Source organism: Chlorocebus sabaeus, chromosome X, assembly GCF_047675955.1.
Source record: "Chlorocebus sabaeus isolate Y175 chromosome X, mChlSab1.0.hap1, whole genome shotgun sequence".
NCBI classification, from domain to species: domain Eukaryota; kingdom Metazoa; phylum Chordata; class Mammalia; order Primates; family Cercopithecidae; genus Chlorocebus; species Chlorocebus sabaeus.
In genome coordinates, this window is record NC_132933.1 from 9,538,089 (window position 1) to 9,610,177 (window position 72,089).

Consider the following 72,089-nt stretch of genomic DNA (forward strand, 5'->3'; position numbering starts at 1 on the left):
GTACTATTTAATAGCAAAATATGGTGACTATAGTCAAAATAATTTAATTATAATTTTTAAAATAACTAGAAGAGTACAATTGGATTGCTTGTAACAAAAAGTATAAATGCTTAACTGGATGGATACCCCATTTACCCTGATGTGATTGTTATGCATTACATACCTGTATCAAAATATCTGATGTAAACCATAAATACATACACCTATTATGTACTCACAGAAGTTAAAAATTAAAAGAAATAGCAGGTGTATTATTGAAAAAGAACAACTTCAGTTCAAAAGATGTTGAAGCTTGCAGATTTAATTATTCAGAATTCACTGTATAAGATCATATGGAAATGTAGAACTCCCGCTCCCTCAGTAAACAAATTCAACATTGGCTTTAAAAATAGCCCCTTGGTAGAGTTGGGACAGCAAACAGATGTTTGGACCCTGAATCGTCTAGCTGTTCTTGTTTAGTCCTTTCTTTGGTGACTTCCTTTATTATCGTTTTCATCTCACAGTAGCTAACAGTGGTTCACAATGTTTTCTAGTGACTTAAGATCTTATTATTCTGCCAGTTTGGCAGCTACTCTTAATTCTATGGTAACACTAGAATTATTTTCTCATGCTCACCACGGTCTGTTAGATGGTTTTTAGCTTTTGGTCATAGTGATTTTTATATTTCTAACTACATCTTAGTGGTTTAAGAGCTTAATTTAGTACTACTCCATCTAAGAAATATATTAAACTGTGCTATTTTTAAATACTACCATGATCGCCTCAGTCTGAATAAAGAGCCCATGCCCATCAGGCTAATGATCATCCTCAAACCACAAAAGACATGCATTTGAATAATGCTTTTTCAGGGAACAAAGAAACTGCTGTATCAATGGCAAAGCCATAAGTCTTGACCATCTGGAGGACAGTTATTCTGTCAGAGCATTTTTCTGTGGATTGTTGGTGTTCTGTGACCTGGAAGAAGGGTTCAGTCACTGAAATGGAATATGGTGATTATGGTAATTTCCAGATATTTTGTTAGATATAATTTTATTATTTATATAATTTTAATGAAATAACAGCTGTCCCTTTCATTATGAAAGTTACATTTTTATCATGAAGAATCTGAGAAAAAAAAAAACAAGAACAACAAAGGTGCAATGGCAAAATGAAAGGCTACTCTTTCTTTTACCAGAGATACTGCTGTTGTAATAACCACCATTAATATATTTGTGCTTTCCCATACTGTACTTTTTCTAAGCATATATGTAATCATTTTAAACAAACTGAGATCTTACTGCATGTTTTACAGTGTATCCTACTCTCTGTATATACTAAATGACCATAATTAATTGGGGCTAGAAGTGAGGGAAGTTAATTGACTACGAAAAGCACCAGGGAACTTTTGGGATGTCAGTGTTTAAATCCAGATTCTGATGGTTTCAAAATTCATTGAATTGTTTACTAGTAATAAATTTAGTTTATTTCCTATAAATTATACCGCAATGAAATTGACCAAATAAATGAAAATTGGCTTGGCTATAAAAAATTATAAAAAGGTCAAAACACCACTGCAAGACTTATTTGGGAAACAGATGTCTCATGACCATCACAAAAGTTCAGGATTATTTAAAATACTTTATCAGATTGATGAATGTGGCAAATTAGATAACTTAGAAAATTTAGAGACAGTCGATTTTGGTGAAGGGAAAATCTTAAGTACAGAAGAAGTATAAAATTGTACATGCATTCATACATATGTATGCACATGTGTGTGTTTCTTGGAGTAGCTTAGGGTTATAATTAGTGACGTCAGCAAAAGGAGGTTTCAGTGACTACGCTGCAAGCTAAGAGAAAGAAAAATGAAATCAGCTATAAAAGATGAATAATATTTGATACTTCTAGATAAGGAATGGCAAAATATATTTATATTAGAAATACTATGTACATGAAAACACATCCTAATATTCTTGAAAGCAAAATAACTATGTTTGATCCCTGCAACAGGGTAACTTTTCCGTATAACTCAGGAAAGCAAAAATATGATTCATGTCAGAAACTAAAACGTTCAAACATGGTATCTGTCATCAACACCACCAAACAGTGTATAAATATGCTATTAGGTGGGGCAATCCACAGATGACTCTATGTTTGACAATTCTCTTTTCTATTAAGAAGTTTAAGACAAGATCCTAAAATAATCTTTAGTGAAAAATATAACCATTGAGTGGAGAGAAGAAAAGAATCCTGCCAACTGCAACTAGAAAAATATATTATGATGACCAGAAAAAAAATATTATTATTGTTCTCCCCACAAAGAGAGAATATCTTTTGATTATTTAAATAGATTCATTGGCCATTAATATATGTAATAATTTATACATAGGATGGCTTTGTAAATTGTATAACATAAAATTTACAGTCAAAAATATATCTCTGTTTTGAAATTAGCATCTATCTATTAACTCCTCTGTAACTTTTTTTGACTTGTAAATTGTATTTTTTTATTTTTTATTTTTTAATTTTTTAGTATTTTTCTTGACTCTCTACTTTCCTTGTTCAGTCTGTCTCATCTTTAGTAACCTGGGTTGGAAACCTATCTTATATCATCCCATATATTTCTCCAAGTTCATATAATCATATATAAACTTATTTTTATATGATCATAGAAAGAGATACTTATCATCACCATCTTATAAAAATTCATAATATATACCCTGTTTTGTTCACTTAACAATGTCCCAATTCGCCACTTAGTATATCTGTAATTCATTCTTTCTGATGGTCTCATGATAATCCACAATGTGCACGACCCATAGTTTAGTTAAACATTTTCTTATTTCTGGGTATTTACTTTGTTTCCTAAGCATACCTACATGCACATCTTTATAAACTGGGCATTTCTGTCTGTGGATAATCACTAGGAGCATCATTGATGCATCAAAGGGTACATAATTTTTAAACATTTTAGAAGACATGAATTTTTTTCAAAGGAGTATAATAACCCACAGTTTAACAATAGTATCTGAGAGCACTCTTAACCCTATAGCCCCCCAATCAATATATTATTGTGGTTGTTAAATTTTTTCTAACCTGATAAAAGTTAAGTAATATTTTATTGTTATTTTATTTGCATTTTCCTAACAAATGAGTCTCAGAATCATTTAATTCATTTGGGGCAATATGAATTTTCTGTTTTTTAAACTGCCTATTCATTTCTTTACCCATTTTCTTCTGAATTCATTGTCTTCCTTTTAACATGTAAGAACTCTTTACATTATAAAACCTCTCTTTCTCAACTTTGTGTTGCAGTTCTTTTGCTTTGCAAGTGTATTGTCTATTCACTTTGTTATTTTCTGTAACATTGACAAAATTTGTATAACAAATATGTTTTTTTCTTTCATAGCTTCTAAATTTATAATCTTAAGAAAAAATTCCTTCACCTCTAAAACATACCCATAGTCTCCTAAATATTCTTGTAGAATTTTTATCTTATATATTAGCTGTTAGGTCTCAATTCCTCTGGAATTTACTTTTGTATTTGGTATAAGATAGGAATACATTTTTATTTTCTTCCTGATGAACAGCTAGTTGTACCAGAACAATCTGATGAATAATCCATCATCATCTCACCAAATTTGAAATCCTTCTCTTGACATATACACATTTTTCATTTATATGAGGATCTATTTCTACTTGTTTAGTTCTACACCAACAGCACCAATATTCACCGAATGCTCCCCTTTTCCTTTTTCCAAAATTCCCTTGAGGGCTCCAGTTTCCCTATAGCCCTCTCAAGTGGTGTCTAATTTCTCCATCACACTTTTGCTCTACTATGCCCAGTACCCTACAGAGGCAGGGTAGATGTTCTTTCTCCTTCTTATTGCTACATCCATACCCTGTTTCTCCTTTGTGCCCAATACCATCCTGCTTTGAAATTTGTGTCACCAGACTGTAGAACCAATTACCCATCACTTGCAGGGTCAGCTGCCAACCTGGATCACTCTCCCTCATTCTATAAGAGTTTTAGCTTTAGGATCCTTGTCACTATTTCTAACAAATTAATTTTGCCCCACCCACCATTCCATAGCCACTCCCTCAGACTTATTTTGTTGAGATTACCAATGATTTCCAGAAAGCTAAATTCAATAATCAATTATTAGCCGTATTTTACTATTCCTAGTGGTAGCAGCTGACCAGTTAATCATTTTCCTTATTGTAAAGCAATTTATTATTCCTTTGGCTTCCAGAACATTACCTCTAAATGGTAGGCAGTCAATCTGAGGGTTCTCTCTCTCGACTTAGTCTCTATGCACACTGACTCCCTTGGCCATTTCATCCTTTCATAGGTTTAAATACCAATTACATGTGGACAACCCCCAAATTAAATCTCCAGCCCTTCTGGCCTGACTCAATATGCCGATATTAAACTCCCTTCTCAACACCTTTACTTGTGTGTCTGCTAGACATCTAAAATGTATCATTTCTATATCAGTAAGAGTTCAGGGAAGGAAATTGAAACCACAACAGCTATTGTAAGCAAGCAGGGATCCAATATAGGGAATAAAATGCCAATAAAGTAATCGGAATGCTAGAGGATGTAGCCATACTGTCCTCCTTGTTTCTCTTCAACACACCTTAAAACGATTGTACTGGATGTTCCCCTTGCCTAAGTTGCTCTTCCCCTAAGTATAAGCTTGGCTACCTCTTTCCTCGGGTTATTGTTTAAATATCACTTTCTCTGACCACTCTGTTTTAAATTGTAATCCTTGACCCCTACATTACCCATCTCTTCTTTGTTTTTCTCCATAGCATTTATAACATTATAACATATCTCTATATTTAACTATTTTGCTTACTTTCTATTCCTCCACTAAAGTGCCAGCTTCGTGAGTAAAGAATATTTTTGTCTGTTTTTTTCACCACTTTATCTCCAATACCTGGAACAGATTTAGTTCATACCAGGAGATCAATACGTACTGGTTAGAGAAATGAAATAATAAGTTTCATTACAAAGGTTTCATATTATATTCTAATATCTACCAAGTCCTAGCCTTATGATTTTTCTTTTACATATGTTTTTTGGTTATTGTCTGGCATTCACTTTTCCATTTAAATTTTGAATTTGCTGAGCACATGACTTGCTTGTTCAGATTAAACTGACCTCTAAAGAGAATGGAGTTTTGTGTTTCAAAAGCTGGAAGATAATTCTTTTGCTTGAGGCTGTCACAGCCTTTCACTGAATGATGACAATTAAATGATCTAATAGTTCAACCTGGTAGAACAAAGGGCAGAGAGGAGGATACCAAGAAATCACATAATCAATTCTCTTTAGAGAATGAATTTTGAAAGAAAGCTTTAGAGTTAGAGAAAGACGTCATAACCCCTGAGCTAGAATGGAAGTTCCCAGGCTAGAGGAAAAGAGAATCAGAGGGGAAGTCAAGAGACTGGATGATGTTGGGTGCCAAAGAGAGGTCCGAGTCCCAGGAGTAGGTAAATCACCCTAGCTATGTTTGTGAGATATGAAAGCAAGATAGACTTCTGCCCTGTTACTAAGGGACAGATCAGGGAAGTGGCAAGTTACAGAGTAGAACTGGCTGTGTGGCTCATTTGGAAAATTGAGCCTTAGGCAGTCTCGTGGATTTTCCTTCTCCCACGTGTCATTTAGAGGCAGTAGCTTGCTTTATATATGCCCCAACATGAGAAGAATGCAGGAGAAAGGGGCCTTTAAAGGGACCCACAGGTAAGGAATGATGGGTATCACTCTGGTGACCTGCATGTCCATTTTATTGCAGCTAGGATGGACTAATAGGTGTCACATCAAGTATCAGTGTGGACATATAAAATAGAAGTCTAAATGAATCTTCAACACTTTGACATATGTGACCTCCTTCAGATTTCAAGCACAGCCCCAGAGAAAGGAAGGGACCCTCAGCAGAACCACAATACTTATATCCTGCCCTAGTGAATAGGATTTATAATAAAAATTCAGTTGTTTTAGAAAATAAAGCTAAATTTCTTACACGCCTTGTTTGTGGACTGAAATTAATTCGCATGTGGAGTATCATTCTTCTTCTTTCCATAACTTTATTTCCGTCCCACAGGTTTTCAGATATTGCTAGATTTATGTAGTGGCATGTCTTTGGCTCCTCAATTTTCTAATCCTTACCCATTCGTGTGCCATTTTTCAGAGTATCTCCACACGTTTTTGTAGCCCTTCTAGTATTTTCTTTTTTCAATGCATCCCCCTCATCTATCATTAAATTATTCAAAAAAATTTACTCCAGGGTATAAGTCTTAGTTGAATCCAATCAATTGTTTCAAGTATGTGTGACTTTGGTTGGGGTAATATAAAAATTATTTAAAATAATGCAAATCTGCTATGCAGAGAAAAGCTGATGATCAGTAGCAGGCCTGTTTAAAGGGCATTTGGAGAATTGGTTATATATCACCAACTGCATGAAAACCAGTGCAAAGAAGATTCTAAACGTTGTCTACATTACTGCCTAAATGTTGTCTACCACTTTTGTCAAGGACAGAACTCACAGGCAAAAAAGTCAAGTCTGTCAAATCCAGGGAAAGTCATCAGTCACTTGCAATTGTAACTATTTTTCTGTCTCATACTAATTTTTCTGTTTCAATTATAAAATGTCTAATGTTTATTTTTTTTCATATCTCTTAAACTCATCAAATTGCTGAGTTCCTCAGTTCAGGCCACATATATTTTCAACACACATAATTATTATAATAAAGAATCAACTTCATTAATGTCCTTAGAGATATAGTTCAATACAGTATAAAGTGAGATGAGAAGACAATTGAAGAGCAAATTAAACAAAGTACATGTAAAATGTTGAAGTTAATTGAAAACAGTAGAGAAGGGTAATAATCACTGTGTCATGATAATAATGGGAAGTCACACAAGATAACATAGAAATAAATAATTTTACCCAAATAATCAGTGCATTTTTAGAAACAAAGGAATGGAAAGTTTATGTTTCTATTTATGAATATTAAGATTACTCAAATGTTTTTGGAAAGAAAAGAAATAAAGAACAGATTGGATTTTTCAAACATGTTGTACTCACCTATATCCCTATCCACATATAGCATTATCCTCATTTTTATAAATTAAATAGTACAAGTAGAATTCTGTATGTCTGACAGTAGCAAAAATTTCGCATAAATCTTGATTCACGCTCCCAGTGGTCTCCTATTACAACTATAATTAACAGATATTATGCATCTAGCATGTGTAACCTGCAGATGTCAATGTTTTATACTAATGATGTCAGCAATTTTTCTGTAAATTTGTGTTTTACTACTGCAGTTAAATGACCCAAATATCCTCAGTACTTCCACAAAAATTTTGCTCTGCATACTAACATGGAGTAGGCAAGAAAAGAAGTCTGCTTGCTTATAATGGACTTGGCAAAAAAAAAAAAAAAAAAAAAAAAAAAAAAAAAAAACGAAACAAGTTAAAAACAGAGGAGCATGGGCCTGGAGCATCAACTGGATGGATGTATCATCCCCAGGCACTGTGACATTCACAGGAAGGTTGAGATTTTTTTTTTAGTGGAAGCCCATGTCAAAAAGAATATCGTATGTTTCTATTTTGTGAATATATCACTATTTGTTTAAAACCAATCAGAACATAAAAAATAACACTTAGTATTCACACACAGCCTCTCCCCAACAAGATCTAATTGTTTCTTCTAAGGAACTTAGACAAATGCTTTTGATATGACATCTTTGCCAACCTGCAGTGAATTCTGGACTTTTAATAGGGAAAAACTACCACATATCATTACAGTACAGGGAATCCAATACCAGTTTGCTCACCATCTTGGGAATAAGCAATGTTCTGCCTTTGCAGATGCACGCACAGAAACAGTTTTGGCAAGAAAAATCATTTTAATTGGTCAGACAACGAATTATTTTGAATACAATTGAAATTTAAGCATCTTATCTAACTAGGTTTTATGACATCATATGATATTTTATAATATTTTTATTATGGTTGTTGGCAGACTATAGTTCAGAAGAAGTCAAGCTCCCTCAAGTCCTTCCAAGGAAATACAGTCAGATACAAAAGTTGGGCATCCATAATAATAATGAACTGGCCAGAGGCCATAATGCAGGGTCACCTTACACTGAATAGCCAAGTGATGTTTGTAGATCTTAGCCCTATGACATTACTGTGCCAAACAATCAGAGTATATGTCATATTCCTATCCAATTAATAGTTATCTCAAATTCCCAGCATCTAGTAAAAATGTGTCAAGGACATTTGAGAAAATTTCCTAATATAGTCTCAAATTTTGGATGGCGCTTTCCTCCAATTTTCAGTGTTCTCTTCTACCTCTCCGTAAGAAATTGACTTATGGCCCAATACAAGGAAGCATTCTGCTCATCGAATAGCCCTTACTTCTCTGCACAAAAATGACAACCACCTTACAGGATCCACCTCTGGTTATGGAAGCCCACGTTACCTCTGGTTATGGAAGCCCACATTATCCAGTCCTGCTTTGCTTCAGTGGAACCTGTTGATTACCTGTTGAAAATAGCAAATTGTTTGAGCCAAAGAGTACCAGAAAAGCATGGAAGAAAAAAATAGCTGTAAAAATTGGGAAAATAAGGCCAAAGGGACACCAATTATATATTGAGGACTCAAATATAGTGCCTGGCATATAATAGGTAATGAGGAAATAGTGATTAGTAAAGAACCAAAATAGAGATGATACGTGTGTCTTATTTCCAGTGAGGAACCGTTCTCACTTTGTAGACACTAATTTGGTTTCTGTAATGCAAAGTAAAGGAGTAAATCCTAACATTAGTCCTTCCACAAATATTTGTTGACTATATAACCTTGACAAAGGGCTGTCAAACTTCGAGTCTGTTTCTTCATCTGTAAAATGGGATGAGAGTGATAATGTATGCATTGTCTAGTTCCTCTGCATTCATGTGTGTGCAGATGGCATCGTGTTTATACCTGCGTAGTAAACTATGTAATATATCATGCCACATTTATTTCTTATTTTCAACATTTCTTTCTTTCAGAGTTGCTTTAAATCAAGCCTTACTCAAGCCAGTTCTTTCTGGTTCATATATTTTATAGCAATACGTAGTACCAAGAAATCTTGGTTTTTTATATCAAGTGGTTAAGATGAGTAAGAAATATGTCAAGCTGAAATAGTTTCTCACAATTCCAATCAGGTGATAGGGTTAAATTGTAATTCATAGTTTAACTGGATCTGGTGGGTCAATAAAGTAACTCTTGCATTATAGAATAAGTTTTAGCAATACAAAGGAAAAGTCTAAATCTGTGCCAGTCTGGATTATTATCAGGTGTGTTAGGATCATGTTCCAAGAAATCCATTATTTTCTAACAGTCTTGAACTATGGGTATTTGCTCTTATAATCTCTTGTTAAGGAAGTAGTGCCAAGAGCTGTCGAGCAGAACTGCACTCAGCTATGGTTATAAAACAAAAATCGCTAATATATGCAAGCTCAAAGAAATATGCTAAGAATTGCTTCAGATGGATTTTAATCTGGAATTTTACAAATAAATTTTAGACATAGAATGTTTAGTTTGAAATACTATGATAGTTTTAATAAAATGAAACAATGGTTAGTCATCCATACTGAAAAAAGTGTTATTTTTTAAATTGAGATGTAACTGTTAGATGTCATTTGAAAAATAAAAGCACTGTGCATAATCAACTCATCATATGAATACTGTTTCAATGTTAAAAGATATTTTTCTAGCAAAGTTCTACTGTATCTAAGCTTTCAAATTTATTGACAGGTTGTTATTTTGAATCTTACCATGCTTTTAATCTCCACACTACTATACCACCTTTTAAAATAGCGTTTTATTTTATTTTTGCCAACTCTATTATATTTTTCCAGAGAAATCTTGTCAGATGTTTATTATTTTCAAACAAACAACTTTTGGGTTTGATGATTTACTGATCTAACTAGAAAATTGTTTTTAAAAATCAATTTCAGTAATTTATATTTTTCCTTTCCTTCCATTTTCTTTAGTTTTACTTTCTTCTTCTTCTATATTCATGCATTGAGTGCAATGCATTAATTCTCAGCATTCTTTTATATATAACACTTTTTGGCTAACGTTTTTCATTTATGGAGCAATTTAACTGCATCCTTATTTTCTTAAATAAGGTGCTTTGCTCATCATTTAGTCATCACTAAATCATAATTTTCACTGATTTTTTTCCTGGATCCATGGGTTACTGAAAAGTATAATTTTTATTATCAAACATAATTTTTATTATCAAGAGATTATAAAAAGTGGTGATATTGGCCCCCTTTATTGCTATTTAATGTTGCTATAATCACAAAATATGATCTTCATGATACAATATAAATCCTCTATGAATTGTTTAGACTCCTTTTGCAGCCTAGTCCAAGGTCGTTTGTTTTTTGGAACTCTTCCACGTGTTCTTGAAAGATCTGTATTTTCTACTATTTAGGTGAAATGCTCTGCATCTGTTCGTTAATCAAGTTCACTTATTAGGTTGATCAAATTATCTGTATTCATATTAGTTTTTCCATTTTATCTATTGATTTTTTTGTATGTTCTTTTTTAAACAATTACTCTCCAGTTCATTCATTATCACTTTTAGATTGTCTTTTACCTTTTCCATCATTTTAAACATACGTATTTTATAGTCTTTCCCAGATCTTTGTTATCTGAATTTCCTGGGGTGTTAGATTTGTAATTTGTTATATTTGCTGGCTCTTTCTATTATTGCTAGTTTGATCACATGATTTGCAATTATTTTATCTGGGCCTAATCCTCAGGTTAGAGTTGGTTTGTTCTTGTTTTCCTCATTGAGCTTCTGTGCCCTATGTTACAAAAATGCCCTTACAAAGTGATTTTCTATTTCCTTTTTGGGGGCCCCATACAGATTGTATGGTCCTTGTCCAATTTTTACTTTGTTTTGAGGGCTTCTAGTATTTAACCTACATAAGCAGTATAGGATTAGATGCATACATAGAACTGTGCATGTGCATGTATATGTATATATAAAAATGCACAAGCATACGTGTATGTATATATTGATTTTGAACTCTATGTTATCCAGAATATTGATATGTTTGCCTGAGGATATGGGCCTGTTCATAGATGTCCTCCATGTGTGCCATTTATTTTTAGTACACTCTGCTGCCTGAAGCCTTTCCTAACTCTTTTCCCTGACTAAGTAGATTTGCTTGTTACTGCCTTTATACTTTCACGGCAGTACTGTCTATTATAGTAGTCATCCTGTTACTGGAAAGGGGTCCCTATCCAGACCCAAAAGAGGTTCTTGGGTTTCGAGGGAGAAAGAATTTGAGGTGAGTCTAGAGAGTCAAGTGAAAGCAAGTTTATTAAGAATGTAAAGGAATAAAAAATGGCTACTCCATAGGCAGCCCTGAGGAACAGCCCCAAGGGCTGCTGGTTGCCCATTTTTAGGGTTATTTCTTGATTATATGCTAAACAAGCGGTGGATTATTCATGCCTCCCCTTTTAAGACTATATAAGGTAACTTCCTGACATAGCCATGGCATTTGCAATTGTCATGGTCCTGGTAGGAGTGTAGTAGTGAGGACGACAAGAGGTCACTCTCATCACCATCTTGGTTTTAGTGGGATTTGGCCAGCTTCTTTACTGCAACCTGTTTTATCAGCAAGGTCTTTATGACCTGTATCTTGTGCTGACCTCTTATCTCATCCTGTGACTTAGAATGCCTTCACCTTCTGGGAATACAGTCCAGCAGGTCTCCTCTGCCTTATTTCACCCAGCCACTATTTGAGATGGAGTTGCTCTGGTTCAAACGTCTCTGACAATCGCACCCCTGCAATCATCCTTTTACATGTTTTTTACTTACTGAATTGTGAATTCCTTGAAAACACAAGCTGTGAATTCTTTATTCTAGCACTTAAAATTGTGAAGTCTGAAAAACTGGAACCAGAATGATGCAGAAACTGAAATGAAAAATATCCACTCAAATTTTCCCTCTATTGTTTTTTTTTTTTTCTTTTTCAGTACATATGAGGAACGTAGGGAGAGTATTTTTCTAACAAAACAAAGAAAAGAAAAGCAGAGTACCCTTGGGTACTCAGCTAAATACATCTGTTAAAATGTGTATGCAAATGTGCCTTCAATTGACAGTTATCCTCAAAGAGACAATTTGACAAATTGCATAAGATTGCCCTATCAATATATTATTGGTAAGCCTGAATACTTCCCCGAGTGTAGCCAGGCAATAAAGTAGAAACTTCAGCAATTAATTGGTGATTTTGATAAATAAATTAACCCAAGTGGCTCATTTGTGTCAACATTTCTGCTTTTACTTTGAAAGAAATCGTCACTTTCAGTCTCCACTTTTGTAAACAAGCCTTAGAATAAAAACAATGCATCCTGTTGACATAATAGGAAGAATATCTATATAAATGAAATGCTTTCTATAACAGCATACTTTTATATCCCTTGCAATAAAATCTTAGGGAAGGAGGAACGATGTGGTTTCTTAGCAACTATTGTGTTGATGCTGTAAAACCATGTTTTATGCAAAACAAAATAAATAAAATCAGGATATCTGTATATATCAATACAAATCAAACCCCACGTTCCACCAGTGCTCCTAAGCTAAAGCAAATAAAACACACCTCCTCTCAAAAATGTAAACCACCATGCAAATGGTAACTACGTTTATGCCCCTTTAATCTTGGCTCATGACAGCCTACAGTTATTACACATTTTACCAGCCTAAGGAATGATCATTAAGCAGGTATCAGCAATGCTGCTACATATACTAACAATAATGGTAACAAACTTAATAATACCTTAAGAGAAGGACCTAAGGTATGGAAATAGTCAAGTAAACACAGAGCCTAAAGCTACTATTACAAGATTCCCAACACTGTTGCTATTAGAAGTCAGGGCATTCAAAAGCTTAAATGAATATTTTTCTAAGGTATCTTTGTATAATTGGGGAGGGAGGTACTTACATGACCTGATTATAAGCTCCATGAGGACAGGAACTGTGTTTGCTGTTTTTGCCACTAAATCCCCAGCACTTAGCACACACACAGTACCTAGTGCATGGTGGGCACTGAGTGCATGATGAGTGGATTTGAGTGGAAATTCTTTCCAGAATAAAATTAGAAACTGAATGAGGAAAAGCACAACACAATTCACAGCTGCCTTCAAATCCAAGTGCATAAAATAGCTGTGGAATTAAAGAAAATTTGAATTATCATATAGGCAATACTCCTATTCACTTGCTGTTTTACAGTCTATTCTGCCATTATCTCAAGAGAATTTTATATAGCTCTGAGAGGATCCAGGCAAATGTTATCATTTCCAATTTACAGGAGCACAGGAAAAGTAGCATCGTGGGCATTTTATTGGGAATGGTAAAACCAAAATTATTTTTATAATTAGTAAGTGTAACCCCACATATCACCTATGTGATCCTGAAAGCATATGTCCTTTATTTGGGACTTTTTCTGTGTGTTCTCCTACTCTTTAAGAACCTAGAAAGTATGTTGTACAAAGACACACCTAGCATCACCTTTTTTCTTATATGCCTTTGTAGTACAGAGTTTAAAGGCAGGATGTTTGATTACATTCATCATGAATAACTCTTTGAGGCAGGCACTTTAATGATGGTTGACTCTCCAAAAGCATTGATGGACAGTTGAGTGGAGGAAAGAACAGAGATTATCCCTGGGAATTAATGAAAACCACAAGAGAGAGAATGATAGGAAAAACCGCTGTTATAGGAGAGATCAGGTAAACACATGACAGCTACCATATTTGAATCCATCACTGCATCATTTTTAGAATTTTCTGATTTGAAATTTCAATAAGGCTCTTCTGCCTCCGCAACATATTTCTGCTTTCTCTTATTTGCCAAAAAAACTTTTCCTAAACTTGCACTCCAGAAATATCCAGGTTAGATTCATTATTTTCTCCTAGCTCCTGAAGGGATGGTACATAAGCGTTAGCTCTAGTGTGGTCACTACTAGTAGGTTGAACTAATGCAAGCATTGCAATTCTATGTAATTATTTTATTCGTTTTACTTTGCATGCTGTGACAGCAGAATGTGCTAGCACTTAGCATCTAGGAGTCTCCCCAGCTAGCCCTGCAGACATTAATGATTCCCAATGCAAGCATGTTTTAGGCTCAAGTTGGGACCCTTGTTAAAAAATGTTTGTTGGTACATTATTGGACACCATATTACACTCAAAAATACAAATTGCTTCCACTACAAATTCATAAACATTAACTGTCATTTGCCCTCAATACGGCCTATCTAGCCTATTACATCCTTTTAATCAACATTTCCACTCTCCCCAAATGTCTATTTCAGACATCCTCCAAACTACTCAATTAATCAACTCCTCTACCACCTATCCTTCTCCCTCTTGCAAAGGACCTTACTTTTTACTTTACATAGAAGATAAAAGCCACCAGATAGACGTGATATATTCTGTTACCAAATTTATTCTCATATCTAATCTATAATCTATTTCTATAACCATTCACATAAGAGGAGCCACTCCTGTCTATGGACAACATTCATCTATCCTAAGGCCCCATCCTTTTCAGGAACTCCTACTTATGGTAGTAATTATCCTTCTCTCTTTTGCATATTCAATCACTTTTTTTTCACACAGATCCTTCCATTAGATTTAGTCATGCTTAAGTCTCCACTATTTAAAAAAACACACACACACACACAATAAACAATAAACAGAAAAGAAGAGGCTGTGCACAGTGGCTCACACCTGTAATGCCAGCACTTTTGGAGCCTGAGGCAAGTGGATCGCTTGAGCCCAGGAGTTCAAGACCAGCCTGGCTAACATGACGAAACCCCGTCTCTACAAAAACATTCAAAAATTAGCTGAATGTGGCAGTGCACTCCTGTAGCCCCAGTTACTCAGCAGGCTGAGGTGGGAGAATTGCTTGGGCCTGGGAGGTAAAGGTTGCCATGAGTAGAGACTGCGCCACTCCACTCCAGCCTGGATGACAGAGGGAGACTTAGTCCCTCCCCCACCAAAAATTTTAAAATATATCATGTAACCTCACACTTTTTCTGGTTATTTCTATCTCTCCTCCTGTCCTAACCAAATCTCTTCAAAGATTTCTCTGCACTCATGATCTTTCTGCATTTCCTAACCTCTCATTCATTTCTATTTGACTCCCTAAGACTTTCAGCAACATTACAACTAAATTCATGACTTCCATGTTGCTAAAAGTTAACGGGCACTTTGCAGTTCTCATCTTACTTTACTGCAACAACTTTTTATGTCATTGGCCACACCTGTTTTTTGGGAGACACATTCCTTTCTTGGCTAACATGATGCATTATCCTTTTTTCTCCTTCTCTTTTTTTTTCTCCATTTTTATTTCAAATGAATACTCTTCAACCTGGTCAATAAATACTGGAGTACCTCATGACTTGGTTCTAAGCTCACTTATTTCATCATTCCCAGGTGAAGTCACCCACACTCATGGCTTAAATCAACACCTATATACAGATGGTTCCAAGGTTTTCATCTTCCATGTAGACCTCTTTTCTAAGTATCAGCTCTGTGTTTCCAATTGTTTACCTGAAATTTCTTCAACATTTCAAAGGCACCTCAGGACCAAAATGTCTAAAATTGAGCTAATAAACTTCCTACCCAAAAGGATTTCATTCTTCCCCCACTGTTTACTCTCTCATTAAGAGCACCACTGTCCATCTTGCTATATAAGCCAGAAATCCAGGAGTTCTCATTGTTGCTTCTACCAACCTCATTCTCATCTCCAATCATCATAATTCTTATGTATTTTACCTACAAATGGGATCCACCCACCTCTCCTGTTACTCACTACTGCTTCATTAGTCAAAGCTGCCACCATAGCTCAACTACATTGTTGCTATAAATTCTTAACTGCCTTGCTGGCACCTGTTCTGGTTCCCCTCCAATTCATCTTCTTCCAAAAGCCAGGTGTGGAACATATTACTTCCTTCCTTAAAACTTTGCAATGCTATTAGGTTAAGGATAAACAAAACTTTTTAATACGTTCTTTATGTTCTGACTCCACCCTCTTTGCCACATCAAACTCACCCTTACTCTCGTGCTGTGATTACACTGACATTCTTTTAATCAACTATGTTTTCTTTCATCACAGAACTCTGCATGTACTGGCCCATAGGCCTGAGATACCACCTCCTTCCCTTTGTGTAATTATACTTCACACCTCAGATCCGTCACCTCTTCTTTGGGAAATCATCTCCTTATTACAAGATACGTTCTTTGTAGTATTTGTCCCAGCTACCATGTTACATTGGATTTTTATGATTATTTGTTTAACAAGTCTTTTTCATCCTTAGACCTATAGTTTCCAAGATGTAACAAAATTTGCTTATCTGGACCACAATTTTATCCCCAACACTTTAGTTAGTGTTAGACACATAGTACATTTCAATAAATATTTGTTGAATGAACCCTTAAATAAATCAGAATGACAGAGAATGGCAGGGAAAAAGGAAATAACTAGCCAAAAGATCTCAGTTAAAATAACACAAGTCAAGATATAGAAAAAAAAAAAAAAAGCCACGTCTTTACTTGACAAGAGGCAGACAAGAAATTCATTGCTTGACAAGACATTCCCATGGTGAGTAGACACTACGTGTGACATGGCATTAATTACCAGGAAGTTGCAACAATGGATGCCTTCTAATGTGCTAATTCATAAATGTTTCTCATGACCCTTTTACACCTCTGCAGCTTTTGTCATGTTATCATGTCAAAATGATATGATTTGCCAGATGAAATACAGAAGGTCCACTTAAACAGTTCAATTTGAATTTCAGGTAAATAACAGATTTGTTTCAGAGTAAATACGTTCCATGCAATATCTGGGACATACCTATACTAAAAAAAGCATTTCTTGTTTATCTGAAATTCAAATGTACCTGGGTGTTCCGTCTTTTTGTTAAACATGGCAATCTTGCCTTGTGTCCATATCTTTTTTTTTTTTTTTAATCCCCCAAGACCGAGTCTTGCTCTGTCACCCAGTCTAGAGTGCAGTGGCACAATCTCGCCTCACTGCAACCTCTGCCTCCCGGATTCAAGCAATTCTCCTGTCTCAGCCTCCCGAGTAGCTGGGATTACAGGCACCTGCCACCATGCCTGGCTAATTTTTGTATTTTTAGTAGAGACAGGATTTCACCATCTTGGCCAGGCTGGTCTCGAACTCCTGACCTCGTGATCCACCTGTCTCAGCCTCCCAAAGTGCTGGGATTACAGGCATGAGTCACCACGCCCGGACACCTTGTGTCCATATCTACAGTTACTCCTCTACTGTCTTATTGTTCTTTTTCTTCTCACTGTGGGTGAACTTAGCCTTCTGCTTTTTATTTTCATTTTCCCCCGCTGATAACAGCTTTCACTAAAGTTTACGCTGATAGCTCTTAAGTTGTTATTTCTCTTTTCTTACCACTTATCTAAGGCTCTAACCTCATATACTAACTGTCTGCAGGCCACTCTACCTAGATATCTCATCATTGTTTCAAATCTAAAATATGAAACATGAGGTCATAGGTTTAGCCTCCAAAATGTGTAGTCCAACCAGCCATTGCTGTCACTTAAAGGAACATTATCATTCTTCAGGTCTATCTGGGTTTTTGCTGAACTTTCATCCGAGTGACTCCTTCCACCTGACTATTATATGCAGGCATTTTCTTAGACCTGCTGATCCGTCTTTCGCGAGACTTTAACTTTTCTACATTGCTGCTGTCATCAGTCATCTCCAAGCGTCCCTCATAATGGGCCCCTAAACTAGTTCCTCTTTGGATGCTCTTCTTTTAGGGAGAAATATTTACTTACAATATTCAATCTTGGCACTGAATCAGGACGGGAGGCAGTGTAATGTAAATTGAGGATAACTAAACTTAGCATACAGGATATACATAAAAATATGCAATGCATATGCATGTAGAGAGAAAATAATCATTACTATCATTAACCACTACACAAGAATAACTACAGTGTGAATCGTGTGTTAAATATTAACCACTGTTATGGAAGGCAATGGGAAAATGGAGGTGTATTCTCTCCCATTTGTCTTAGTCTCAACTTTTTCTTTGAAATTTTGATAAGAATCCCTTCTATTTACATCGTTCATGGATGCACACCAATCTACATATATCCATGTGCCAGGGATGACATTTAAACAGGAGAGTTCCCTCAGTGTCAATGTCTGAAATTTAAGTACAGAGACCTTTTGCCTCAACTACACAAATGTCAATTGTCTATTATTTTAGCTATTTCTGAGCCAGTAAGTTCAATGCTTTTTAACCCAAGTGCACACAAATTCTTAAAACTCTGAAGTGTGGCTCACCTTCAGTGTGTGTGTGTTTTTTTTTCTTTTTTTTTCTTTTTTTTTTTTTTCTGAGGCAGAGTCTCACTCTGTCACCCAGGCTGGAGTGCAGTGGTGTAATCTCGGCTCACTGCAGCTTCTGCCTCCCGGGGTCAAGTGATTCTCCGGCCTCAGCCTCTCGAGTAGTTGGGATTACAGGTGCTCACCACCGCCCCCAGCTAATTTTTATATTTTTAGTGGAGACAGGGTTTCACCATGTTGGCCAGGCTGGTCTTGAACTCCTGACCTCAGGTGATCCACAAGCCTCAGCCTCCCAAAATGCTGGGATTACAGGCATGAGGCACCGCACTCGGCCTTCAGTGTGAATTTAAGTCATCATTACCTTCAACAAACTGTTCATGAATGTTTCATATATTACTTTTGTGATGTAAGTGGAGGTTTGTAGACATTAGTGATTTTAAATGGGGAAAACATCTTAGAGAGAAAGTGCAACTTGAAAGCTAATTCACTGTAACACTCAGACATTATTTGCTCTATATTTATTTCTCGGCTTCTACTGTTGAACCTTTCCTCCATCAAAGGTAACAGAAATGAGGGTGGAGAAAACAAATGACCTTTCTATGGGACAATGCTGCCTGCCCTACTGTGGGTTTATTGCTTAAATATTTCTTGTGCAGTGTAGTTACAATTGGAGTGTCAGTTTTCTTCTTAGTTCTTCCTCCTTTAGTTTAGCTCATTCCAGTTTACCTTATGCCAAGCTTTCCCCATTTCATTTCTCTACATAGCAGCTCTGGTGATTCCCTGCTGTGTAGAAAGTCATGGCCAGTGCCTCAGTCAGCCCCATACAGCTGTATATCACAGACCTCATCTTTTTAATCTTCAAGTCCTCTCATCATTTTTTGTTTCCGCTCCTCCTGTCCCTCTCAACAGGGGCAAGTTTATCATGTGATCCAGACCTTTGCTCATGCTACTGCTGCTGGCCACCTCTTCTCAACCTTCACAATTGCCCCCAAGGCTCATAATACAATCATTCTCCTCCATTCATTCTTTAAGGACAATCCCAAGCTCAAAATAATCACTTTCATGTTTACATATGATACCCTCCTTTTTAGCCATCTTGCATGTTGTCTCCCTAATCAAATTCACATAGTGTAAGGGACAAGGGTGGCCTTCTACTTCTTTGAGTTCCACTTAAGACAGGTCTTTACAACGTTTGTGATTTTAATTGAATGGGTAAAGAACTGAATGGTATAGTGGAAATACCACTGGACTTGAATTCTGCAAATCAAGACTGAAGTCTCAGTTCCACTTTTTAATAGAATATGTTCTTCAACACGAGAGATTTTAGTTAGTGGTGCCCATTCCCCTCCCTATAGAAAGGGGATAAACCAGCCATCCTAATTAAGTCATAGCGTTGTTGGTTGTTGTGAAGATAAAATCAGGTAATATTTTTGGAAACCATAAACCTGGACCTTAAGGGAAATATAATGTTCAGTATTCAGTGTCATTGTGTGTCTATAGCATTTATAGGTCAGAGTCCTAGGGCCATTAAATTACCCTTCTAAGAACATAGAAATAAACGTTTACCCTTTCCTAGCTGTGGGTCAGACTTCATATTTTCTTATATTTCAAAATGGTCATACAAAACCAAGCAACCTACCCACGAATTTGTTCTATGTTGGCAATGTGCCTTCTGCATAAATCCGTTTTTTTCTTTCCAAAGGTCAGATGTATTACTGAACATATGCTCTAAGAAAATATTTATGGAGTCAATGTTATTTTGGAATAAGAAGCCATTTAATGGTTCCCAGGACATGTTTCCTATTGTCTACCTCTTGTCAAGTTCTTGTGCCTTATTGAACATCAACTGACACATAAAGCATGTTAAGAAATGTGACACGATTTTAAATAATTCAATCAGAACAAACGGCCAAAGCATTTCTAAAAATGCAACATATATAGTTAGTATGTGAAAATCAATGCTCAATAAATAATAATAGAAAATATTTATACAGCACTTACTATATGCCAATCAATGTTCTGAGTGCTTTCCCCAATGAATTGGTAACTACTGCTTTCCATAATTTATAGAAGATGAAACGGAAGCACCGATCATGCAGTTGGTGGGTAGTTCACCAGAACGTAAACCCAGATAGCTGAGCTTTTGAATTTATATACTTAAACACTGTCCTATTTGCCTCAAAGGACAAATCTAACTAATTCTTTTGAAAATTAATATAGTACTTCATTGTATGAATGGATCATAATTTATGTAAGAAATCCCTTATTAATTAACGTTTTGGTTGCTTTACCCTTTTGCCATTATAAACTTTTCAATGAATATCCTACTAAAAACTAATTGCATACATGTTTAAGTATTATCTTGGGATTAATTTTTATGCATTTCAGAATAAAGTATTCCAGAACATTTATACTTTGAATTATTATTTTCACATGTTAGATCTCATTTAATAGATATGACTTCAGTTCTCTCAAATATCTCAATTTTAGGTACAAAGTACTTGGAATCAGAAAGATAAAAGTGCTCAGAGTCATATTGCTAACATGTGCTGCCTGTCAGATTGTAATCTGAGAAGTCTAAAGTTAAACCCCTTACTCTTTTTACTTATATTCCACTGTCTTCCTATAACTAAAGGGGGCGCCTTCTCAGATCGCATGCAATAGACTTGAATGTCAGTTTCTTCTTTGAGTCCTGCTCCACCCAAACGGAGTTCATCCTATCATACATTTCTTCATTCTGTTGTCTATAGAAAATATAAACAAAATCAAAGCCAAGAAACATCGTTTCACTTCAGATGCCTAATTCACCACTAAATTTTTTTCAAATTTTGAAAAAATATGATTTAATAAATATTTCGATGTCATAATATAACCATAAAACTACCCTAGACCAAAAACCGATGAGAGTAACAATCTAGTGAGAGTCAGGCACAGTTATTTGTGGCTGTGGTTATTTGTGACATCTTACCATACAAGTTTCAGGTAAGTGCTGTTGAATTAGGAGAGTAATTGAAGGAAATTTTTTTAATGGGTGGGAGAAGTTTGGTTAAAAATTGGTGAATGAAATATACATATTTACCACAACTCCTACAATCCTCAATAAAATGACACTAAAAGAAAGAAAAGGGAGTTGGCTAGGCGTGGTGGCTCACACCTGCAATCCCAGCACTTTGGGAGGCCAAGGCAGGCAGATCACCTGAGATTGGGAGTTCAAGATCAGCCTGACCAACATAGAGAAACCCCATCTCTACTAAATACAAAATTAGTCGGGTGTGGTGGTGCATGCCTGTAATCCTACCTACTCGGGAGGCTGAGGCAGGAGAATTGCTTGAACCTGGGAGGCAGAGGTTGCAGTGAGCCAGGATCGCACCATTGCACTCCAGCCTGGGCAACAAGAGCAAAACTCCGTCTGAAAAAAAGAAAGAAAGAAAGAAAGAAAGAAAGAAAGAAAGAAAGAAAGAAAGAAAGAAAGAAAGAAAGAAAGAAAGGAAGGAAGGAAGGAAGGAAGGAAGGAAGGAAGGAAGGAAGGAAGGAAGGAAGGAAGGAAGGAAGGAAGGAAGGAAGGAAGGAAGGAAAGGAAGGGAAGGGAAGGGAAGGGAAGGGAAGGGAAGGGAGGAAGGAAGGAAGGAAGGAAGGAAGGAAGGAAGGAAGGAAGGAAGGAAGGAAGGAAGGAAGGAGGGAGGGAGGGAGGGAGGGAGGGAGGGAGGGAGGAAAGAAGGGAGGGAGGGAGGAAAGAAGGGAGGAAGGAAAGAAGGGAGGAAGGAAGAAAAAGGAATGAGGAAATAGAAAACAGCATAGAAGACAGGTTAACTACATGTTAGAAGATGGAAATCCAAAGCCCCTTAGTTAAGTAAGCAGGTCTGAAATGTGTTTACTGAAGTAGTCTGTCACCAAAGTAACCACCAGAATGTCATTATTGTTAGCATTCAGACTCCTGTGTAGTTCCTTCACCTTGACTCTGGGCTGGCCCTGTGATTTTCTTTAATCAATGGAGTGTGACAGAAGTGATCCTGCATCAGTTCTGAAGATCAATTGAAAATCAGTTCTTTTTATCCCTTCTAGACTGTGAGAACTCTGATATGCATACCCTAGGCAGGTGTTTGGACATTCTTCTCAGAAGAAACTGACCAACATGAAACAAAATAACTACAGGAAATTCAAATAAGGAGAATTGTGAAGGGGATTCTTAAGATGGGGTTAGATGGAAATAAAAATATTTCAATGTACATCAGTCCAGAAAGCTGTAAGAACAGGACAGACAGTTCCAAGAAGAGAAAAAACAAACAAAAAATGACAGAATAGTGATCTCCTTGAAGAAAGATTTTACAGTTATACAGGGGAGTTTAAGGAAGAATATATGACTTTATATTAAAGAGTAATCAAGTGAAAAATCAAGGTAATTATCTAGTCTAGGCAAACAAAGCCTCATAGCAGGTAAGATATATGTGTATGACTCTTTTGTGAATAATTTGTATAAAGACACTGACTACTTAATAAACCAAAAATTCTAATAGTGTTTGGATGGTGTGGAAAGGGTAACTGAGAGTATGTGAGGGTGGTGTGGTAGTGGCTAAATCTACACTTTCCATAGTATATAAAACAGCTAATATCTAAAATTGAAAAAAAAAAACCTTACTGGAAGCATATGCACATTATTTAGAAATAGGAAAGTAAAATCCAGAAGAACAGGGTTTTGACATGTGAGGAGAGAGATGTTGTCTTTCTTTATAAGCCTTGAAGCCTTTATATAAGTTTTTAACACACACCGCTTTGAATAAGATACACACGATGTTAGAAAAACAAAAATAAAAACAAAGAGAAAGAAAAGTTGAGCTATAAGAAGAAGTAGGAAGTTTTTCTGCAAAACTGAATGTGTAGACCTAATAATTTTCAAACATCTCCTCTTAAGGCTGTCCAATATAAACAATGAGACCTGAATGCTGATTTTCTCCTACAGCTACACTGGCAATGTCATACAGGCTTCCCGGGTTCAGATATAAAGTAAAACCAACCTGCAGCCAGATAAGCTTATATTCATAATTTATGTTTTCTTATTATTTTTTAATCCCCAAAATGAGGTCTACTTTTTTCCTGGAAATTGGATAAAATCAACTGAATATATTAGAGTAAAAAAATATTTTCATGAAAAAAATAACCTTATGGCAGTTTTATTTGGTGTTTCAGTTTTGCCATTCTGGATATCTAGAGAAAAAAATGCCCAGAAGTTGTTTCCAGGCAACAACCCAAATGCAGCAAGCTGAGGAGCAAATGAACTCAGCAAGTGACAAGATGTAGGCATAAGTAAAGGGAGAGATGGTGACATGTGACTAATTGAAGAACTTTCACAGTGTAGAGGAGACATCCAATGTATGGAGACAACAAAAAGACAACTGAGATTTTGGAGACAACTAGAAAATATGAAGTTTAAAATAGAACTGAAACCATAATAAGCGGGACATTAGCTTTCCATTTCTCTATAACGTGAAAAAATAATCATCTGAATCAAGTAAAAGAAGACAGTAGAAAGAAAAATAAGCCAAGTGAGGTAAAGAGAACATCCGAGTAAAGAAATAAGAAAAGTGGATGAAAAATAGCAGAAGGAAAACAACAACCACAACAACAAAAAACCCACAAAGCAGAAATACTCTTCATTGCTTTATACAGCTAGAAATAATCCACTAGTAAATTTCTATCGTTATGGTCGACTGTGCTGACACAGAAAACACCTCCTCTGGATTCAAACACAAAAATACTCAATGACATGCATTTGGCTTTTTTAAAAGGATATACCGAAGTCTAAAAGCAAGAAAGGGAAATCTCCAGCAACAAAAATAAAACTGGACCTCAAAGCAAAAGGGTGAGAAGGAGTGATATGAACTTGGAAGAAGCCTCAGGCCTGTGTGTGGCTAAGGAGCTAGAACTGAGATGCCTGAATAAAGTCTATCAAACAACGTCTACTATTAAAAGTGGAACTAAGCGGGAAATGTATTTTCATAGGAAATGTATTCCCAGACACAAGGCAAGGAATCTTCCCTGTCCCGCTCTGCCCTACTCCCACCCGTAAATCAATTTGGGTGAAAACATTAATGACTGCTATAATGAAACACAAAAATGCACCAACCATTGGACAGCAAGAGGACAAAGGTAAGAATTAGCACAAGACTTGAACTCGGGAATCCTGAAGCAGTTATTGCAGCCTAAGTGCACCAAGAGTAGCCGCCCCACTTTACGGGCATGCGAGGCCTCAACGGGAAAAAAATAAAATAACAATTCTAAGTTTATAAAGAAAATGGAAACTTAAGGAAGAAGTAGGAAAAAAAAGCAAAGGAATCTGTTAAAACATATTGCTAAATGTAAATAAATATTGACAATGAATAATAGTAATAGCAATGAAAAGTTTGGAAAGGTGAATAACAAGATAAAATGTTAGATTTACATGGAATGAAAAATAGAATTTCAGAGTTTGGATTTAATCTTTCTGAAGGTTTGAGGAGTAAGAAACATTGATTAGCTTTAGAGTTTAAGCACATATGTTAAAAATGTTAAGGGTGGCCATTATGGGACCAGAAATAGAACCCTTTACCGAGTAAAGGGTTCTCAGTACCATTTGCTTGGTCTTAACTCTTCCTTGCCCTAATCTATGCATCTAGAGGCTTATCTCTAAAGACTGTATCAACTGGGCTTTCTTATCCTCCAGGTTCTTAGTTTGTCTACAGTTCTGTAGTAACTGTTACAGGTCACATGTCCTACTGAATGGGCCCCTCCTACAGTTTTTGCAGTTATTTCACCCTATAAATGGCTGCCTCATCTTGCCCATCAGACCTGGGGCTAGTAATAGCTTCTTTTTGCCTCTTAGAGTCTGTAGAAAGATGCTCAGGATTATCCATGATGTCTTGTTTTTGTTAACCCTGCCCACATCTTTGTATGCAGTCTTTTAGTTCAACTCTTTTCAATAACCCCTTTGAAGTGTGTCATCTCTGCATTGCTCTGTGTATTGGACCCTTACCAATACAAAGACATAACTTCCAAATCAATGTGGAGAAGGAAAAAGTAGAATTGGAAAAAGTAAAGACAACTCCAAATCCTAGAAATCTATGGAAAAGGGAAAAGGAAAAGGAACAAGTGTGCTAAATAGAAACATTAAATAATACAGTGGACATAAAAGAAAATGATATGAGCAATAGGATATACCATTTATGTACATTTTGAATGAACAAAACAATATGATATATTGATTATAGATGTATATGTACATAAAGAAATTATAAAAGCATGGAATTGAATTATATATGCCAACTTCAAGCTAATGGTTGCTTCAAGGAAGGCGTAAAAAGGAGATCTAAAAAGAAAACATTTAAATATATGTAAAATGCTTTATTCTTTTTTTCTTTTTCTGAGATGGAGTCTCACTCTGTCACCCAGGCTGGAATGCAGTGGCATGATCTTGGCTCACTGCAACCTCTGCCTCCTGGGTTCAAGCAATTCTCCTGCCTCAGCCTTCCAAGTAGCTGGGACTACAGGCACCCACCACCATACCCAGCTAATTTTTGTATTTTTAGTAGACATTGGATTTCACCATATTGGCCAGGCTGGTCTCAAACTCCTGATCTTGTGATCAGCCTGCCTCAGCGTCCCAAAGTGCTGGTATTACAGGCGTGAACCACTGCACCCACTCTGAAATATTTTAATCTTTAAGAAAACTATTTGAAGTAAATATGCAACATATTAGTACTTTTGCTTATTTTGAGTAGTATACATGGGGGGTTATAAAACTTACTGCAGTGTTCTGTGTGTCTGAACTATTTTATAATAAAACAATCTATTATTCTAAATTAGAACTGTTTGGTTACTACTCAAATCCTGTTGTATCTTGATTTTTTTTTCCATTTATGTGACCTACACTCTTGTCTTGGAATGAAAGAAGTCTTAACATGTCACAGTTGTTGGATCAAAGATCTTTCCTCCATGTGTATTAATGAATACTTTTGCTGTACTACCTTTAACATATAAAAGTCATCATCAAATATCTATCAACATGATTTACAACACATGAAGAAGACACTGTCTCATCCCTCAAGGATCCAATAACAGTGAAACTTTAACACCCTTACATGACATTAATTAAATTAAAAAGTAGTTGCATTAAAGAGGCATTGTAGCCATAACACACTTTAGATTGCTTAAACCATCCATGGATATTTCAACATAAAGTCATGTGATCATTTAGCATTTTGAGAAAATAATAGCCAGCTCCCAATGACATTGATATATCCTAATAAAATAAGATGGATTCTAATGGCCATCTTTCTGAGAACTAACTATATTATTCACATTTTTCATTTTGTCATATGACACTGTAGATATATGAAAATGTAATTCAAATTTTCTTGCAATCATTATAGGTCTTTCTGCCTCAGATATAATATTCTTTTGTGCTCTAAGAAACAGAATAAATGTAATATATATTGGCATAATGTTACATTGAGAATAGTAAATATTTTAATTCAATATTCTAATGCTTTTCAATTTTCCCTACGTATTTTTATGATAAAAAAAGATCTCTCTAGGACTCATGTCAAGGAATAATATTCATAAACATGCAGATCATCCAATTTTAATAGAGAATATTTCCAATTAGGGAAGGACTGATCTCACCAAGTTCTGGATTACATGAAGGTCTTTGAGCTCCTTTTCACTACCAAGATCTGTGTGGGGTACTGTCCCCTCACTTGTAATTCAAGTCTTCTTTCAAATAAGAGTAGAATGAGGAAAGAGGAAAAATCTCAATTCAGGCTATATTTGACTTGATAGTGTTATAAACAGGTTTTCTTACAGAGAAAGATAGTAACATAGATCAAATAGAATTTGGGAACTACACATCAAATCATTTTTGATACCATCTTCCCCAAAAGCACAGAGAAAAGGTTAATTACAAAATGCTTATTCTAACACCAAATAGTGAAATGTACTTGTATTTTCAATGATAAGTAGAGGGGAGAGCAGCTGAACACTAATGCATCATCTCCTGTGGGTCAAGGAGTCTTGAATGTGTTATCTCACTTAATATTCAATAATCTTACGGCAATTCTACAGATGGGGAAACTGAGGCCCAGAGAGGTTCAATAATTTTCCTATAATCACATAGCAATTAAGCTGTTAATGCAGAATTCTAGTGCCAACAATTTTGGCTCTAAATTACCAATTGTAATAACAAATGGAATTAGGAATATTGGTTTTAATCCAGAATAAAAAATACAAGTATTTCGTTTACTTACTAGATACCCAACCAGACAGCACTCCGTTCTATGTGATCAACTGCTACATAAAGAAAATCTGACTTTTCTTCCACCTCTTAAAGTAGATTGATCCATCAAGAAGAAAAACTGTCCTCAAGGCTGGGTTTTTGCAAAGTAAAAACATATGCTGCAAAATGATATTTCTCATAAAAAATCAAACATAGAGATTTTCATGGTGTAAAGATATAGTAGTTATGTTGACATGTTTCATTCCTTAATAATTCAATCATATCTGTAGAGTTAAACAAATGCAAGATTTTATATGATGATGGCATGAATCAGAAATGAATATTACAGACCTGAATGAAGGTCAAGAAATTAAGTCCAATAGTTTCAAAGGATTCTCAGGGACTGTGGAGGCAGGTAGAGTCAGAAATCAATGGCAATGACCTAAACCCTCTACCTCTGATTTAACCAGAACAGTTTTGGTTTTATCTGTGTTAAGTAATAAGCTTCTTCATTGAGGCATCATTTGAATATATTGTTTCACAATTGAAACAACTTGAAATTTACTTTTCTGATCCAATTGGCTCATTTTTCAGATACGGAGTATGGGTCCGGTTGAGTGAATCCACTTGCTCAAGCCTGCACAACTACTTTGGGCTGAGCTGGAATTTAAAAAATATCCTCCATCATGTCTCATTCTACACCGAAGTTCTCATTACTATAGGTAGCATACAATTAATGGCTACTAATAAATTATAATCTTTTCTATACAGTGAGTATAATTTCTATAGTGTACTATAGTTTGAAGCATTTTGTTTGTGTGTGTGTGTGTGCATTACTTGTTCCTCATAGTTTTTTTTCTATGAATTGGACAGTGTTAATAGCATTCATATTTACAGATAAAGATGTTGATGCTCAGTGAGTAAGTAACTGACTTAGGGTTAGAACACAGTTTTCTTAATTCTTAGTCCAGTGCACTTTCTTCTACCTCCAACAGTATCTCTGAATGTCTCCCCCAACCTAGATTAAGGAGAAGCATCAGGACTATTTCTTACCAAAAATATGTTGTGCAATATTTATTCTAGAATTGCATTTATTTCTATTAATGTTACTTATAAAGAACACGGTTACTCATAACTTTGCTGTAAATTCCAGATCTTGCTGGCACTGTAGTAATCTCACAGGTAACATTCCTACTTGTTTGAAGAGATTGGGAAAACAAGAGTTACAAACACTGGCAAACATCAAAGATCTATTATTGCTGATCAGTGTGAAAAACACACTTGAATATTCTTTTCAACAAATTTCAAAACAAAATTTTAGTGAAAAATTTTCAAGCTATTTTTCCATAACATTCATAATAAATGCAGACTAATTCCATCAATTACGTGTTTTACCAAAAGTGGCATTGCTACTCACACTCACTATGTCAATGGATGACAAAAAAACAAACAAACAAACAAAAAAATGGTCAATGGATGAATAAGGAAATGCAATGGGCTTGTTTTCTTTAAATGGTAAGATGCTTTATATATGCCTCTTCAGCTACAAGTGGTAATTACATTTTTAAAGCTATCACAGACTTTAAAGAGTACTGGCAGTTCCCTTAAGGAAAATGTATTTTTAGAAATATTTTAAACAGCTATTTATCACCCAACAAATATAGGTGTGTGTACACACACACACACAAACACAATTTCATTAGGTTTTATCTACCACTTAAACCCTTTCAGTGATAAATAAATGTTGCAATACATGTGAAAAAAGTTATAAACTGTAATTCTCCATATAAATGCAATAAATCATTATTACATCTTAATCGTGTAAAAACTAAAGTAGAGGTTCCTCTTCAAAGACTTTCCTCTCCATCTAATCAGGAATAAATAGAACTTCCTCTTAGAAGCAAAATGTATTCAAAGACCTGTACTAATATTCTTAAATATCTGCTAGCCATAATAAAGAAATCAATGTACTTTATGTTCTTAGCTCCCACAATTTAGCCTAAATATTTGCCCTGGCATGCTCATACTGGTCCAAGCAAGCATTAGGTCATAGCCTGTGCCTCTTACTTATTTGAAGGTGTTTTTACCTTTCTCAGTATTCCACAAGTTACTTCCTCCTTCCTTTGCTCTCCTCTGACTTTGATGCTTTTAAAAAGTTCTAAGTTGCTAGCCAATCGGGACAAATACAGAATGTGAGGTCCCATTCCAGCCAATGGAAACCAGACACAGCAGTAGGGTGGATGTGTCAGGTTATAAATGACCCTGTCTCCTTTGTTCGGTGTAATCTCGTGGCAAAACTGCTGGTGAGTGTACTCTTTCTGCAGAAAGTAAAAATGGCCTTTTTGAGGAAATTAAATTTATGTTCAAGTGCTATTTCTTTACAGCACTGGGGAACAAGCATTTCTAACAATAGCATCAGCTGCTGCAAGATAGTTTGGGATTACAATCAGTCATAGCTTTCACTTGAAATACTCATCCATTACACCATTTCCTCATGTCTGGACTGTTGAATATCTCACTTTATACCTTCATTATAAACTCACACTAATTTTTGCACTTATATAATTCACTCATTTTCTGCTGAAATTTCATCATCTGGTAGTTAATCTCATTTTAAGATTTACTTGAATCAAAAATGAGGATTCTTCTCTGATTTCTTATCGTATTCCCTCAATTTTGCCTGAAGCGTTTTAAATTCTATAATACAAAGAGATCTTGAAGAGCATTTCCTAAAGCTCCTTTTCTGCCTCATGGGAGGAAGTGACTTGCCTAAGCCAGCATAGTAACAAAACTGTTTTGTTGTTGTTGCTGTTGTTGCTGCTGCTGTTGTTGGTTTTGCTTGAGACGGAGTTTTGCTCTTTCACCCAGGCTGGAGCGCAGTGGTGTGATCTCAACTCACTGCAACTTCCACCTCCCAGGTTCAAGCGATTCCCCTGCCTCAGCCTCCCAAGTAGCTGGGGTTATAGGCACCTGCCACCATGCTCGGCTAATTTTTGTAATTTTAGTAGGACAAGGTTTCACCATGTTGGCCAGGCTGGTCTGGATCTCCTGACCTAAGGTGATCCACTCATGGCTACCTTCCAAACTGCTGGGATTACAGGCGTGAGCCATCGTGCTCAGCCACAAAACTGGTTTTTGACCCTTGTCTTCCAATTGCGAATCAAGTCTTCTTTTATAACACCAAGCACAAATAACCTAAAAGTGTTACTTTCCCGGGGGAATAACTCTTCAAATAAAAATGGAAAAAGAAGTCTGGGCTTCATTGATCTCTCTGGTTTATTTTCGGAGAGTACAGTCACCTATAATGCAAAGACACTTTTCCTATTACTGTCAACACCACCACACTATTATGTTGCTACAACATATAGCGGCCATAACGTATTCCATTATATCAGCAGATTTTGTATAATAAGAAACACAAACTCATGGCTCTTCTGCTCTCCCATTTAATTATGAATGCACTAAAATAGCAATACCAATATTATGAAGTTTCCCCAAAGGGCTACTTCAGTTATTATTTTTAGACATAGATAGGCTTGAAGTATTTCCCAAAACATATTCAAAAATAAAATTACAAAAAGGGAACTTGAGAAGACAATTCCACATGAAATCCCATTGAAGTTATGACAAAGCATTCACGAAACTATGAATTCATTTTAACACATTATGTTTAAAAAGATAAAGTGTACTTAATGGTTTTATTCTGCATAACATATGACCATAAAGTATCCAGAGAATCTTAGTGAATTTGGTTTACTTTCTTCTTAAAGAAAATTACGAAGAATAGTAAATGAAAACTCACTCCCCGCCACCCCCGCCCCACCCTTGAGCAGGAGACCTATTTTTTTTCATACTTGGTAATAAAATGCACCTGGAACTATACAATTTTCTAAAGGTCATAAGAGGGAGAGGGAATCTGAACCACCGTTTGCAATCTTAATCAGGATCTTTAGCATTCTCACTGCAAGCCTGTCAGAAATGTGAAGGGGGAAAACATTGAAGTGTTAGTCTACACAACTGAAAATTACACATTTCTAACAAGAGTTCAGGTGTTTGCACAGCAAAAATTAATACATTAAGTGCCAGGCACGGTGACTCACACCTGTAATCCCAGCACTTTGGGAGGCCAAGGAGGGTGGATCACCTGAGGTCGAGAGTTCCAGAGCAGCCTGCCCAACATGGAGAAACCCTGTCTCTACTTAAAATACAAAATTAGCCGGGCGTGGTGGCGCATGCCGGTAATCCCAGCTACTCGGGAGGCTTGCTTGAACTCGGGAGGTGGAGGTTGCAAGGAGTCAAGATCATGCCATTGCACTCCAGCCTGGGCAACAAGAGCAAAACTCTGTCTAAAAAAAATAAAAATAAAAAATAATACAATAATATTTTACCAAGGTCATTAGCTAGCAAGTGGTGGTCAGCTAGTACGTAAGTGGTTAGCTAGTAAGTAGTAGTCATTAGACCGGCGTAGTGGCGCATGCCGGTAATCCCAGCTACTCGGGAGAATTGCTTGAACTCGGGAGGTGGAGGTTGCAAGGAGTCAAGATCACGCCATTGCACTCCAGCCTGGGCAACAAGAGCAAAACTCTGTCTAAAAAAAATAAAAATAAAAAATAAATTAATACCATAATATTTTACCAAGGTCATTAGCTAGTAAGAAAAAAGAAAAGAAAGATAGGAAGACCTAGTCTTCTCAAAAGCTCCTAACCAGGGTGTCTCAGCGTTCTCTTCCAAATTGCTTCTCTTTTAAGAATGCAATGCCAGCCGGGCACGGTGGCTCACGCCTGTAATCCCAGCACTTTGGGAAGCCGAGGCGGACGGATCACAACGTCAGGAGAGCGAGACCATCCTGGCTAACACGGTGAAAACCCGTCTCTTCTAAAAATACAAAAAAATTAGCCAGGCGTGGTGGCGGGCGCCTGTAGTTTCCGCTACTCGGGAGGCTGAGGCAGGAGAATGGCATGAACCCGGGAGGCGGAGCTGGCAGTGGATCTGGCAGTGGAGCTGGCAGTGAGCCGAGATGGCGCCACTGCACTCTAGCCTGGGCGACAGAGCAAGACTCCATCTCAAAAAAAAAGAAAAAAAAAAAAGAAAGAAAGAAAGAAAGAATGCAATGCCATATGTACAAATTTTACATGGAATAGGGACTGACTCATGATGTCGTGCATGAATGAAATCAAACAATGGTATACATTCATATTATGTTACATGTGATGTGATGTATAAAGCTAAGCACAGAGTCATAACTCTGGTTCTTTAGTGTTTAAACCTATTTTATGGTGTATGGTTTTATGCAAACAAAAGTGATGCGTGAAACCATGTTACAGGAAATAGAAAGAAATTATTTAGGTAGACAGTTAAAGTAAAGTGAGTCCTCAGCAGAAAACTTTCCTTTTAACAAAAAGCAGCTCAAAAATAGCTCCCTTTTTAACCTCAGGCAGTTCAAAGAAATCACTTCTAACAACAAACTGCCTGAAAGAGCAGGCAGAGATAAGACAGCTCCACACAGAAGTGGGGGTGGGGGGAGTCTCCTGGGTAATCACCCAACTTCACATTTATACAATGGGCCCAGTAAAACAGTGGGCCTTAATAAGCACATTCCTTTCCCTTTAGGCCACTAAGATAGGGAAACTAAAAGCAGACCTGGGGGGCGGGGGGACGCCTGCAGCTACAAGAAGATGTGTGGGAACAGACACAGAAACTCTCCCTCTCAGATAAGCTAGACAAAGAAACACAGACTAAAAGTCAGCCTACGTGGTCCAGGAATGGAGTGAGAGCTGATTAAAAACCCTGCTCTATACAGATAGCACACCTGGTCCCAGCTGAAGCGTCGTGCCCTAGGAGGATAAGACCTCCCCTCCTCACTAACCCCCTCCTCACTAGCTCATTTATAAAAACTCTGACATTTTTACTACTACTTGGCAACCTGCTTGGGACCCCTCTCTGTGATGGAGAGCTGTTCTTTCCTTTAGCCTATATAAACTGCCGCTCCAAACTCACTTCGTGTGTGTGTCCATGACCTCGATCTCCTTGGCCGTGAGACCAAGAACCTTCGTACTTACCCCAGACAATGAGGCTGCTTCAATAATAGCCTAAAAAGGCCAAATTTATATCACATTCATTTCTGTTTGAATGGACAGCCCATCAACTATAATAGAAAAGTATCTACTTATGTACCATCATACCCTCCTAATTCAAACAATGTGATACCAGAAAGCCCTCTGCATTAGAGAATTAAATAAAAGATATACCATTTTTTAAAGCCTCAATAGAAAAGCCTGGTGAGAGTAAGACAACGTGATTTCTTTTTTTTTTTTTTTTTTTTTTTGAGACAGATTTTCACAGCGGCGCAATCTCAGCTCCTAAGTTAAATCAATTCTCATGCCTCAGCCTCCCGAGTAATGGAGGTTACAGGCGTGTACCACCACGCCCGGGTAATTTTGGGTATTTTAGTAGTCACAGGGTTTCACCATGTTGCCCAGGCAGGTCTTGAGCTCCCGTGCCCAGGCAATCCTCCTGTCTCAGCCTCCCAAAGTACTAGGATTACAGGCGTGAGCCACCTCATCCAGCTGCCAATGTGATTTCTTTAAGCAGCCATTTTAAAACAATGTACCAAGCAACAGAATGACAACATAAAACTGAAACACAAACGATGACAATGATCTTGCACCCAGAATATGTAAATAATACCTGCAAATTAATAACTAAAAAACAAACAACTTAACAGAAAAATGAACAGTAGTCTTGAGAAAACCAAAGAGGATATCCAAATGACCAAAAACATCAAAAGTTTCCCAACCTTATCAGCAATCAGGTGAATAAAAATTAAAACCAAAAGGAAATGTTATTACAAACCCATAGGAATGGCTCAAAATTTTAAAATCTGACAATTTCAAGTGCTATAAAATGTGTAAAGCAAAGGAAACCCTCATAAAAAGCTATTGGGAATGCTAGTTGTTACAACCACATTGGAAAATGGGTGTTATCCACTAAAGTTGAAAATATGACCAAGCAATTCTACCCTGAAGTATGACTCCAACAAAAAAATGCATCAATATTTGCACAAAGACATGTTCAAGTATTTTTAAAGCAACACTGTCCATAATACCCCAAAACTGAAAAATAAATTTTATGTCCATCATCACTACAATGGACATCTATATTATAGTTTAGCCATACAATGTAACACTGCACAACAATGAAAATTAATGAATTATTGCTTCATAAAACTATGTGGAAGAGTCCGAAAACATAACACTGCATGAAAGAAAGTCAGGACCAAAATAAGATAAATTGTTTGATTCCACAGATATGAAGTTCAAAGGTAAGAAACACAAGTCATGCAAATATTTTTGTGGGGAGGAGGAAAGAGGAGATGGAATCAGGAGGGGATATAAGAGGTTTCTGAGGTGCCAGCAATATTCTATATCTCGACCTGAGCATGTTTACATATATGTGATCACACTGTAATAATTCATGGAGTTGTACATTAACGATTTGTGGATTTTTCTGTATGTAGTTTATATTTCAATGAATAATTTAAAACAAAGAAAGTCAACAAATACTTATTGAGCACTTACTTGTGTGGTAGGAATTGAACAGCAAAGTGAAAATGATTCCTGCTTTTATGAGCTTTAAAGTGTAGAGAAGGCATGCATGAAATAAGGAAGTAGCTAAATAAACATACCATTATAAACCAATTAAGTGTTATAATACATAAGGACAGGGTGCAATGAGAGAAATGACAATAAATGAAAAAAATTACCTTTCATAAATCCAGGGAAGCATCTCAGTGCTGTTGAAATATCACAAACGAGGCAGTGGTTGAACTACAAATAAACAGTATGTTGGAAGCTACTTTATGAAGACCTGCTATGTTCCACCTCCTTCAGAAATCAGACCACTTGTTAGGGAAAATATGATGAGGAAGCTGTAATGTGTACAAGCAGCCCCTTCTTATCACCACTGGGCAAGGTTTCTTAAAATGAGAGCTATACCTAGTCTTCTCAAACTTTAAAGTGCATCTGAATCACTGTGGGATCTTATCAAAATACAGATTTTAATACCATAGATATTGGGTGGGGCCTAAGGTACTGCATTTCTAACAATCACACAATGACCAATGATATGGTCTGTAGACCATACTGTGAGAAAAGATGGTCCATATGGCACCAAGCCAGCTGATTAATTTAGCCAAGCAACTACTTACTTCAATGGGAAATATCAAAACCCCTAAGGAATCACTTCCCTGAATCGATAGCTTGTTTGAAGTTTAATTTTAGTTTTAACATTGAAATCTTTAATACTCATGTTTATTTGTTCACTTATTTGTATATCTGCCTTATTAAAAAATATTTGAGGAAAATTGCAATCAGTTAAAATGACTCAGGAGAACATCATAAAAGCATTTAAATTGTTTCTTTAAAAAATATACTATATTCTGCTCAACATCACTAATTACCAGAGAAATGCAAATCAAAACCATAAGGAAATATCATCTCATGCCAGTCTGAATGGCTACTATTAAAAGTCAAAAAATAATAGATATTGGCAAGGTTGCAGAGAAAAAGCAACACTTATACATTATTGGTAGGAGTGTAAATTAGTTCAACCATTGTGGAAAACAGTATGGCAATTCCACAAAGAGCTATAAACAGAACTACCACTCAACCCAGCAATCCCATCACTGAGTATATACCCAAAGGAATATAAAATTTTCCATCACCAAGACAAATGAATGTATATGTGCATTGCAGCACTATTCACAATAGCAAGGACATGGAATGAAACCAGGTGCCCATCAAGGGTGGATCGGATAAATAAAATATGGTACATATATACCATGGAATACTACACAGCCTTAAAAGAAGAACATGGGTGCAGCTGGAGACCATTATCCTAAGTAAATCAATGCAGAAACAGAAAACTAAATACCACATGCTCTCACTTATAAGTAGGAGTTAAACACTGGATATTCATGGACATAAAGATATAAACAATAAACACCGGAGACTACTTGAGGGAGGAGGGAGGGAAGGGGTCAAGGGTTGAAAAATTAACATGTTTACTACAGTCACACCTGGGTTATGGGATCATTTGCATCCCAAACCTCAGCATCATGAAATATATCCATATAATAAACCTGCACATGTACCCCTGAATCTAATACCCCTGAATCCAAAAAATACAAGAAATATTGATACAGACTATTAAAATTATCATGTGGCTATGAAGCTATTATCAATTTAAAACAATTATATTTTTCTGTCATTGAAGGTAGCCCTAAGACCTGGAGATTTAGGGGACAGAAAATGGCATGTGGAGTCAGAAAACTTGAGTTAGAGTTCCTCTCTGACAAGTACTAGTTGGGATCATGATGACACAATAAAACCCTTGATTCTCAGTTCTTTTAAGAAAAATTAATATTTGCCAGATGCCTGCCTACTGCACTTTACAAATAAACTTATTTCTGCTTTTTTAAATTGAGGTTTATTTGATATATAATGAATTACACATATACAGAGTGTAAAATTTAATGAGATTTGACATGTGTACATCTATAAAACCATTGCCTATGACTGATCCACATAATGAACATAGTCATCATTACCCCAAAGTTTCCATAAGTCCTTTTGTAATCTCTGTCTCACCCCTGCCTACCTCTACTTCCAGCCCCTAGGCAAACACTTATTTGCTTTCTCTCATGATACAGTATTTGTATTTTTTAAGTTTTATATAAATGTAATCATAAAGTAGGTACTTTCTTATCTGGCTTCTCTCACTCAACATAACTATGTTTTGATTTACCCATGTTATTGTATCCATCAACAGCTCATTTCTTTATATGGCTGAGTAGAATTCTATTGTATGAATGCATCAAAATATTTGTTCATCTCTATTTTAGTTCCAATTGCTAGAATAGATAGACCAAGTGATTTATAAACAACAGAAATTTATTTTTCACAGTTCTGGAAGCTGAAGTCTGAGAGCAGGGTGCCAGCATTATTATGTTCTGAAGAGGGCTCTCTTCCAGGTTGCATATTTTCATTGTATTCTCACATGGCAGAAAAGAGAATCCAGAGAAGCTGGATTCCCAGTTTAAATTCCTACTAGCAGTTGATAAGCCTTTCCATTTCTCTATATCCTTGCTAATACTTAGTATGGTCAGTCGTTTTAACCTTAGACATTCTAGTAGGTATATAGTAATATCTTATTGTGGTTTTAATTTGCATTACCCTAATAACTAATAGCGTTGAGCATCTTCTCATGGAATTATTTCCCATTCATATATCTTCTTTACTGGTGTCTGTTAAAATTTAGCTCATTTTTAAAGAATTGGTTAGTTTAGACTTTATTACTGAGTACTAAAGATTATTTACATATTCTAGATGATAAAGGATTCTAGAAGGCTTTATCAGATGGACCCTTTGTAAAGATTTTCTGCCAGTTTATGACTTGTCTTTTTAACTTTTTTACAGTATCTTTAGAAGGGAAGAAGTTTTTAATATTGATGAAGTCCAATGGATAAATTTTGAATTTTATGGAATATGCTTTTGGTGTTATACCTAAGAAAACATAGCCTAACCCTAGGTCAAAAAGATTTTAGGCTACATAATTTTCATGAAGTCTTAGAATGTTAAGTTTTATAACTAGATCTATCTTCAAATTTAAGTTTATTTTTAAATATAAATCAAAGATGTGAATCAAAGTTCAATTTTGTTGCATATGGAGATCCAAATGTTGTTCAAGAACCTTTTTTTTTTTTTTTTTTTGAAGACTACATAACTCACTAAATTGCGTTTTCACCTTTGTCAGATTGCAAAGACTTTCTATGTGTGGGTTTATCTGGAAACTTTCTTCTGTTCCATGAGCTATTTGTCTAATTTTATGACAATACTAATACACTGTCTTGATTAGTATATCTCTTTAATACTCCTTAAAATCAGGTATTTTTATTTCTCCAACTTTGGTCTTTTTTTTCCAAAGTTTTATTTTTCTGGTACTTTCACATTTCCATATGAATTTTAAAATTAGCTCATAAATTTTGTACAGAAAAAGACTGCTAAGATTTTGATTTTGATTACACTTAATCTATAGATTAATTTTAGAAGTATTGATATCTTAACAGTATTGGGTCTCTGACTCACAAGAAATATATATTTCTCTATTTATAAAGGTCTTCTTTAATTTCTCTGAGTAATACTTTGTAGTTTACAATGTACAGATCTTGAAGATGTTTTGTCAAAATTGCTGATAATTCTTTCACATTTTTAGTGCTAATCTAAACATTATTGTTTTCAATGTCAAATTATGATTGTTATTCCTAATATAGATACATGTAATTAAATTTTGAATATTGATCTTGTATCATATAACTTTGATACATTCACATATTAGCTCTAAAACTTTTGTAGAATTCATTGCATTTTCTACAAAGATGATTATGCTATTTGCTAAGAAATATGGTTTTACTTCTTTTCCAATCTGTATGTCTTTTTCTTGCCTTATTGAATTGGCTAGATTCTTCAGTACAATGTTAAATATAATTGATGAGAGCAGACATCCTTGCCTTGTTCCTGACCATAGGATGAAGGCATTCGGTCTTTCACCATTAAGTATGATATGAGCTTGAGGATTTTCATAGATGACATTCATCAGATTAAGGAAGTTTCTTTCTATTCCTAGTTTGTTGAGAGTTTCCGTCTAAACATGGATGTTGGATTTCTTCAGATACTTTTATGCATATTTTGAGATAATCACGTGGGGTTTTTTGTTTAATATGATGAATTACACTGATTTATTTTTTACTGTTAAATCAAATTTGCATTTCTAATATAAAACATACTTGGTTATTACGCATTGTTCTTATATTTTGTTGAATTTGACTTGCTTTGCTAAAATCTTATTTACAATTTTTGCATTTATAGTCATGAGTTTTATTTTTTGTAACATGATTTTATGGTTTTATCATCATGGTAATGCTGACCTCATTTGATGAGTTGAAAAGTATTCTCCCTTGATTTTTTGAAATAGTATGAGAGAAAAGGATGTTATTTTTCTTTACATGGTAAAGATAAATTAATGTTGCAGATGTATGTAAGGTTGCTATTTGGCTGACCTTAATATTGGGAGGTTTTTTTTCTAGATTATCCAGATGACTCTAATGTAATCAACAGATTCCATAGAAGTGGAAGGAGAAATAGGAAAAATCAGTGTGAGTGTGATGTGCCATGAGACTCAACTGACCATTGCTGGCTTTGAAGATGGAAGGGAGCCGTGAGCCAAATAAGATAGGCAGCTTCTAGAAGCTGAAAAAGGCAAGAAAATGGATTATCTTGAGCCTCCAGAAATAAATCTAGCCCTGCCAACACATTGATTTTAGTCCATGTCAGACTTCTGACTTACAGATTAGTAAAATTATAAACGTGTATTGTTTAAATCACTAAGTTTGTGGTAATTTGTTATTGAAACAATAGAAAACTAATACAGCAGAATTCACCAATGAAGAATTATTAGCTAGTCATTTTCTTTGCACGAAGCTTTTAAATTTCAAATTTAATTATTTTAATACATAAAGCTCTATTCAAGTTGTCTATAATTTCGCCTGTGAGCTTTTGCAGTGTGTCTTTGAAGCAATTTGTTGATTTCATCTAAGTTGTTGAATTTATTGGCATGAAATTGTTCATAGTATTCTCTTGTACTTTTTTAAAAAACATTAATTAAATTTTATTTCAGTCTCTGGGATACATGTGCAGGACGTGCAGGATTGTTACATAGGTAAACCTGTGCCATGGTGATTTGCTGCACCTATCAACCCATCACTTGTGTTTTAAGTCCCACGTGCATTAGCTATTTATCCTGATGCCCTCTCTCCCATCAACCCCCTGACAGGCCACAGGGTGAGTTGTTCTCCTCCCTGTCTCCAAATGTTCTCATTGTTAGCTCCCACTTATAAGTGAGAACATGTGGTGTCTGGTTTTCTGTTCCTGTGTTAGTTTGCAGAGGGCAATGGCTTCCAGCTCCATCCATGTCCCTGCAGAGGATATGATCACATTCCTTTTTATGATTAAGTAGTATTCCATGGTGTATATGTACCATATTTTATTAATCCAGTCGATCATTGATGGGCATTTGGGTTGATTTCATGTCTTTGCTGTTGTGAATAGTGCTGCAACGAACATGAGTGCATGTATCTTCATAATAGAATGATTTATATTCCTTTGGGCATATAGCCAGTAATGGGATTGCTGGGTCAAATAATATCTCTGGTTCTAGGTCTTTGAGGAATTGCCACACTGTCTTCCACAATGTTTGAATTAATTTATATTCCCGCCAATAGTGTAAAAGCATTCCTGTTTCTCCACAGCCTCACCAGCATCTGTTGTGACTTTACTTTTTAATAATTGCCATTCTGACTGACATAAGATGGTATCTCAGTGTGGTTTTGATTTGCATTTCTTTAATGATCAGTGATGTTGAGCTTTTTTTCATGTTTGTTGGTTGCATAAATGTCTTCTTTTAAGAAGTGTCTGTGCATGTTCTTTGCCCACTTTTTAATGGGGTTGTTTGCTTTTTTCTTGTAAAGTTGTTTAAGTTCCTTGTAGATTCTGGATATTAGACCTTTGTCAGATGGATAGATTGAAAAGTTTTCTCCCATTCTGTAGGATGTCTGTTCACTCTGATGATAGTTTATTTTGCTGTGCAGAAGTTCTTTAGTTTAACTAGATCCCATTTGTCAATTTTTCCTTTGTTTCAATTGCTTTTGATGTTTTTTGTCATAAAAGAATTGCCCTTGTCTATATCCTGAATAGCATTGTGTACATTTTCTTCTAGGGTTTTTATAGTTTAGGATTTTACATTTAAGTATTTAATCCATATTGATCTAATTTTTGTATAAGGTGTAAGGAAGGGGTCCAGTTGCAATTTTCTGCTTAAGGCTAGTCAGTTTTTCCAGCACCATTTATTAAGTAGAGAATCCTTTCCCCATTGCTTGTTTTTTTCAGGTTTGTCAAAGATCAGATGGTTTTAGATGTGTGGTCTTATTTTTGAGATCTCTATTCTGTTCCATTAGTCTATGTCAGTTTTTGTACCAGCACCATGCTGTGTTAGTTACTGTAGACATATAGTATAGTTTGAAGTTGGGTAGCGTGATGCTTCCAGCTTTGTTCTTTTTGCTTAGGATTGTCTTGGCTATAAGGGCTCTTTTGAGGTTCCATATAAATTTTAAAGTAGCATTCTCTAATTCTGTGAAGAATATCAGTGGTAGTTTAATGGGAATAGCAGAGAATCTATAAATTACTTTGGGCAGTATAGACATTTTCATAATACTGATTCTTCCAATCCATGAGCATGGAATGTGTTTCCATTTGTTTGTGTCCTGTCTTACTTCCTTCTGTAGTGGTTTGTAGTTCTACTTGAAGAGGTCCTTCACTTCCCCTGTTAGCTGCATTGCCAGGTATTTTATTCTCTTTGTAGCAATTGCGAATGGTGGTTTATTCATGATTTGGCCTTCTGCTTGTCTATTGTTGGTATACGTATAGAAATGCATGTGATTTTTGCCCATTAATTTTGTATCCTGAGACTTTGACGAAGTTGCTTATCAGCTTAAGTATCTTTTGGGATAAGATGATGAGGTTCTTTAGATACAAGATCATGTCATCTGCAAACAGAGACAGTTGGATTTTCTTTCCTCCTATTCGAATACCATTTATTTATTTCTCTTGCCTGGTTGCCCTGGCCAGAACTTTCAATACCATTTTGAATAGGAGTGGTGAGAGATGGCTTCCTTTTCTTGTAGTGGTTTTCAAGGGAAATGCTTCAAGCTTTTGCCCATTCAGTAAGATATTGACTGCAGAATTATCATAAATAACTCATTATTTTGAGGTATGTTCCATCAATACCTAGGTTATTGAGAATTTTTAACAAGAAGGGTGTTGAATTTTATGGAATGCCTTTTCTGCATCTATTAAGATAATCATGTGGGGTTTTTTTCAGGAGCTCTTGCAAGGCAGGCCTTGTGGTGAGAAATTCCCTCAGCATTTGCTTGACTGAAAACAATTTTATTTCTCCTTCACTTATGAAGTTTAGTGTGACTGGATAAGAAGAGCTGGGTTGGAAATTATTTTCTTTAAGAATATTGGCCGCCAATTTCTTCTGGCCTGTAGAGTTTCTGCTGAGAGGTCCACTGTTAGTCTGATGGGTTTCCCTTTGTAGGTGATCTGGCCATTCTCTCTGGCTGCCCTTAACATTTTCTTCCTCAATTTCAACTTTGGAGAATCTGGTGATTATGTATCTTAGGGTTGATCTTCTCATGGAGTAGCTTACTGGACTTCTCTGAATTTTCCAGACTTGAATGTTGGTCTGTCTTGTTTGGTTGAGGAAGTTCCCCTGGATAATATCCTGAAGTTAAGTTTTCTGACTTGGCTCCATTCTCCCTGTCTCTTTTAGGTACTCTAATCAGTCACAGTTTTGGTCTTTTTACATAATCCCATAGTTCTCAGAGTTGTTTGTTAGTTCCTTTTCATTCTTTTTTCTCTACTCTTGTCTGCCTGTTTTATTTCAGCAAAATAGTCTTCAAGTACTGAAATTCTTTCCTCTGCTTGGTCTATTCAGTTATTGATACTTGTGGTTGCACTGTGAAGCTCTCATATTGTGTTTTTCAGCTCCATCAGGTCATTTATGTTTCTTCCTAAAATGATTATTCTGGTTAACAGCTCCTGTAATGTTTTATCATGGTTCTTAGCGTCTTTGCATTGCATTAGAGCATGCTCCTTTACCTCAGCAAAGCTTATTATTACCCACTTTCTGAATCCTACTTCTGTCAATTTATACATCTAAGCTTCTGCTCACTTCTATGCCCTTGCTGGAGAAGGGTTGCCATCATTTAAGGGAGAAGAGGCATGCTGGATTTTTGAGTTTTCAGCATTTATGTTGTTGTTGTTGTTGATTCTTTCCCATCTTTGTGAGTTTGTCTAGCTTTGATCTTTGAAGCTACTGACATTTGGATGGGGTTTTTGTGGGGACTTTTGTGTTGGTGCTGTTGTTGGTGCTCTCTGTTACTTTATTTTATTTATTTATTTTTTAACAGTCAGGCCCCCTTTCCATAGGGTTGCTGCAGTTTGCTGGCAGCCCACTCCAGACCCTATGCACCTGGTCCCTTCCACACCTGAAAGTGTCACCAGTGGAGTCTGCAGAACAGCAAAGATGGGTGCCCACTCCTTCTTCTGTGATCTCTGTTTCAGAGGGGCACCAATTTCATGCTGGAAGGAATACTCTTGTATAAGGTATCTGGCAACTCCATTGTGGGGAGTCTTACCCAGTTAGGAGGCACATGATCTGGGATCCACTTAAGAAAGCACTCTGGCTGCCTCTTGGCAGAGGGGTTGTGCCATGCTGGGGAGAATCCCACTGATCTGGGCTGCCTGGATTCCTCAGAGCCAGCAGGGAGAAAGACTAAGTCTGCTGACCCACAGAGACCATGGCCACCCCTTTTCCCAGAGGTTTTGTCCCAGGGAGATCACAGTCCTGCCCCTAAACCCGTGGCTAGAGTTGCTGAAATTTCTACAGGGAAGCCTCGCTCAGTAAGGAGGGCTAGATCAGGGTCTGGCCTAAAAAGGCAGTCTGGCCATGATCTGCCACAGCTGCTGTTCTGCACTGTAGGGAATTCCTCCTGGGTTCAAAGCGTCCAGTCTCCCTGGAACCAGCAGGGAGAAAATGGCAGACTGAAGTTTCAGTGATGGCTGCCACTCCTTTCCCCAGGTGCTCAGTCATCTTAGGCAGCAGACAGCTTCCCTCCCTCAGGGAGTGCAGCCATCTTAGGTGGAAAGCAGCTACAGTGATGATGGCCACCCCTCCTTCTTGGACCTGGGTAGTCTTAGGTGTCTCCAGTCAATTGGCCACTGAGAATCTGCACAGCTCTGTGCTTGGGATTCAATGCCTTGGTGGCATGGGCTCACAAGTGGGATCTCTTGGGTTGCACAGATCCATGGAAAAAGTGTGTTATCCTGGGCATGGGAGCATGACCACTCATCATCTCTCTTGGCTGGGGGTGGGAGCTCCTCTTGCCCCATGTGGCTCCCAGGTGGGCTGTTGCACCACTCTGGTTTTCCTCACTCTTGGTGAGTCACGCCAACTGCCTAGTCAGTCCCAATGAGAGAATCTGGATACCTCAGTTGCCAGTGCAGGATTCACTCACCATTTTCATTTTTCTCAGTGGGAGCCTCTGACTGCAGCTGTGCTGTTTCTAGTATTTCATCTTGACCCCTCCCTCAATATCCTTTTAATTTTTCTAGACTCTGTAGTGATGTCTCCTCTCTCATTCATGATACCAGTAATTTGTATTTTCTCTTTTTTCCTGATTATTCTGGCTAGATAATTATCTTAAAGATTTTATCAAAGAACCATTTTTTAGTTTCTCTTATTTTCTCCATTGTTTTTCTCTATTCTATTTCAGTGATTTCTGCTCACTTTTTCAAATTGAGATATAATTCTCAGACTGCAAAGTTCACCTTTCAAAGTGTATAATTAAAGAGTTCTCAGTATATTCACAAAGTTGTACAAGCATAACCACGATCTAGTTCCAGAACATTTTCACCACCCCAGATAGAAACCCTGAACCCATTAAAAATCACTCTCCACTTACCCTCTCCAAGTCCCTGGCAAACATTATCCACATTTGTATGATTTGCCTATTCTACACATTTTACATAAATCAAATCAACCAATGTGTGGTCTTTTCTGATAGGTGGCTTTCACTTGGCATGTTTTCAAGGTTTATCTATGTTGTAGCATATATGAGCATTTAATTTTTTTTTATGGTTTCATAATGTTTCATCTTATGGATATACCACAATTTGTTCATCCATTCATAGTTTATGGAAAGTTTGGTTATTTCCACTTTTTTGTTATTAGGAATAATGTAGCTATGTAGATTAATGTAAAAGTGTCTGTGTCAATATATAATTTCAATTTTGGGGGGTATTTTCTTTAGGAGTGGAATAGCTGGGTCATATGATAACTCTGCTTTATTTATTTATGTATCTACTTTTATAAATCACATACCATGCAATTCACCTATTTAAACCATAAAATTTAATAGCTTTTAGTATAGTAATAGAAGGGGAAACCATCATCAAAATTAATTATGAAAAATTTCAACCCAAAGAAAACTTTAACCATCACCCTTGATGTTTATTGTGGGTATTTCGTATAAATGAAATAGTACAATATATGATCTTTGTTGTCTAGTTTCTTTCACTTATAATGTTGTCAAGGTTCATCCATGTTGTGCTAGGTATAAGTACATTATGTCACTTTATTGGTGAATAATATTCTACTGTATGGACATACAATATTTTATTTATCTTTTCATCACTTGATGGACATTTGGGTTCTTCTACTTTTTTGTTATTTCAAATAAACTTGCTATGAACATTCATATACAAGTATTTGAGTGAACATATATTTTATTTATTTATTTATTCATTCTAGAAATATACTGATATGTTTTGGCTGTGTTCTCACCTAAATCTCATCTTGAATCCCCAAGTGTTGTGGGAGGGACCTGGTGGGAAGTAATTGAATCATGGGGGCAGGTCTTTCCCATGCTATTCTCGTGGTGGTGAATAAGTCTCACGAGATCTGATGGGTTTCAAACTGGAGTTTCCTTAAACAAGCTCTCTTCCCTTATCTGCCCCCATGTGAGGCATGCCTTTCACCTTCTGCCATGATTCTGAGGCATCCCGAACCATGTGGAAATGTAGGTCAATTGAACCTCTTTCTTTCATAAATTTCCCAGTCTCAGGTATGTCTTTACCAGCAGTATTAAAACAGACTAATACATACACCCAAGAATGGAATTGCCAGGTTATAGTGTAACTCTATGTTTAGCTTTTTGAGAAGTTCTCAATCTGTTTTCCAAAGTGGTTTTTCAGTTTTACATTCTCACCAGCAATATACAAGGGTTCCAATTTCCCTGCATCTTAACGGACATTTATTAATGCCCATCATTTTTATTGTTGCCAACACAGGGAGTGTAGAAGTTTTATCACTGTGATTTTGATTTGTGATTCTCTGGTTAATAATTATGTCAAGAATATTTTTGTGTTCTTATGGGCTATTTGTATGTCTTGTTTGGAAAAGTATACATTAAGATCCTTTGCCCATTTTTAAATTGAATTGTTTTTTATTGTTCAGATATTTGAGTTTATTGTTGAGGTATATGAGTTTATTATATATACTGAATACTGACCCAATATCAGCTATGTGATTTGTAAATGTTTTATCCCATTCTGTGGGATGTATTTTCACTTTTTTAAAAATAGTGCCCATTGAAGAACACATTTTTTTTGTATGCCCATTGAAGAGCATATGTTTTTAGACATTTTATGAAGTCTGTGTTTTCTTTTATGTGCTTGCGCTTGCAGGGTAATAAAGTTTTACACCTATGTTTTTTCTTTCAAGAGTTTAATAGTTTTACCTCATTCATTTAATGTCTTTGAACCATTTGGAATTGATTTTTGTATATGGTATAAAGTAGGTGCCCAAATTCATTCTTTTGCATACAAATATTCATAGTCCCCATAGTTCCCTGCTAAATTTTCTTGACACCCTGGTAGAAAATAAATTAAACAGAAACCTTTGGTTTTATTTCTAGATTCTCAATTATATTCTACTGATCTACATGTCTGTTCTTATACCAGTACTAACACAGTGTTGATTACTGTAGCTTTGCACTGAATTTTTGAATCATTAAGTGGAATTTCTCTAATTCTGTTCTTTTTTTTAAATATTTCTTTATCAATTTTAGGACTTTTACACTTCCATATAGATTTTAGGGTCTCCTTGTCAGTTTCTGCATAAAGGAGAAATCGAATTTTGATAAGGATTGTATTGAATCTTTGGATTCATTGTGGGAGTATTGCCATCTTTACAACATTAAGTCTTTGGATCCATAAGCACAGGATATATTTCCATTTATTTAGATCTTCTTTAATAATTTTTCAAAATATTTACTAGTTTTCCAAGTATAAGTTTTGTACCTTAAAAAAATTCCTAAGTATGTTATATTTCTAATGCTATTGAAAATGGGATTTTTTTTTTTTTTTTTTTGACAGAGTCTTGCTCTGTTGCCTAGACTGGAGTGCAGTGGCACAGTCATGGCTCACTGCAGCTTTGACCTCCTGGGCTTGAGAGGTCTTTTTACCTCAGCCTCCAGGGTAGCTGGGACTACAGGCACATGCCACCATGCTCAGCTAATTAATTTTCAAATTTTTAGTACAGACAAGTTCTCACTATGTTGCTCAGGCAGGTCTTAAACTACTGAACTCAAGAAATCCTCCCACCTCAGCCTCTCAAAGTGTTAGGATTGTGCAAGCTACTAGATAGGGCACAATTAATTACTGCATATTGGTCTTGTATCCTGCCACCTTGCTGATCTCATGTATTAGCTCTCATCATTTTAAGTAAATTTCTTTGGATTTTCTGATGGAACAGTATATCATTAGCAAATACAAATAGTTTTATTTGTTCCTTTACAATCTGGATCATTATTATTTTGTCTCCTTGCCTAATTGTCCTGGCTAAAACCTACAGTACAGTGTTAAAGTTGTTAATGGTGGACATCAATATCTTGCTCCTCATCTTAGAAATGATGATCTCATTCTTCCACTATTAATTATGATGCTATATATAAGGAACATAAAAATTACAAGGAAAAAAACAAACAACTTCATTAAAAGGTGAGCAAAGGACATAAACAGACATTTTTCAAAAGAAGACATACACCCAGCCAACAATCATATGAAAAAAAGCTCAGCATCATGGACCTAAAGCACAATGAGATACCATCTCACACCAGTCAGAATGGCTATTATTAAAAAGTCAAAAAATAACAGCTGCTGTCAAGGTTGTGAAGAAAAAGGAACACTTATAAACTTTTGGTGGGAGTGTAAATTACTTCAACCATTGTGGAAGACAGCGTGGTGATTTCTCGAAGATCTGAGGGCAGAAATACCATTCAACCTAGCAATTCCATTACTGAGTATATAACCAGGAGAATACAAATTGTTCTATGTTAAAGACACATGCATGTGTATGTTCATTGTAGCACTATTCACAATAGCAAAGACATGGAATCAGCCTGAATGCCCATCAATGATAGACTGGATAAAGAAAATGTGATACGTATACACCATGGAATACTATGCAGCCATAAAAAGGAGCGAGATCATGTCCTTTGCAGGGACATAGATGGAGCTGGAAGCCGTTATCCTCCACAAACTAACACAGGAACAGAAAACCAAATACCACCAAAAATCAAACACCAGAGAACCAAATAAAAGGTTCTCACTTATAAGTGGGAGCTAATGATGAGAAAACATGAACACATCAAGAGGAACAACACACACTGGGACCTACTTGAGGGAGGAGGTTAGGAAGAGGTAGAGTATCAGGAAAAATGACTAATGGATACTAGGCTTAATACCCGGGTGATGAAATAATCAACACAACAGACCCTCATGACACATGTTTACCATGTAGCAAACCTGTACATGTACCCCTGAACTTAGAATAAAAGTGTTAAAAAAATTGTGATACTGTCAGTTTATTGTAAATCTCATTTATCAGGTTTAGAAAGTTTTTATCTATCCTAATTTTATTACATATTCTTATCATAAAAGGGTACTTTTTGCCAAATGATTTCACGCATCTATTGAGAGGGTCACGTGGTTTTTACCCTTCAGTCTATTCATATGGTGTATTACATTGATTTATTTGTGTATATTGAATCAACCTTGGAACCCTAGGATAAATAGCACTTTTTGATATAGTATAATACTTTCTGTGTGTTGCCAGATTTGGTTTGCTAGTTTGTTTTTTGAAGATTTTTGCATCTATATTCATAAGTAATACTAGTCTGTGGTTTTCTCTTCTTGTGATTTTTTTTTTTTTTTTTTTCTGATTTTGGTACCAGGGTAAAATTGGCCTTGTAGCATGACTTCGGACTAGAGAATTTTATAAGGGGTAAATACTTGTTTATATTATTTAAAACTGCCACTGTGACTGAAGAAAATAATCCTTTTTTTTTTTTTTTTTTTTGCTGACTTAGTGTGTATTCAATATACACAAAACTAATAATGTACCATGAAAGGTAGTATATATTACATTTGATTTTTTAAAAAGGAATTTTCATGTCAACTCAATTTGAGTAGCTATTAAACTGCCATTCAACATAGGCAAATCAATAGTACTTCATGATATATAGCTAACATATATTCCTGCAACTATGTTTATTGCATTAATCTTATTTATTCAAAATTTCCAGGACCCAGATAAAGAGATAATTCTACTTGCTAGGTATAGGATGCATTATATCTTCTTTTTTATTTCCAATTTTTAAGTTCAGGGGTACATGTGCAGGATGTGCAGGTTTGTTACATAGATAAATGTGTGCCATGGTGGTTGGCTGCATAGATCATCTCATTACCTAGGTATTAAGCCCAGAATTCATTAGCTATTCTTTCTGATGTTCTCCCTCCTTCCCTCCAACAGGCCCCAGTGTGTGTTGTTCCCCCCTCCCATGTGTCCATGTGTTCTCATCGTTCAGCTCCCACTTATAAGTGAGAACATGCTGTATTTGGTTTTCTATTTCTGCATTAGTTTGCTAAGCATGATGGCTTCCAAATCCATTTATGTCCCTGCAAAGAACATGATCGCATTCCTTTTTATGGATGCATAGTATTCCATAGTGTATATGTACCACATTTTCTTTATCAAATCTGTCATTGATGGGTATTCAGGTTAATTCCATGTCTTTGATATTGTGAATAGGACTGCAATAAACACACGCGTGCAGGTGTCTTCATAATAGAATGAATAATCTTGAAGCCTGAAATAGCCATGCTGTCTTGGGTGATGTCAAAGAAACACATTAATAGGGAGGGCAATGCCCATAAGAGTCTCATAATAAAATGGAAATAGTTTCTGCTGAATCATGCTACCAGGATAATGCTAAGGAAGATACAGTCACAAATAAGGAGCCTCATTTCCTCTAGAACTGATTTGAAACCACATGAGGAGCTACTGCATTCTCTCATCATTGGACAATGCCCTATCAACAGCCCTCAACAGACCAACAAAGAGCTGCTTGATTTATAGATGGCAGTTTCAAGGTGAATGACAATTATTTTGTTTGGTAAGCCACCATTCCAATCAAATAAGTTGAAATAAAATTCAGTTCAGTGAGCTGATTAGCATGCTATTTTTCTGGCAGTGATAAAATATTTCAGCAATGATAAGAGCCCTTCTGTTTGTTTTTTTTTACTGGCTCATAAGCAGTGACCAAGAGCCTGGCTATATAATGAGGCAAAGGGCAATGGAAAACTGGACTATTAAAGCAATGTTTGTATGAGACATTGATGAGAATTTGAGGGTTGCATTTAGGAAATGCAAGGTACAAAGGGTTGACTGGGACATGTTGATGTCCATCAAAAAACAAAACAAAACGAAACAAAACAAAACACTTTCAGGCTTGGAATGTGTTAGAAATAAACAAGTGGATATTCTGGTATGTTCCCTTGAGGTAACCCTCTGGGTCCATGAAATAACTGATACTGGGGTGGGGGAACCCTCAATGCAGATATTAACTGAGTCAGGCTAACAAGAACTCTTCTGTCTGCCAACAAAAGATATAAAGACTGTAATGACTATGTGGAAGATTCCCAGGAGAAAAGGCCCTGAACACAATTAGCAAGTCATGCTGATCCTTGCAGCACTGGGGGATTACAAGGTAGCCCTCACAGGAATAGACACTTACTTTGGATTAGGCTTTACTTATCTATTGGTAGATGCAAATGCTCAGAGCACCATAAAGAATCAGAATAGAAAACATTGCATCAATTTGGGGTGCCAAGTCACATTTCTCCAGGCCAAGGGACACACTGTATGATTCATAATACTCAACAATAGTCAATGAGATACTCTCCTTAAAATAATAATTTGATAGAGAATTGGAATGGTCAGTTGCAACACTGTCTAAAATATTCAGAGGTATAGAAATGAAGGACTAATTACATGCTCAAACATGTATGTGCTCACACACAACACGAGAAAAATTAAGAGAGTGTCCCCACTAAATAGATTCCTCTGCTTTTCTGATGGATGCTAGGAAGAGAAGATCCATCTAGTATGACTATGTTTTTTCCCCTTTCTTTTTCTATTCTTTATCTTTCTTCCCTATGTTATCTCAAACTTATTTTTCTTACCTAATGCAGTGGTAACAGGGCTGGTGCTGCAACTGCAAAAGCTAGAAGCAGGGATAATACCAAAGAAAAAAAAACCTATAACTATGTTTTAAAATATTTATCTCAAAATTCCTAAGGGCCTGATGGGGTGGGTTTTACCTTCACTCCCTTTGTAAAAATTGAAGTTAACAGTGAATGCATTGATAGTGGTAAAAACATCCTACTAGTTCTATATCTGTATGATGCTACCCTATAATCCTATACACGTGAGAGTGGACTGAGGGGGAAGAACTTGCTAGATGAATATTACTGCCTATAATCAAGACCAGAAGAGTGGCCCAAAGTCAAGTCCCTTCCAAAGGTGGAAAATTTGGGGTATAAATGGAGAGAAGGACAAAGAGTAGCTGAGTGCAAATGAATAAATAAATGGGTTTTATAATAAGATAAACCAATATTACATTAACACCTTGATATAGTTTGGCTGTGTCCCCACCCAAATCTAATCTTGAATTCTAGCTCCTATTATCTCCATGTGTGGTGGAAGGGACCAGGTGGAAGGTAAACGAATCATGGGGGTGGGTTTCTCCCATGCTTTTCTCGTGGTAGCAAATAAGTCTCACAAGATCTGATGATTTTATAAAGAGCAATTCTCCTGCACACACTTTCTTGCCTACTGTCATGTAAGATGTGCCTTTGCTTCTCCTTTACCTTCTGCCATAATTGTGAGACCTTCCTAGCCATGTGGAACTGTGAGTCCATTAAGCCTGTTTTCTTTACAAATTACCCGGTGTTAGGTATGTCTTTACTAGCAGTGGGACAATAGACTAGTATACTAAATTAGTACTGGTAGAGTGGGGTACTGCTATTAAGATACCCAAAAATGTGAAAATGATTTTGAAACTGTGTAACAGGCAGAGGTTGCAATAGTTTGGAGGGCTCAGAAGAAGAAAGAAAAACTTGGGAAAGTTTGGAACTTCCTACACACTTGAAGAGCTCAGAAGACAAGAAGAGGTGGGAAAGTTTGGAACTTCCTAGAGACTAGTTGAATGGCTTTGACCAATATGATATAGTGATATGGACAATGAAGTCCAGGCTGACATGGTCTCAGATGGAGATGAGGAACTTGTGGGAACTGGAATAAAGGTTACTCTTTCTACGTTTTAGCAAAAAGGCTGGCAGCATTTTGTCCCTGCCCCAGAGACCTGTGAAACTTTGAACCTGAGAGAGATGATTCAGGGTAAATGGTAGAAGATATTTCCAAGCAGCACATTCAAGATGTGACTTGCATAATGTTAAAAGCATTAAAAGCACTTTCTGAAGAGAAATTCAAGCCAGCTGCAGAAATTTGCATGAGTAATGAGGAGCCCGATGTTAATCACCAAAACAATGAGAAAAATGTCTCCAGAGTATGTCAGAGGTCTTCACAGTAGCCCCTCTCATCACAGGCCCAGAGGTGTGGGAGGAAGAAATGATTTCCTGGGCTGGGACCAGGGTCTTGCTGCTTTGAGAAGCCTCAGGACTTGGTGCCCTGCATCCCAGCCATGGATAAAAGGGGCCAACATACAGTTCAGGTCATTGCTTCAGAGGGTGTAAGCCCCAAGTTTGGTAGCTTGCATGTGGCATCAGGACTGTGGGTTTACAGAAGTCAAGAACTGAAATTTGGGAACTTCCGCCTAGATTTCAGAGGATGTATGAAAACTTCTGGATGTCCAGATAGAGGTGTGCTGCAGGGGTAGAGCCCTCATGGAGAACTTCTGGTAGGACAGTGCAGAAGAAAAACGTTGGATGAAAGCCCCCTCACAGAGTAGCCACTGAGGCACAGCCTAATGGAGCTGTGAGAAGAGGGCAACCATCCTACAGACCCCGGAATGGTAGATCCACTGACAGCCTACACTGTGCACCTGGAAAAGCCATAGACACTCAATGCCAGTCCATAAAAGCAGCTTGAAGGGGGGCTGTACTATGCAAAGACACAGGGGTGGAGCTTCCCAAGACCGTGAAGAGCCACCTCTTGTATCAGCATAACCTGGATGTGAGAAATGGAGTCAGTCAAAGGAGATAATTTTGGAACTATAAGATTTGACAGCTCCACTGAATTTTGGACTTACATGGGGCCTGAAGCCCCTTTGCTTTGGCAAAATTATTTTCAACGGGGGGGTACAGAGATAGGGTAAATATACCCATTTGAAATGGGTAAGTAACTAATAAGTAACTAAGTTGCTTTTGATTTTAAAGGCTCATAGGAGGAAGATACATGCTATGATGGTTAATACTGGGTGTCAGCTTGAATGGATTGAAAGATGCGAAGTATAGATCCTGGGTGTGTCTGTGAGAGTGTTGCCAAAGGAGATTAACATTTGAGTCAGTGGGCTGGGAAAGGCAGACCCACCTTTAATCTAATCAGCTGCCAGCATGGCTAGAATATAAAGCAGGCAGAAAACCATGAAATGGCTAGACTGGCTTAGCCTCTCAGGCTACATCTTTCTCTGTGCTAAATGCTTCCTCCCCTCAAACATCGACTCCAAGTTCTTCAGTTTTGGGACTGGCTTCCTTGCTCCTCCACTTACAGATGGCCTATTGTGGGATCTTGTGATCTGGTAAGTTATTACTACTTAATAAACTCCCATATATAAATTTATATTTCTAATATATATTTATAATATATATATAATTATATATATATATAATCAATTATATTAGCTCTGTCCCTCTAAAAAACCCTAGTTAATACAGATTTTAGTAACAGGAGTGGTTCTAGAGAAACAGAATATTAAAGATGAAGTTCTCTCATTGGTTTTGGTGTTTCTAGAGTTGGATGCTTAATATGATTACACCCAAAAATGCTAAGGACTCTACTTCTAATAGTATGAACAACACTGATAGTCCTAGTGTGCACTGTTTAGAGAGTTATGCAAAATCAATGCATTTGACATTCCTGATTCACTACTCATGAGAGGCAAGGAAGTTAGTGACTTTATACATAATACCTTTGACTATATGTGGAGAACCAAAGAAAACAATGAAGTTGGTTATTCCTATATCACTGGGAAAAGTGATCAAAAAAAATTATGAACTCAGGGATTCTAACTCTTGACTTCAGAAGCAGACACTGAGCCTCAGATATGCTAAAATTGCCCTAAGTGAGAGTCTTATCTCCTGTAGAGAAAGAGCTGAAATTGTGAAAAAACCAGACACAAGCTTTTCTCATGTGAGTGGCTGACCTGCAACGAAAGGTGCATGCACAGCCTTGTCAGGTGTCGACTGTTAAATTTAGGACATTGATTGGAAATGAATGGGACCCTGCAATTTGGAATGGGGACATGTGAGAGGACCCCAATGAAGCTGGAGACACTGAGACTGTAAACTCTGATGAACCTTTTTGGCCAGAAGAAACAGCTTCTCTAACCCCAGTAGTGGCAACATCCCCTCCCCAACCCATGTTGCCATCAGCCTTTCCACCTTTGTCTGAGGAGATAAACCCTGCATTGCCTGAGGCAACAGTGATAGCCTCCCCTAAGGCAGTTGCCAAGCAAGATAATGTCGATTCTCCTCAGGAGCCGCTCCCAACACCCCTGTTTGTTTCTAGACCTATAACTAGACTAAAGTCCTGGCCAGCACCTAGAGTTGAGGTTCTGAATGTGACCCATAAGGAGGTGCACTACACTTCAAAAGAACTGCTTGAATTTTCTAATTTATGTAAGCAGAAATCTGTAGAACAGGCATGAGAATGGATATTAAGGATGTGGGATAATGGTGGAAGGAACACAAAGTTGGATCAGACTGAATTTATTAATTTGGGCCCACTAAGCAGGGGTCCTGCATTTAATGTTGTCATTTGGGGAGTTAAAATAGGTTATAATAGGTTATTTTCTTGGTTGCTGAAACATGGATTAAAAGATGGCACACTGTAAGCCAAACTGGAAATGCTTGATATCCATTGGTTAATGCAGAGGAATGGATCCAAAGGCTTGAGGAGATTGTGATGGTGGTGCAAATTAGTCACTTTAGACATACTAATCACACCTGGAAGGGTCCAGAAGATATGCCCTCGACCAATGTTTTACAAAATAGATTCATGAGGGCAGCACCTGTATCTTTGAAGAGCCCTGTAATTGCTTTTCTCTGTATGTCAGAAGTAACAGTGGGAAACGCAGTTACTCAACTACAATATTTAAATACAATGGGAATAACTGGATCCCAAGGTGGCAGGGACCACGTGGTGGCACTCAACCATCAAAGGCAAGGTGGGTGAAGCTACTATAGTGGACAGTAGAGGCAAAGCAGCAATCAGAAGAGTCTGACTCATGTGGCACTCTGGTATTGGCTAATTAATCATGGTGTTCCTAGAAGTGAATTGATAGGAAGCCTATGCATTCCTACTTAATTTATATAAGCAGAAAACTTTCAAGTCAAATGAAAAAAAGACTAATTTAAATTATAAAAACAGAGAATCACAGCCCCTTAATCAATTTCCAGACTTGAAGCAGTTGACAGACCCAAAAGCTCTTGAATGAAGTTGAGGCTGGGTTCCCTTGAAGTAGGATCCCACTACAGTACCAACAATTTATGTTGTTAATCTTTCTCCCATCCATCCCAAGGAGACCTCCAGCCTTTTACCTGGGTAACTGTTCTTTTGGCTCAGGTCCAACTTACTGTGGGTCCAGTGGGACCCCATCCTGCAGTCATTTCCTCAATGCCAGAATGCATAATTAGCAGAGACATACTTAGTAGCTGGCAGAACTCCCACGTTGACTGCCTGACTGGTAGGGTGAGGGCTATTACGATGGGAAAGGTCAAATGGAAGCCATTAAACCTGCCTTTACCCAGAAAAATAGTAAATAATAATCAATACCACATCCCTGGAGGGGTTGTGGATATTAGTGCCACCATCAGGGACTTGAAAGATGCAGGGGTAGTGATTCCCACCCCATCCCCATTCAACTCTCCATTTGGCCTCTGCAGAAGACCGATGGATCTTGGAGAATGACAGTGGATTATCATAAGCTTTACCAAGTGGTGACTCCAATTACAGCCACTGTACCAGATGTGGTTTCATTGCCTGAGAAAATTAACAAGTCTCCTGGTACCTGGTATGCAGCCATTAACTTGGAAAATGCCTTTTTCCCTGTTCTTGTCCATAAGGCACACACAAGCAATTTGCCTTCAGTTGGCAAGGCCAACAATATACCTTTACTGTCCTACCTCAAGGGTATATCAACTCTCCAGTTTTGTGTCATAATCTTTTTCAGAGAGACCTTGATTGCTTTTCATTTCTGCAAGATATCACACTGGTCCATTACATTGATGACATTATGCTGACTGGATCCAGTTAGCAAGAAGTAGCAAACACACTGGGCCTATTGGTGAGACGTTTGCATGCCAGAGGATGTGAAATCTGACTGAAATTCAGGGAGCTTCTACCTTAGTAAAATTTCTAGGAGTCCAGTGGCATGGGGCCTATTGATATATTCCTTCTATGGTGAAGGATAAGTTGCTGTATTTGGCCCCTCTTACAACCAAGAAAGAGGCACATCTCCCAATGGGCCTATTTGGATTTTGGAGGCAACACATTCTTCATTTGGGTGTGTTACTTCAGCCCATTTATCTAGTGACCTGAAAGACTGCCAGTTTTGAGTGGGGTCCAGAATGGGAGAAAGTTCTGCAACAGGTCCAGGCTGCTGTGCAAGCTGCTCTGCCACTTGAGCCACATGACCCAGCAGATCCAATGGTGCTTGCAGTGTCAGTGCAAGATAGGAATGCTATTTGGAGCCTTTGGCAGCTCCCCATAGGAGAACCACAGAAGGGATCTCTAGGATTTTGGAGCAAGGCCTTGCCATCTTCTGCAGATAACTACTCTCCTTTTGAGGGACAGCTCTTGGCCCATTACAGGGCTTTGGTGGAAACTGAACGTTTGACTACGGGTTATCAAGTCACCATGTGAACTTAACTGCCTATCATAAACTGGGTGCTTTCTGACTCATCTAGTCATAAAGTGTGTCATGCACAGCAACATTCCATCATCAAATAAAAGTGGTATATATGTGATTGGGCTTGATCCGTTCCTGAAGGCACAAGTAAGTTATATGAGGAAGTGGCTCAAATGCCTATGCTCTCCACTGCTGCCACTGTGCCTTCTCTCCCTCAGCCTGTGCCAATGGCCTCATGGGGAGTTCCCTATGATCAGTAGACAGAGAAAGAGAAGACTAGATCCTGGTTCACAGATGGTTCTTCACAATATACAGGCACCACTAGAAAGTGGAGAGCTGCAGCACTACAGTCCATTTCTAGGACATCTCTGAAGGACAGTGGTGAAGGGATATTGTCTCAGTGGGAAGAACTTTGAGCAGTGCACCTGTTTGTGCACTTTGCATGGAATGAGAAATGGCCAGATGTGTGATTATATACTGATTCATGGGCTATAGCCAATGGTTTGGCTGGATGGTCATGGACTTAAAAGAAGCTAGATTAAATAATTGGTGATAAAGAAATTTGGGGAAGAGGTATGTGGATGGACCTCCTTGAGTGACCAAAAACTGTGAAGATATTTGTATCCCATGTGAGTGCTCACCAATGGGTGACCCCTGTAGAGAAGGACTTCAATAAACAAGTGGAGAGGATGACCCATTGTGTGAACACCACTCAGCCTCTTTCCCCAGCCACCCCTGTCATCGCCCAATGGGCCCATGAACAAAGTAGCCATGGTGGCAGGGATGGAGGTTATGCATGGGTTCAGCAACATGGACTTCCACTTACCAAGGCTGACCTGGCTATAGCCCCTGCTGAGTGCCCAATTTGCCAGCAGCACAGATCAACACTGAGCCCTCGATATGGCACCATTCCTCAGGGTGATCAGTCAGCTACTTGGTGGCTGGTTGATTATACTGGACATGTTCCAACATGGAGTGGACAGAGGTTTGTCCTCACTGGAATAGACACTTACTCCAGATATGGGTTTGCCTATCCTGCATGCAATTCTTTTGCCAAGACTACCATCTGTGGAATCACGGAATGCCTTTTCCACTGTCACAGTATTCCACACAGCATTGCCTTTGACCAAGCCACTTACTTTATGGCTAAAGATGTGTGGCAGTGGTCTCATGCTCATGATATTCACTGTTCTCATCATGTTCCCCATCGTCCTGAAGCAGCTGGATTGATAGAATGGTGGAATGGTCTTTTGAAATCACAATGGCAATGCCAAGAAGGTGACAATACTTTGCAGGGCTGGGACAAAGTTCTCCAGAAGGCCTTGTACACTCTGTATCAGCATCCAATATATGGTACTGTTTATCTCATAGCCAGGATTTATGGATCCAAAAATCAAGCGGTGGCGTGAGCCAAATAAGGAGACCCCAAGGAAGTAAAGTTTCCATTTGATAAGAAATGCACCACTATGGAATTTTCCACCTGTTGTATATGAATTATTTCTCTAACAGAACAACTCCAATAAGGGAGATTATTTCTCAGTACCAGGGATCCTCCCTGATATGGCTTGGCTGTGTCCCCACCCAAATTTCATTTTGAATTCCCATGTGTTGTGACAGGAACCCAGTGGGAGGTAACTTAATAATGGAGACAGGTCTTTCCCATGGTGTTCAGGTGATAGTGAATATGTACAATGAGATCTGATGGTTTTAATGGGGAGTTTCCCTGCATAAGCTCTCTCTTTGCCTGCTGCCATGAATGTAAGATGTGACATGCTCCTCCTTGCCTTCTGCTATGATTGTGAGGCTTCCCCAGCCACATGAAACTGTGAGCCCATTAAACCTCTTTCTATTGTAAATTGCCCAGTCTCAGGTACGTCTTTTTTTTTTCTGTACTTCTTCAAAAAAAAAAAAAGGGGGGGGATACATATGCAGATCGTGCAGGTTTGATACACAGGTATATGTGTGCCATGCTGGTTTGCTTCACAGAGAACTTACAGGTATGTCTTTATCAGCAGTGTGAAAACCGGCTAATACAGTAAATTGGCACCAGTAGAGAGGGGTGCTGCTGCTGTAAAGTTACCCCAAAATGTGAAAGTGACTTTACACCTGGGTAACAGGCAGAGGATGGAACAGTTTAGAGGGCTCAGAAGAGGACAAGAAAATGTGGGAAAGTTTGGAACTTTCTAGAGATTTGTTGAATGGCTTTGGCCACAATGATGATAGTGATATAGACAATAAAACCCTGGCTGAGGTGGTCTCAGAGGGAGATGAGGAACTTGTTGGGAACTGGGGCAAAGGTGACTCTTGTTATGTTTTAGCAAAGAAACTGGCAGCATTTTTCCCCTGCCCTAGAGATTTGTGAGTCTTTGAGAGAGATGATTTAGGGTATCTGATAAAAGAAATTTCTAAGCAGCAAAGCATTCAAGATGTGACTTGGGTGCTGTGACAGACATTCAATTTTAAAAGGGAAACAGCATAAAAGGTTGGAACATTAGCAGCTTGATAATATGATAAAAAAAGAAATTCCTATTTTATGAAAAGAAATTGAAACTGGCTGTAAAAATTTGCATAAATAATGAGGCGCTAAATGTTAATCTCCAAAACAATAAGAAAAATGTTTCCAGGGCATGTCAGAGGTCTTCATGGCAGCCTCTGCCATCACAGGCCTAGAAACCATGAAGAAAAAGATGGCTTTGTGGGCCAGGCCCAGGGCCCCCCTTCTCTTTGCAGCCTAGGGACTTGGTACACTGCATTCCAGTCACTCAAGCCAGGGCTAAAAGGGGCCAAGGTATAGCGTGGGCTGTTGCTTCAGAGGGCAGAAGCCCCAAGCCTTGGCAGCTTCCACATGGTTTTAAGGCTTCAGGTGCATGGAAGTCAAGAATGAAGTTTGGAAACCTCCACCTAGAATTCAGAGGATGTATAGAAATGCCTAGATGCCCAGGCAGAAATTTGCTGCAGGGGTGGGCCTCTCCTGGAGAACCTCTGCTAGGGCAGTGCAGAAGAAAAATGTGGGGTTAGATTCCCCACACAAAGTCCCTACTGGGGCACCACCTAGGAGAGCTCCGACAAGAAGGCCACCAGCTTCCAGATCCCAGAAAAGGAGATCCATTGACAGCTTGCACTGTGGGCCTGGAAAAGCCACAGAAACTCAATGCCAGCCCCTGAAAGCAGCCAGAAGGGAGGCTGTACCCTGCAAAACCACAGGGACAGAGCTTCCCAAGACCATGGGAACTCACGTCTTGCATCAGCGTGACCTGGATGTGAGACATGGAGTTAAAGGAGACTATTTTGGTGCTTTAAAATTTGACTGCCCTGCTGAATTTTGGACTTGGATGGGGCATGTAGCCCCTTTATTTTGGCAAATTTCTCCCGTTTGGAATAGTTGCACTTAGCAAATGTATGTACCCCCATTGTATCTAGGAAGTAACTAACTTACTTTTGATTTTACAGTCTCATAGGTGAAAGGGACTTGCCTTATCTCAGATGAGACTTCAGACTGTGGACTTTTGAATTAGTGCTGAAATAAGTTAAGACTTTGGGGGACTGTTAGGAAGGCATGATTGATTTTCAAATGTGAGGACATGAGTTTTGAGATGGTCCAGGGGCAGAATGATATTGTTTGGCTGTGTCCCCACCCAAATTTCATCTCGAATTCACATGTGTTGTGGGAGGGACCCAGTGGGAGGTAACTGAATCATGGGGGCAGGTCTTTACTGTGCTGTTCTCATGATAGTGAATAAATTTCATGAGATTTGATGGTTTTATAAGGGGGAGTTTCCCTGCACAAGCTCTCTGTTCGTCTCCTGCCATCTATGTAAGATGTGAGTTGCTCCTCCTTGGCTTCCACCATGATTGCGGTGAAAGCTACATGAAACTGTAAGTCCATTAAACCTCTTCCTTTTTAAAATTGACCAGTCTCAAGTATGTCTTTATCAGCAGTGTGAAAATGGGCTAATAAAACTTTCCAAAGTCTTTAAATCTAGAAAAGAATTTTAGATCCATCAAAGTTTTGAGACATTTCATAAAATTCTATAGTAATTCCACAATGGTTGGCCCAAACACTAACGAGCATCCCTAAAATTATCTCCACATCTATCTATGGTTTGGAAGGGCATCTATGTAGCTTTTCTTTAAATTTCTGATAATAATAAACAGTGGAAGGGTTTGTTAAAAATAGCATGTCAAACTTCTCTCCTGAATAATCTGCTTTAGATTGTCTGGTGTGGGACTATAACTTTATTTTTGAAGCAAGAACCCTAAATAATTCATGAATTCAGGAAAATTTTCTAAATAATGAGCAAGAGGACCCCTTAGCCAGCAGATACCATTTAGAAATACACACTGTGGTTGCAATGTCCCCTCTTTAACTCATACTTGGCCTACTTCCTTCTTAGCCAAAACACATTCACTGTGTATAGGTAGTAGGTAGTGACAGATGAAAGTCAGGTTATTTTTATGATCTGACAACAAAAAACAAATTAAATTAAATTTTTTTTGGTATATTTTTGAGGGAAAAAATAAGCCCTCATATTTCTCTGTATTTCATTTTCATTTGATATGTTTCCAAAATTTTTGTACCCACAATTTGCCAAGTTGAATAAAACATCCATGGAAATAAAGTGCTTTGCTAGACCCTACTAGATACTAGAGCATTTGGTATCTTGACATATATCATGCAAGTGGCTTCATCACTCAATGTGAATAGCAGAACATGTGAACAAGAAACAACAGACAACTGAATGACATTTAATAAGATTCCAACATCATGCCTTTTATACTCCTCACTAAGGGAACTGTCAAGAGATAGACTCTATTTAGGCAATTTTTCCAATATTTGACTTGATAGCTTTAAAGAGCAAAGTTTGTGGCTACATTAGAGGCATGGAAGTCAAAAGTTTGTTTAGATGGCATGCCAGTCAGAAGAGGGCCTGGTGATAGGAAATAATATAACACCTGGAAGCAGAACTCTAATAGATAGCTGACAATGTTGGAGCACTTAAATGCCAAGTACCGTGTCATGTGCTTTACACATATCATCTCATTTAATCATTATGACAACCCTAATTGAAAATGAGTCTTTGGCCAAGTGCGGTGGCTCACACCTGTAATCCCAGCACTTTGGGAGGCTGAGGTGGGCGGATCACAAGATCAAGATATCGAGACCATCCTGGCCAACATGGTGAAACACTGTCTCTACTAAAAATACACAAATTAGCTGAGTGTGGTGGTGCGCACCTGTAATCCCAGCTACTTGGGAGGCTGAGACGGGAGAATTGCTTGAACCCAGGAGGCGGAGGTTGCAGTGAGCCAAGATCATGCCACTGCACTCCAGCCTGGTGACAGAGCAAGACTGTCTTAAACAAACAAAAAAAAAAAAAAAAAAAAAAAAAGGAAAAAAAGAAAAAAAAAAAGAAAATAAGTCTTTGACTTTGGATTATCAAGTGGTAGCCATCTCAATGAGTATGTTTTCCTGAGGAATTCAGAAGAGTGTTAAATGCTAACACCCTGGAAAACAGTTAACAAAGAGCCTGACTCTGTGAGGACTGAACGTTATCAATCTGCAGACAGTGTCCTGGAGCAAAGCCCTTGAAGAGTCTTTTTATAAGCACAGGAAAGGCAGTTGATAGAATCTAGTCAGAACCCTCCAACCTCAAGTTTTATTTATTGTTCTAGGCAATGAACAACAAATAAAATCACATACCAACCTATTGCCACACTGCTATTTATCATAAAGAGGGAGTGGGGTGTTAAACAGTATTTAAGAAGTAGCAGTCACTGATGTAACTATCTTATATCTGAATGCTCTCATTTAATACCACATCAGAGGTGTTATGTTAGTCCATTCAAATGCTACTATAAAAAAAACTGCCTGATACTAGGTAATTTATAAAGAAAAGAGGCTTAATTAACTCACAGTTCCACATGGCTGGGGAGGTCTCAGGTAACTTATAATCGTGGCGGAAGACACCTCCTCACAGGGAAGCAGGAAGCAGGAGAGAGAATGAGTAATGAGCAAATGGGGAGATGTCCCTTATAAAACCATCAGATCTTCTGAGAAATCACTTATTATCATGAGAAAAGCATGGGAGAAACCGTCCCCATGATTCAATTGTCTCCCACTGGGTCTCTCTCACACATGTGGAGATTATGGGATTAAAATTCAAAATGAGATTTGGGTGGGGACACAGAGTCAAAACATATCATTTTGTTTCTGGCCCCTCCCAATCTCATGTCCTCACATTTCAAAACACAATTATGCCTTCCCAACAGTCTCCCAAAGTCTTAACTCATTCCAGTCTTAACCCAAATTCCAAGTCCAAAGTCTCATCTGAGACTAGGCAAGTCCCTTCCACTCATGAGCCTGTGAAATAAAATGCAAGTTAGTTACTTCATAGATACAATGGAGGTACAGGCATTTGGTAAATATACCCATTTCAGATCAGAGAAAATGGCCAAAACAAAGGGGCTACAGGCCCCATGCAAGTCCAAAATCCAATAGGGCAGTCATTAAAGCTTATAGTTACAAAATTACTTCCTTTGATTCCATATCTCACTTCCAGGTCACGCTGATGCAAGTGGTGGACTCTCATGACTTTGTGCAGCTCTGCCCCTGTGGCTTTGCAGGATACAGCCCCCCTCCTAGCTGCCTTCCCAGCTGATATTGAGTGTCTGTAGCTTTTCAAGGTGCATGGTGCAAGCTGTCAGTAGATCTACCATTCTGGTATCTGTAGGATGGTGGTCCTCTTCTCACAGCTCCACTAGGCAGTGCCCCAGTGGGGACTCTGTGTAAGCTCTGACCCCACATTTCCCTTCCGCACTGCCATAGCAGAGGTTCTCCATGAAGGCTCCAGCCTTGAAGCAAACTTCTGCCTGGACATCCAGGTGTTTCCATACATCCTCTGAAATCTAGGTGGAGGTTCAAAAACATCAATTTTTGACTTCTGTGCACCTGTAGGAGCAATACAATATAGAAGTTGCCAAGGCTTGGAGTTTGCACCCTTAGAAGCAATGGCTTGAGCTGTACCTTTGCCCCTTTTAGCCATGGCTAGATCTGACGCAGCTGGGACACAAGGCACCAGATCCTGAGGCTGTGCAGAGCGGGGGGTGGGGGAGGCTGACCCTGGCCCAAGAAATTATCATTTCATCCTAGGCTTCTGAGTCTGTGATGGGAGGGGCTGCCATGAAGATCTCTGACTTGTCCTGGAGACATTTTTCCCATTTTTCTTGCTTATTAGCATTTGGTTCCATGTTAATTATGCAAATTTCTGCAGCCAGCTTGAATTTCTCCCCCCAAAAATGGGTTTTTGTTTCCTGCTGCATTGTCAGGCTGCACATTTTCCAAACTTTTATTCTCCATTACCTCTTGAATACTTTGTTGCTTAGAAATTTCTTCCACCAGATACCCTAAATAATCTCTCTCAAGTTCAAAGTTCCACAGATCTCTAGGACAGGGGCAAAACACTACCAGTCTCTCTGCTAAAGCATAGCAAGAGTGACCTTTACTCCAGTTCCCAACAAGTTCCTTATCTCCTTCTGAGACCACCTCAGCCTGGACTTCATTGTCTATATTGCCATCAGCAGTTTTGTGAAAGCCATTCTACAAGTCTCTAGGAAATTCCAAACTTTCTGACATCTTTCTGTTTTCTGAGCCCTCCAAATCTCTAGGAAATTCCAAACTTTCCCACATTTTCCTGTCTTCTTCTGAGCCCTCCAAACTGTTAAAACCTCCGCCTGTTACCCAGCTCCAAAATTGCTTCCACATTTTGGGGTATCCTTGTAGCAGCACCCCACTCTCTACAGTACCAGTTTACCGTGTTAGTCCATTCTCATACTGCTATAAAGACCTGCTCAAGACTGGGCAATGTATAAAGGAAAGGGGTTTAATTGACTCACAGTTCCACATGGTTTGGGAGGCCTCAGGAAACTTACAATCATGGCAGAAGGCACCTCTTCACATGGCAGCAGGAGAGAGGATGAATGTTCGGTGAAAGGGGAAGCCCCTTATAAAACTATCAGATTTTGTGAAGAACTCACTCACTATCACAAGAACAGCATGGGAAAAACGCCCCCATGATTCAATTATCTTTTACCGGGTCCCTCCCACAACACATGGGGATTATGGGATTACAATTCAGGATAAGATTTGGGTAGGGACCCAGAGACAAACCATATCAGGGGTGTGTGTGTGTGTGTGTGTGTGTGCATGTGTGCACATGTACAAGCACACACCTGTGCACAATAACATCCTTCAGTATTTCAAACATTCATTTTCTTTCAAAGAAGCTATAAAAATGTGCTTTACTTCTTCTAGGAGAGATAACTTTTTCTAATGTATGGATAGTTTTTAAGATATAGTGAGCAATTATTTTAATGGCCGTTCCCATGAAGTAATATAAATACCACTTCATTAGCTTCATAAGACATTCCTACGCTCTTACAACTATAATTGAAACTTCCATATTATAGTGCTGCATGACATCAATGCAATACGACACGTAATGTTACACTTGGACAAGCCCAGTCCTCACAGACTTGGCTTCTAGCTAGGTCAATACTTAAGAGCCATTTCAAGAAAGCAGTTGGTAAATCCCAAAGTCATAACAACTATTACATGTAGATTTAAAAGCAGCAAAAGGCTATTTATATATTATTATGTATCAATGTTTTAACTACAAAAAGCTATGCAGTAAATATCAAAGCCCTTCAAATACCCTTTATACTTTTCTTTTAAAGTATTATTATAAATCAAATAGAATACAAAATACTGAAAATATTTTGCAAAATCATATAAAATAGTGCACCTTTCTTGGCCCATTGCCCCATTTTTCTTTAGTCATCTTAATACCCTATTGCTCATTAGTCATCACATGTACTAGATTTCTATTTCTCTCCATAGCTTTGGGACATCAAAATTTCCCGTGAGATCCTGCAAAAACTTAGGAAACGGCTATACCAGTCCTGTTCAGTATAACGTTAAGTTATAATGAAAATGTCCTGTATCTTCACTTCACAGTTGACAGCTGCTGGCCACATGTGGCTATTGAGCAATTGTACATTAAGTACATTAGAGTGACTTGGGGGTGTCTGAATTTTTTATTTAATTTTATTTTAATTAATTTAAATGTAAATAGCTACATATGGCTAGTGGCTACCAGTCTGTACACTGCAGGCATATACCAATGATATTTAATACCACCATCTAAAGACTTGTTAATATCATGGAGAAAGGTGAGAACCAAAAAAATAAACATGTGTGATATCTACTCATATTCTCTTCTTCCATCAATACAAAGCTTGACACACAAAGCTGGGAGGCAATTTCCATTTCAGTGCTCTGGGATGTGTAGACAGACAATTCTCCTATTTTATAAAATGGCAAAAAGTAAACCACCTTCAAACCATATCTTTCGAAATAAAACTATGTTATACCCCTAACCCATGCCACATTATGTTGTCTATTTATCACAGAATCACAAACCTACTATAATTAAAGAGGACATTTGACTCAATTCTAGTTAAGCAAATAAGAGACTATGATATAGGTGATATCTGGCAGTGCCATGAGCCCCAAATATTGGAATGCATCTAAATGATAGAGGTGGTTGTGAGGAGTGTGAAGCATCAATAGCTTTTGAACCATGGTGAGTACTATACCTTACAAAGCACATGCTTGTCCTAAGAGCAACAGTTTAACTCAAGGAAAGACCACTTCCTTTGCAGAAAACATTCTATTTTCACTTGGCTCATCACACTCTCTGTACAATAGTTGTCATTCTATTTCCTTCTTTCTTCTTGCAATACACACTTACCTAATATGACTGACAGAACCTATTACATTCTAAATCCATAATCCAATATCTCTAAATAGAATGACCTCTAATGGAATAGTGGAGTATTCGAAGTTTCAAAAGCCAACACAGTAAGTTGCTTGTGATGGTTTTCCGTGCCTAGGAAAAAAATCAATAACTCAATGCAGCTAATATAATGAAGACATTTTTGCTGGTAAGGCTGAAAAGTATAGAAAGTTGACACTCCCATTAAAAGTCCTTAAAAGAGAAGAAATCCTGATACAGTTAGTGTTGCTCCGAAGATTCCTAGTACATGCTGACTTACCAGGCTTCTCAGCACAATCAGTATGGTTTTTTAAAAATTTTAAATGTATTTAATTACTTGTTTGTATTAATCTGTGTTACAGTGTTTCATTTATATGTACCTTTCTGGCCTTCTCATAACTACAGGTTCTTTTCATGACTATTATTTTTTTCTCAAAGGAAAGCACAGGATACAAACCTTTCATTATACTGGTTGGAAGCAGAGAGAAACATGTAAGCATTTTCCTTTGTCCAAATAGTGAGTGTCATTCTCTTAAGGTTAATAAGGAGAGTTATAAGAGATGACTGAGAAGCAGATATCAGGTGCAAAGAGGCAGCTACAGGAGTGGTGTTTCAGAATATGAAAAAGCACAAGGAAAGACGAAGAATAGATTCACAGAGGGTCAGGAAGGGTTTGACAAAAGCTGAATGTGTGGGAATATAAGGACAAAATATTTTTTCATGATGCGACTGTCTATCTCTCCCACCAGAATGTGAACTTTTAGAAGGCATGAGCTGCATTAGCTGCATGGGCTGTATGCTTTTTGGGTTTTTGTTTTGTTTTTTGTTTTTCTTTCTGATAATGTATCATTGCTCCTCCATCATCTTCCAATGCAGCAGCTTGCACACAACTTGATGCTTGTATTGTTGAGAAAATGTGGGACAAGAAGATGAATGAATGAATGAATGAATGAATGAATGAAAAGAGGTAGGTATGGAGGAAGAATGAAGGAATGAAAGGAAGGAGGGAAGGAGAGAGGGAGAAAATAAACAGAGGGCTGAAAGAAACCATAAAAATCACCTAGTACAGGCTACAGGCAAACATCTGATGCTTTGATTCTGTTTGAAAGCAAAGGGGCAGCAGCTTGCCTGTTGCTACCCCTTCCCCTGGAGTGCCTATTAGTATGCCACAAACACAAAGATGCTCAGGTTGGAGAGGTGAGCCCAGTTGTGTGGCATGGCCCATCACTCAGTTTATGAGTTCTTGTTACTTTGCAATGGCAAACTCAGGCCAATGAGAAGAAATAAAATGTTTCAACACAATTTACTGTTTCTTACTCCAAGTTAAATGACATTTTTCAAGTTACCTCATTCTAACTCTCATATATACACAGGCTCCTCCTCTCCCTCAAAAAAAAAAAAAAAAAAAAAAAAGATAACAACAACAACAAAAGTTGAGCAGGGTACTCTACCTTCTGAGGACACCCAATTGATTTTAAGAGAGCTCTTGTAGTATAAGTGCTAAATCAAACTATCTCTTCTCAGAACTTCTGTCTTTTAATATTGGCGCTTTCCTCTAGAAACACAGTTTAGTCTGTCTTTTACATGAAGGTTGTTATCCATCAATATTCCGACAGAAAACACACTCTAAAGATTTAAATTAAGTGACTATTTACAAGGGCATGGATGGAAAGAGAGTTGAAGAAACCTGGGCTAGCAGGTTGCTGAGAGGGCAAGGGGGGAATTCCATGGAGAAAGGCAGTTTTCAGAGAAGGAAGTCCAACAGGAGCTATGATCTTCAGGAGAAGAGCACAGCCACTGTTAAGTCAAACCCTAGCCAGGACGTCATAAGGAAATAAATCCCCTGACTTTCCTCTCTTCCCCACTAGTCGTATCTTATTGGTGGTCTTTATTGGCTAAACCCAATCGGAAGCCAGAAAGCAAGGGAGTGGAAAAGTGTAGAAAAGGGATCTTGAAGGGCAAACCAAACTTCACATATTTGAAGGCAGAATTTGTGTTCTCCCAGAGGCACCACACTCAACTTCTTGATTCAGTCTTCACGAGATATTTATATGTTTATTCAACATTCAGATGCCTATTCTCAACCCTACATGGTCATACCACGGCAATGGAGCTGGAACTGCCATCTCTCTCAGTCAAGGTTACATACTTTGAGAGTGATACATTCGAAGAAGTATTTAGTTAACTATTTCAGTGGCTAAAGCATATAGTGACCCCTTATGATTTTTGTCATCCTAAAACTTCTACCCATCAACTCTATTCATCAATATTAACCTGTGTCTCCCACATTCTTTGGGTATGTGGTTTGCCTTTTGGACCCAAGGGCAAGATCGATCATTTATTGTTTTCATATTTCATTTTAACTATCAGTCTCCAGCCTGCTGCCACATGCTTGTATTTCATTAAATCAACTTTTGTTATTAAAGAAAAATTTGATATCATGTGGTAAAACACCAACACTTTTTTTAAGGGCAAACTGGAACCCAAAAAAGGAGAGGCTTTGGCAAGCAAATATCAGAGTAGGAGCAGGGCCTATTAGTTTATAACATAGACAGAGTTTTGATCTGAAGTCATTAGACATTTTGACCTTTTTTGTGCATATAAAAAGACACACTCTTATTTGTTCTGCGGTATTATTTTTTTTGGAAGGCATACTTGTCTGCTGTCAGTTCGACAACTCTGTTCTCTAAGCTTAATTTCAAATTCTGTGGCTAAAGGTAGCAGATAATATCTTGTATCCAGAGGACTTGTTGATTCATTCTCTAAAAGTGAAAGTCTAAATATTGAATGAAAAAGCCTGAATATATCCTCTCATACTTCAGAAGCAATATTACTAAATTACAGTTCAATGAGTAATATTATTAAGAATCAAAAATATACTGTTAGATATTTCTAAGAATATTATTCCTCCAATTTTACGAAAGCCCCAAAAAACACAGTCTAAGTAAGGCAAAATTCACAAGAATTAGCTCATCCCAGCACCAAATATCAGTTTTGTCTTAACTACCTGTATATTTTAAAATGTAGAAATTTTATTCCAAGTAAATTTTTTTTTAAAAAAGCCTAAAAAACAAAGCAAACAACAATAACAAAAGATGAGACCTAACTCCTTATTTCCCCATTGAGCACCATTCCTGATGTCTACCTTAACATTATAACCTTAGATTTTACTAATGCTTAATACAGAAAATGACAATGTTATAGAAATTGTCAAATTTATTATTTAACTGGACATACAATTCCCTTTCGAGCTTTGGCTAGCAGTGCTAACCAGGGCTGAATTTATAGAGATTCAAGTATGCAAGTAAAAAGGGTATACATACATAATAGCTAGAAAGACAAAGAGTTCGTCTTATTTGTTCAGTCACTTAACTTCAATGTTTGTGGCTAAATCAGATAAATAGACAACCAGAATATCATTCAGGTTTGCAGGAAAAAGCAACGATGAAATCAATACTCTACTGGGCCAAAATTACTCTTATTTAGTCCTGTAATTTGATCTCTTCCAATTGGGCCACAAATCATCCAACACAAGAATTCAAAAGGATGAAACAAGCCAATGATTCTCCACAATTACCAAAACCACAGTTCTTATATGGCAAATATCACCTCCACATAAAAAAACTTTGTTCATCATTAAAAAAGAAGCCTATCTTTTATGTGGAAATTCTAGGGAAGACCAGCAAGCCATTTTGTAAGTGTCTGACTATTCGAGGTTATCCTGCCTTGAAGTGATAAATCCCGCATGGCAGGAGGGGAGAAGATATCCTAAATTATTCTGTTCATTTAAGTTTATTTTAACTTTTTTGAATAGCAAATATCTGTAAGACTAATATTAGCCTGTGTAGTATCAGGTTTCTGACCAACTAATTTGTTAATACATCACTATAGACTTCACTTTAGTCATCGTGAGGGCCAGAGAAATTATACCACTTACCTGCAACATTTGCCCTGAGGAATTTTAGCAGGGATAAACTCATTGTCAGATGCTTCTAGAGGAGTTGTCTATTTTAGGTCCTCCTATGAGGAAGACTTGGATGCTAATCAGCTTGTTGACAAAAGCACACCCAAATTGCACAATACATCTTATCTGAAACATTCTCTCATGTTGCTTTGAATGACCATAACCCACTTATATAAAGTTCCATAACTTTGGATAAAGAGCAAGCCTGGTGGCACGTGAAATATAAATATGTATACAAGCACCATAGGCTACGTGCTCTCTATTGGCTTCTAGGTCCTGATTTTTTATTTCATAGAGAGACATAAGATTCATGGTGGACTACTGCAGCTGGATGAATAACGGCTGCCCCAAAATATCAGGTTGTAATCCTTGGAACCTGTAAATGTTTCTTTACAAGGCAAAAGTTCTTTGAAGATGTGATTAAGTTAAAGATCTTGAGATGGGCAGATTATCTTGGATTATTCAAGTGGACCTTAAATGGAATTACATGTATCAT